Source organism: Euphorbia lathyris, chromosome 3 (genome assembly GCF_963576675.1).
Source record: "Euphorbia lathyris chromosome 3, ddEupLath1.1, whole genome shotgun sequence".
Classification (NCBI taxonomy): Eukaryota; Viridiplantae; Streptophyta; class Magnoliopsida; order Malpighiales; family Euphorbiaceae; genus Euphorbia; species Euphorbia lathyris.
Genome location: NC_088912.1, coordinates 12358025 through 12430113, shown reverse-complemented (window position 1 = coordinate 12430113; position 72089 = coordinate 12358025). Strand labels below are relative to the sequence as shown.

Genomic DNA, 72089 nt, shown 5'->3' with positions numbered 1-72089 from the left:
AAAAAATCATATTTGGTTTTTCCTTGTACAATTCACCATCTGTATATGGCTTTTCTCCTATATAGTACTTTTAATATCAAAAATTCATATTTTTGAATATTGTTTTGTCAAACAGTTATTTCATTCCCTTTTTTACAAGGATGTGTCTATTCATATAAAAACTGTTTATTTGACATTGTTAGAATTTCTGTTACCAACACAAGAGACTTGAAAATATTGACTCTATTTGTAATTATCCTGTAATTGTCCCTAACTATTAAGGCCATTATGGGCTGATGAATTACCAAATTGGATAAACAAAACTTTCATGTCCTGAGCTAACTGTAAAATAGTGCAAGTGTCGGTTTCGGATCAGAACATTAATTTATGCGAAATTCTTAAGATATACATGAGAATTCCTTAAAAATTGGAGGATTGTATGTGAAGGTAGGTGAGAGTGGATTTTGAGTAATTTTCCTTACACTCCAAATTGGAGGAGAATCATGGTACATGTATTTTTCTTCCAAAATTACCCTTTCTCTTTTATTTTATTCGTACAAATGAAATAATATAAGAGTAATTTTATATATAACTATATTATTAAATCATCACTTACCTTTCTTTAATTACACCTCATTCAAATGAGGCTTTAATGATCTCTGAATGCCATTAATGTATGGATGCACAATATTAATTGCAAGTAAATAGCAACTATGTAAGATATCTTACCCAATATAGAATGTCATAACTTTTATGACGTTTAAAATAAATATGCTATCTTGGATATTAATGCGCATTGAAATACAAAAGGACATTATTCTTAAACAATTCTCATTATGGTTATTTATTAAGAATTCAACGTGAAGGAATTATTAAGTTGATTCCAAGATGAACTAAAAATTCCATAAAGAGAATTGCATCATACATGATATTTGCCAACAAGGCAAATGCAAACATTCTTTTGCTATGAAGTATGTTCCATGGATCAAGCCATTGATCCCCAAGGTAAGTGAATATAGCTTTTATGACTTACCACAATCTTTTAATAATGGACATAGTATGCCCCACTTCTAGAGTTCTTTCAGTGCTAACCCACAGGTACAGGGGAGTTGCCAATATTACAACCAGTGCAAACACTGATATGAAAAACAAAGCTCAATCCAAAGAAGTGTATATGCAGAGTCACTTCAGAAAAATTCCTTGACTATGTCATTGGCCAAAAAGGAGTTAGAGCAAATCCAGATAAAATAAAAACCTTGCGAGGAAAAAGGTGAAAAGAGCGCCTAAATAAAAACCTTGCGAGGAAAAAGGTGAAAAGAGCGCCTAAATAAAAGCCATGCGAGGAAAAAGGTGAAAAGAGCGCCTAAATGAAAACCCCACAATGGGTGAGAAAGATTCAGAGGTTGAACGGGCGGATCATCATACTAGAAAGATTGTCAACAAGCATATCAAGGTATAAAACAATTCCTAACAGAACCACCCTTGATGAGCAGACCAATCTGAAGGGGAGACCTGCATTTGTATCAATCTGTCATGGATAAAGATATGTGCACCATGGTTATTTAAGAAGAAGAAGGTCAGCAGTTCTCCATCTATTATGTTAGCAAAATGTTGAAGGATGCGGAGACAAGATATCAGAAGTTAGATAAAATGGCTCCCACGGTTGTGACAACATCCATCCGCGTTAAACCATATCTCCAAGCATAACCTCAACATGATCGAGATCAAGATCAAGAACCGGCTTCACCATCATGATTCAACATTGAACACATGAATGATGAGATTGAAAGGCGAGTGAATGTCGCTCTATATAGACAAGAGAACAATGCAGAAAGGTACGCCATCAAGTTAACATGAATTCGCCATTCACAGCACGGATCTTGAGGTACGAGGTGGACAGAATGTTTAAAGCTTCCAACTTTCCACAATATAAAGGAGAAGAGTCAATATAAACGGGACATTACATATCCTGAACCCAAAGGAGGGGAGCTTGTAACCGTTGGAAGAAACGCCAAAGCGTACTACAGGTTGGCCACCACACTAAAGCTTGCTGGGAGCTGGCAAACTAGATAGCTTTGTCCAGAATAACAAATAACAAGATGACAAGCACAAGACAGATCCCAAAAACAAATTCAAAAGTGTCATTAATGTCATAGCAGATGGACTAGTGTATCAGCCACCCGTGGAAAAGGCAAAAATATCCGCTCTGGATAAAACATCCCTCCATTTCTCCTTTTGCAGAAACAGGTCCAGTAATCTCTCCACATGCAGATACATTGGTAGTAACAATGGAGATTCAAGGATGGGAGATCAAATAAAGCGAGTAAAGACACGGGCAGTTCTCGCAATGTCATCACCAAAGGTGCATTCGCCAAACTAAAGGTTGATCCGATCCAAATAGAAACAACCATTGTTGACATCAGTGGAGTGACGGGTCACACTATCCAGACCAAGGGCCAGAGGTTGCAGCCCTAATTTCCATCCGTCGTCTAACAATGTACATTCCCACCAGCAAAGGAGGAGTAATGATTAGCGGGAACCAAAAGGTGGCTAAAGAGACTTATACTCGATCTCACTATCAATCCGCCCACAATCCAAAGAGGACGAAGGTGAGAAATATTAACTTGTCACTACAGCTTTGGGCGACACAGAAACGCTCCTTATTGCTGATGGAAAGTGGGTGCGGATCGCCAAAAGATTAAAACTTGAGATCAAAGAGGATGTTAAAAAAGTTCTCATTGAATCTGAAAACATATTTACATAGGAGAATGAGATCCCCACAGGAGTAAGCCCAGATGTGATTACTCATAAGTTAAACATCATTGAGGATGCGGTTCTAGTTGCTCGGAAAAGGCGGAACCATGGGCCTAAAAATCAGTATTTTTACATATTCTTATATGTGCATTAACTGTTATAGTATCTTACATTTTATAATTTATTCTTTCTCGCCATACTTCTTATATTCATTTGCCTAGCTTTTAGTGCTGATATACGCCCAGTGCCTGGCGAATGAAAAGTTCCACAGGCGGATCAATTACCTCAAAGATAGGACAATTGATCCCATTTCGGGCGGATCCCCTTTCCACAAAGATAAGAAGCACAGACCCTCAGGAGCTTTCAAATGAGCTCAACTCTCTCCTCAAAGACAGGAAAAGGATTGACCACCATCAAAAGTGGGTTAAAATCGTCTCAAACATGAGATCATTACACCCTCAACTTTCTCCTCAAAGATAGGAGAACATTCTCATGGGCGGATCCATCTTTAGATGATCACCATTCGAGAAAGAGTTAAAACATTCCTTGGACGCAAGGACTTTACACTCTCTCACTCCCTTCCCAAAGAAGGGTTCACAAGTCCTACGGGCGGATCGCTTCACCTCAAAGATAGGTAGCAAGTTGATCCCCTAGGCAGCTTTACTTCCTCTAGAAGGAATAGAACAGCTTCTAAACCTTCACAAAGGTTCACACATTGCGGTACGGCTGGCCACCTACCCTAAACAATCGGAGAAATCCTAAACCAGATTCTAGAAAATTACTTGCTAAAAGATATAATGCATTAGTAAAAATAGTTCTGGAAAGCAAAGGGTACATCCAACTAATGAAGCCTCGTCTTCATCTCCAAGTAATGAAGCCTCGTCTTCATCTCCAAATAATGGAGCCTCGTCTTCATCTCCAAATAATGAAGCCTCGTCTTCATCTCCAAATAATGAAGCCTCGTCTTCATCTTCAAGTAATTAAGCCTCGTCTTCATCTCCAAACAATGAAGCCTCGTCTTCATCCAATCAATGAACCCTCGTCTTCATCCAATCAATGAAGCCTCGTCTTCATCCAAACAATGAAGCCTCATCTTTATCCAAACAACAAAGTCTCGCCTCCACAAAATGCACAAAAGTCCCTAAATGGCTGATCATTCTTACTGATCCCTAAGGGCAGGTCATTCTCCTCAATATGGCAGAACTGAAGAAAATAAGTCCCTAAAGGCGAATCATAATCCTATGGGGTAGGAACAAATGGTCCCATAAAGGGCAGGTTATTCCTTTCTAAAGGAAATATAACTCTCAAGAAGCCCCTAGAGGCTAACAATGGATACGGTTGGCCACCTATCCACGAAGAAGCAAAATCCCTTAAAAGCGTATCATATCCATATATGATCCCACATAGGGCGGATCTTGTTCATAAGATCCCGCATAAGGAAGCCCCAAAAGGCACATCATTTCCATATATGATCCCCCATCTAGGGCGGGTCCACTTTCCTCCAAGATAGAAAAATAAAACACCATTTAGACAGCCCTAAAGAGCTTTTTATAACTTTAGGGGGGGCTTCTGATAACAACCCAAATTATTCTTGAATAAGGAATAAGGGAAAATTAATAGAAATAATGGCAAACCATTATTCCTTCTAAAAGAGATATTTATACATGATTAATGTGGAATTAATGATAATTAATGCAGGGGAGAATATGCAAATAATGAGGAAAAGGAAGGAGTCTCTAGCATTATGCCACGCCACGTGGACCATGGCGAGATACGCCATAACGAGATACGCCCGATGAGAGCGAGTAGCGGAGACCCGCCATAGCTCTCAAGGAGAGCGTACATACGCCTTGACGGATCAAAGAATACGAAAAGGGATATTCATCTTACTGACAGAATATTATCCCAAGGACCAAAAGGGATATTCACCTTGAGAACGCCGCAAGAAGAACCGGATGACGGATCTCCACGGTTCAGCTCAGTAAGATCCGCTGGCGAACCTATGAGGCGAATCTCCTCTTTCACCTGATTCATCACAGTAACGGCTAACCGCCGACTCGGCCATAAAGACCATTAATGAGCTATCAATTAGCTAACCGCCAGGTTAAAAGTAACCAGTAACCGCCAGCTTAAAGGTAACCAGTAACCGCCATTAATGGAGCATTAATGGAGACCTTCTAGTTACTGCAAGTTACAACTTCATGACTATATATATAGCCTATACATCAGGCTATCAAGGTACACTTTTACTTACCCTTTGTCAATTCAGTTTGCTCTCTTGTTCTTCCTTACTGACTTTGGCATCGGAGCTTCCCCCCGTCGAACCCAACGACGCCCCCACAGGGACGGAAGACAATCGGAAATTCTCCACTAGTTATCAATATTAATCGTAAATATGGTAAACACATACACCAAACAACCTATTACTAAACAGAAAAACAAGGAAAAGGGGAAACGACCTAGTACATATCTATTCAATTAAATCCTTTGAAGCACTGTGGATTTGGTCGACCAGACTAAGGAAAACTTTGTTTTTCCTAATTACAAACTTAGAAAAAATTTATTTGCTTCCAAATCTATCATGTCTTCAATTTGCATTGCAAACACTGCATCATTAATGTTATCAACCCTCTCTAGTTCAATGTGGTTGTAGTCTTCATAGATCAATTGTACTCTGCCTTAAGAAAGTCCATTGCTTTCTTACAAGCATCCCAAAGGGCTTTAGTTGGATGCTGATGGATCGCTTACGACAGTATGATAGCAGGCAAGCTCAGTGTCTACTATCTTGTACATGAAAGAGACAACCGTTATGAAATTTGGTTTCTGTACCGGAAACAAAATTTGGTAACTGAAGTGTTTCTAGTGTTTGAGTTAAAAATCTATCTAGCAGAACCCTAACAGCAGGCATGGCTAGAGATCTATTTTGGGGGTTGAAACATAACATTGTATGAGGATTCAGTAGTAAATATATTGCAAAGAGTAAAAACATAAATTAAAAAACATATGGATAAGGAATGATTACCTAGATTGCTCTGGGATGAGGATGTTCTTCGCTTGAAACAGAGATTATATTGTATTAGAACAGAGAGAAATTTTGTTAGTGTTGAGGACGTTTAGTAATCTGCTCTAAATTTATACTGGAGGACTATAGTTAAAAGAAAGCTTAGGAATATCAAAGGTCCATTAACACGTTTTGAAATGACTCATCCAATCGATTGGCATATAAGGAAAATGCAAGGGCATATAAGGAAAATGCAAGAGTATATAAGGAAAAAGTGAAAAAATGGCATGATGCCAAAATTAAGGTTAAAAGCTTTAATGTTGGGGATAAAGTTTTGGTTTTTAATTCCCGATTAAGATTATTTCCATGTAAGTTTAAGTCTAGATGTACTGGACCGTATGTGGTTAATAAGTTTGATTTTGGAGCTTTAGAATTAGAAAATTCCAAATGTGATCGATTTAAAGTTAACGTTAATGGATGCAAAATTTATTATGAAGGTGCTCAAATTGAAGCAATTGAATTTGTGGACGAATTTTATGAAGATTAATTTAGTTTAACTTTTATATTTTTAATTTGTCGTTTTTCTTAATTTCTTTTTGTTCATTATTTTTATTTTATTTTAGGCCTAAACCATATGCAGCCCCCTGAACTTACGGGACAACCTATTTGCCCCATCAACTATTTAAAAGTGGTATTAGCAATCCCGTATTTTCATTATAACGGAAACAAAATGAAACTTGGTTTAGTACTGCATAACCATATATGCAATTTTTACAAGAGAACTTGTGTATTGTCTATACTAACCTGATTTGCAGCTTATTTTAGTAGTGCACAACTCTTTTTATTATGACCTTAGTGCTTGCAATGAAAAATGTCATAATTGTTTCCGTTATAATGAAAATAGGGGTTGTTAATACCACTTTTAAATAGTTAAAGGGCAAATAGGTCGTCCCGTAAGTTCAGGGGGCAAAATGACTAAAAGTGACAAGTTCAGGGGACTGCGTATGATTTAGGCCTTTATTTTACTTTAAGTTTTTTTTAGCTATTTTGTAATTTATTTTTATTTCTTGTTTTGTGTACAAATAAGTTTTGTTATTAAAAAAACAAAAAAAAAACAAATCTAGTCATGTTTTTGAAGTTTTGTTAAGTGTTTATGAAAAGTTCAGTTATCTCTATAGAGATTCAGAAATCTCAATTGAGATTTTTAGTGTTAGATATAGGAAAATTTTATTCTCGCACCGCGACTAGGGTTATGTGATAGGGACGTTTTGTCCATATCTTTTAGCGTGACAGTTTAATTTCGAGCTAAATAATTAAGTTTAATTACAAAAATAGTGTGGTTTTGAATAAATAATAAAATAAAAATAAATTTTGTGTGTTTAGTAAAATTCCTTTACTTTTGATTAAATTCAGAAAAATAAAATATCAAGCTAATTCGGTTCTCGTAAGTCGTATTTTGCAGGTACGGGTTAAAGAATAAACAATTGATTAATCAGCAGGTACACGGGGTGTGGAATGCTACACGTGGGGCGTAAAGCAATTCCCTCTAAGTTACGATAGTCAACCCACGCGTTCCCACACAGTCAACAACTACCACGCAGAGCGTATAGTATAACACGCGGGGCGTGCAAGGTGTGAAATAGAGATATTCGTCCCACGAGCTCACGCACGCGGGGCATCCCCAGGTATACGCGGAGTGTGAAGGAGAAACCAGGCAATATTACGTTCCAGAAACTTAACCACACGGGGCGTACTCCGGTCTACGCGGAGCGTGGTTGAGTCAACATCTCTGAAATCAGTCCATGCGTAAGAGAAATTATCAACGGAATGGGCAAAATGGCAGACACGCGGGGCGTCCTCCCTTCTGCAGATCTATCATTTAAGAAAGGAAGAATAAAAAAAAATCTATTAAAATTGTGACATCATATGCAAATAAGAAATGGAAAGAAGAAGAAGTCAATTCATACTGTATTCAGTACTCTTTCCTCGTCATCTGCAGATCTAAATATTTATAAACATGGGATTGCACTCAAACAAACTACAACAAGAAAGACTACTCTGATCGCTAAGATTAAGAAAAAATCTATTCCAATTGGGACCTCATCTACAAATGAAACACGAAAAAAGTAAGAAGTAGAATCCTAATGTATCCATACACAAAAGCATTCTATGAACCAAACATATCAGAATGCAATCAAACCAACTACAACTCACACATCTATTCAAATGGATCATAAAATCTGCCAATTCATTTTGTGTGAATCATGAAGAAGAAAATAACTGTTGATTTTGTTCACTCAGTACGAGAAAATTTACATTTATAAACATTAGAGTGCAGTCAAACAAACTACAACTTACAAATTAATTGAAAATAAACATCAGATTTGTAATTGTTTGTATTGGATCCATATTTGATTGTTAAAAACGGTGTTGCTCAGATCTGTTGTAAGTTTGGCGAAATAAAAGACTACTCTGGTGGCTAAGATTGCACAAAGTGGCCGTCGATCAACCATAACAATCGGAGGGAACACCTCTTCCTTTATGTTTGTCACCGCCGGCCACATCTGCAATCTTAGCCAGAGTAGCCATATACATCATTCTCCCTTTCTCTCTCGAAAATCTCCATAATATGCATTGAGCACAACACTCATCTGTTGCCAGTTTGGCGAAATAAAAGACTACTCTGGTGGCTAAGATTGCAGAAAGTTGTCGGCGATCAATCATAACAACGGGAGGAAACACCCCTTCCTTTATGTTTGTCACCGCCGGCCACATCTGCAATCTTAGCCAGGGTAGCCATAGAGATCATTCTCCCTTTCTCTCTCAACAATCTGCATTATGTTTTTCTTTTTAGTTTAGGGTTCTATGTGGAAGAGATGGAAGAAAGAGAAGAGAGGCGGCTAATTTGTGTTAGGGTTAGGTTTTGGTATACAATGAATATATAGTAACAGTTAATGATAGGGTTAATGTGGACCACAAGATCAAAATAAATCAATGGTCTAAATTCATCCTTGAAATTAAATAGGATGAGATTTGGTATTGGTTGTGTATTTGACTATTTTTATTTAATATTTATCAACAAATTATTTTCAAGTATTTATTTTTAAAATTCAATTTATTATTTCTCCTTTGTATAATTGGGTCTTTCAAAAGTCTGGATGAGTTTCAACATAGTTGTTTGTGATGACCATTATCAATAAGATATCATTAGAATCAGTTATTTCCTAACAACTGTTGTCAATGATCTTTGTTGCTGATGGTTTACTACTGTCCGTTAATTTTAATTTAAACTAGTTAAATATATGAATGATTTGAATATTCTATTTAATATTCATTTGGTATTTATTAATAATTTATTTTTATTTTTTATTAATATTTATTTTTGAAATTTAATATTAAAAAATTAAATCAATGTATAAGTTGTAAAATTTTAGTGATTTTAATTTTATAGTAAATATTTGATGAAGCAAATAAAGATCCCTCCTTCCTGCACCATCGATCCCGGTCCCTATGCTAGACGGTCATCAGACCCGGACGAGTGCCCTGTGCCACTAGAGAAGGACGTTTGTATGGAGGCCTCGGGGATGCAGACTAGCCCTAGCTAAAGCGAAAACCTATAAATACCCCCACCGTAACCACACATACGTAACTTCTTCTCTCACTAAGCACTTGGATTTCCTCTCTCTATACATCCGTTACTAACTTAATCGTCAGAGTTTATTCAGGGGACTGTTCCCAGTGCAAGCGGATATTCTTCGATTAATGTGCCTGACTCATCAACAATTTTAAACTATTTAGTACGGACATCCCAACTAGGTTGGCACCCCCACAACCAAACGCCGCAAAACCCGATAGAATAAATAAATGCAAAAATGATTACAAACTAGAGGGAGAGAGTTATCTAAAGCGTAAATGAGCTAAGTTACAAAGATCATAGAAAGTAAACAAAGAATATAAGGTTGGAGCCAAGCTCCACTAATGAATACAATTGGAGTTAGTTCCAAAATTAGCTAAAGCATCAGCAACACGATTACCCTCTCTGAATATGTGTGTGGCAACTACCTCCATCGAAGCGTATTGTTGTAGGCAGTGCAACCATCGTTGTCTGGTCACCACCCATGGGACCTTAGAGGTGCGCTAGTTTAATAGATTAACAATATAAAGGGAGTCCGCCTCTACCCAAAGTTTAAACCATCCATGCTCCCAAGCAATGTCAATAGCAAAAATCACAACCCGTAATTCCGCCAAGTGCGCATAAGAGTCAGGAATTGGGAACGCGAAATAGCCAATCACAAAGCCTCTATAGTTCCAAAAAATACCCCCTGCACCAGCCGCACCTGGAGAGCTGATAGTGGATCCGTCGGTGTTGACATTTATCAGTCGCGGGGCGGTGTTATCCATCTCACAAGTTTAATGTTTGGCACCGAGGGTGGTCGCGCTGGGATCCCTATCGACCATATCATTTGTCTATCAGAGTGTGAGGGGCCGCTGGGAATTTCCCGGCTCGATTCTCTGATGTATAAATGTAACTTCAGCATAGAATTTTGGATTAAAGGGGGATCGTTATTGAACACAACAACATTCCTTGAGGTCCAAATTAACCAAAGACAATAGCAAACCGCAATTTTCCAAACACCCAAGATAAATTCGCCAAAAAAGAAATTGAGTTAATTGAGAGAAAAAAAACTCCAAAATATATGTTCTGTTAATGCTGATGCAAAAAATTAGTTCCATTTCATCCCAAAGGACCATGGCGAAGGAGCAAGCAATGAATAGATGATCCTGGGATTCTGTAGCACACTTACAAATTGAGCATCGGGATGCAAGGTAGAAGCCACAGGACTATAGTTTATCAAAAGTTGCAACACAACCATGTATGATTTTCCAACTCATGGCAGCCCTGGATGGAGGAAGGAAAACGCACGAAATGAATCGGTACCATGGAACCTGAGCCGTCATTCGACAGAGAGATTTGTAGAAATGTTTCACAGTGAATCGCCCCGAAGGATCCGACACCGAGAGACACAAATCCTCCATGTCTATCCTCCTTTTAATCAATAATATATCCTACTAAACATCATCGGGTAGTTCCTGAAGATTTTTCCAACAATCCCCATTTAGGAATTCCTCCATTTTGTTGCACAACACCCGATGTTGGGATACCGGAAGACCCAATCTCAGAGCCACCGTTGGCTTTATCCAGTGGTCATTCCAAAAATTCAGACGCGATGAAGCTTTAATCCACCAATGAACCTGCATACATATTGTGCCATAAGTGCCTTTACATGAGGACCAGACCATCGAGCTTCCGATAACCGCTCTTTGAATACCCACTGCTGAGAAGAATCGTGTTTTTAATAAGGAGATGACTAAGTTCGAGTCCTTAATCAGACCCCATCAGAACTTCCAAAACAACGAAGTGTTAAAGAGCCTAAAATGCTTTACCCCAAGGCCTCCGCCCACTCGGCTTCGACAACAAGTCTCTCATGGGATAGTGAGGAGTTTCCTTGAATCACGGCTGCCAGTCCATAAAAAATTATGAACCCCTCTATTCAGACGTTTTACAAGTGCACCAGGCCATTTGTAAATCATGAATGAGTGTATGAGGGCCTTGTTAAAGCATCCTTAATTGGAGTTATTCGGCACGCGAAGGAGAGTGTTTTTCCCTTCCATTGACTAAAAGTGTTCAAAAAACGATCCGCCAAACCGATCAAATGTCGAGACTTTAGAGCACTCTTAAAGAGCGGGACTCCAAGGTATGTGATAGGCAAGGTCGGCCGTCTGATTCCAAGACTACCTGATAGTAAACCGCCGATTTCTCCCAGCTGACCTTCTGACCCGAGAAATTTCCATATGTACGGAATACTGCTCTGATGGCTCGCACATTAAGCTTTGTGGCCTTAGCAAATAACAGCATATCATCCGCATAAAGTAAATGGGTCGGGAAGCAAGTACCATGAGAGTAATGCATGGGAGAAAGCAACCCTTCTGATTCAAGTTTTTAAATCCATATAGAAAAGAAATCCTCAGCAATACCAAACAAGATAAGAGATAGTGGGTCATCTAACAGTCTAAAATAGTGCAATTTTATCCTTAATGTTGGCAGCTCTTGTCATCTACATTTCATATGTGAGTCATTTTATCACTCATTAGGAACACATCATAAACATATGATTAGGCGAAATTTTTTTAAGAAAAATATAATGCTTTTTGTAAGAGTTGTGTAAACAAAATCAAAATCATTCACCTAAATATTAATCTCTGATTCTATTATTAAATCAAGGGAAATATGAAATATTTTTGCATTACTAATTGATATGCAATTACTCCAGAATAAGGAACAAAATATCTGTGTTTTATAATAATGTCTGAAATTGACTCAATTTGACAACGTTAGAGGTAAAATTGCATTATTTTAGACAGTAGAGGTAAAATTGCTCCTGGCTGTAAAAGTTAGGGGTATTTTTGCACTTTATCCCAAAAAAATGGAAAAAAGTATAACAATAAGCAATGTGGTTTGAGTAATTTTCAAAAATAACTACGTGCTTTAAAGTTGACAAATTGGTACATTAAGGTTGATTCCGTTAGCAAAGATAGTCTAAACTAACAAACGGTTTTAAGTCAAAGGGATATTTTTATTTTTATATTCATTTGTTTTATAATTTAATTTTTAATAATATTCCTACCCAATCACTATACTACACTACACCTCATTTCTCACTCGTCAACCTCTGTTTTACCCGTTACTTTTTCCTACACCTCATCATCAACAAAAATATTCATTTTAGAGTTTTAAATCGAGTAGACGATTATAGAAGTGTTGATGTAGTAACTCTATATGGTTGGAGATGGCGTAACAGAATCAACCGCAAGGTATCTGTTTGTGAATTTTTAAACCATATAGTTTATGTTTGAAATTGGCTCAAACCACAAGGTTTATTTTTGTATTTTTTCTGAAAAATGGTAACTAATTATAAAATTACAACTAAATCAGATTATCAAAATTAATTCTAAATATGTCATCTATTATACATATAGGAAAGTCCTCAATGGTTTCAACCCATCCAATGGAACCAAAATAAAATAACCCCACAATAAATATAGATCATATTTCTCTCTCCTTAATCAATTCTTAGACTTTCTCTCTTCATTTATCTTTACAATGCACCATTTTTACAGAAAATTCCAGCCACAAGGTTGATGTTTCTGGCACACGGTTCCAGTTTTCGGCCACCGCTATGAATTTTTCGGCCATCACGAAATTTTTTCCGATTAGCAAAGGAAATACAGAAATAAAGAAATAAGAAGGAAGAATGATAGAGGCAATTTATTTGATAATAAATATCGTTCAGGGATAATTTTTAGTGGAGACCAGTCGACGGTGAAGTAAATGCTCATACATGGATAAACAGGAAGAATGATATAGCAAACAACACTTTGAATTCTTATAATCAATCAATAGAATCTGCAAAAGAGAGCTTGTTGCATCATTTACCACAAAATCATTCATCCATAGAATTATATTAAAGGGTCGGGACGAGTTCATCAAACCGCCGGACATCCCAGCTAGGTTGACACCCCCGGGTTTTTGGTACGCTGTAATGCAATATAATGTAATAAATGTTGTAATGCAAAACATCTATTGGATCTTTTCGTATTGTTGTCAGGGATAGCAATGGATTAGTTTCCATGTCAGGTGGTGGCCCAATTGGTTCTACTTTGTTGGATTTACATGCTGAGTTATTAGCAATCTATATTCGTTACGAATAGTTCGGGATTGTGGTTATTATACTATTTTAGTAGCTACTGATTCAGCCTCAACTATTCAACTGTTAAAAGGTGATAAGGTTTTGTCAAATTGGTTGGGTGTTATTCTTGGTGATATTTTTGAGGTAGTTGACTCTTTTGAATCTGTTCAGTTCGTGCATGAAAGACAACAAACAAATACTGCTGCTCATAATTTAGCTGCGTGGGCACGTTCCCTTTCACAAATGGAAATTCTCATTGAAGATTTCCCTGATTGTATTTCTTTTTGTATTCAGAATGAATTTATTCGGTGTGCTTCGTAATATATTGTCTCTCTTTATCAAAAAAAAAGAATAATGTTGAGATGCATGATGACAATTAGAGGGTCGATATGTCTTTCATTGCCACCTGAAAATAGCATAGGCCGAAAGGAATGACAATATCCAAACTGCCTTATTGACAGGTGTAAAAACAATAAAGCAAGAAAGGTTCGTACAAAAGCCTTGTTATTTCAGGGAAATATTGAGGATATCAACCTTGGAATCACTGTATTCTTTAAAAGGCAAAGCACTGATAAAATCATCATAGTGGCATCATGTAAGGTCTTCAAATTTATCAGGTAATCCCAACTTGGATTGCAAGCAAAGGTTGAAGATATGCATTGCAGCTGCTAGAGGCCTTCACTACCTTGGGTTACAATCATTCATCCAGACGTGAAATCATCCAATATTGTGCCTGATCAAAATCTAATGGCCCAAATTGATGTTTTCGGACATTCAAAGACCGGACCAGAAATTGATCAAACCATGTGAGTACAGCCGTAAAAGGAAGTTTCTCTTGATGATTTGAGTTAGAAGTTTATCAAAGGGCACCCTTTGATTCATACTCTTGCATCGTCTCTACTGGATTTTGGGGAACAACAACTTTATGAAGTATGTAGAAGGCATTTCATGCTGGTTAAGTTGAGATTGGAAATGAATAAAATGTGTTTCAACTGTCTGCGCTTGGTTCATTGCTGTTGATAATTTGCACAAAAATACTCTATCAAATCAGTCATTTGCACAACACAAGAATCTACCTGGGCTGGGATTATAATGGCACAGTTAAAAAAAAAATAAAACAAATGATATAATTGTAAAGATCATTGCTTACACGTACCCATAAATAAAACGAACTGTTATTAAACAAAAACTTGAGGGTTAACATAAACAAGAAGGGATTGTACGCGCAGCGTTCCTAGAGTCACGCTCCGCGTATTGTAGCTTCTGGTCGTGATGATTTTCCTTGGTGGGCTTTACGCGTGGCGTCCCCGCTGTTGTGCTCCGCGTGCTTGATCTCCCGGGCACTCTTCACTCCGGACTCTGTTCTTACGCCCCGCGTACTAGGAGATATGCCCCACGTGACTTGGGTACTGGACAATTGTTCGGTAAAAGAGTCCTCTAAGCCTCACGCCTTGGTGAGCACGCCTCGCGTGCTTAGTTGTGTGGCCTGACTCTCGTTGTTCTCAGCTCTTGGTTCCGGGCTTGGACTTAGGGAAGGGATGCCCTCATCTTTGGGTTGTGAAGAGTACTGATAGGGGTATTTTACCCCTATCTTTCAGCGTGATTTACGGTTCAATTTTAGAAGAAATAAATAAGTTTAATTACAAAAATAGAGTGTTTTAATAAAATAACGAAATAAAAATAAATTCCATACTTTCGGTTAATTTTCCGTATTTTTTATTAATATTAGTAAATAAAATATCAAGCTAACTCGGCTCCCGAGAATTGTATTTCAGGTACGAGCAAGAAGTGAAAATCCACCCATACATGCGAGGCACATCACTCCTCACGCGAGGCGTGAAACATTGGATCAGAAATAATTGACTTATCCGCAGGCACCACGTGGGATCTAGTCATCAATACGCGAGGCGTGTACCACCATACGCGGGGTGTGGAACATATGTCAGAAATGATTAACTCAATCCTGAAAGTCAGACTGCACGGTCTCCATGAGTCAACTATCCATACGCGGGACGTACCACCTTACACGCGGGGCGTGTAAGGAAGTTCTTCAATGCAAAAAGCTCAGAGACACATTTACGCGGGGCGTGCTTCAGCTACGCACGGCGTAAAAGACCCAATTCAAGCAATAAAAACTCAGAAACTCAAACACGGGAGGTGCATCTCACTCTACGCAGGGCATGTTTGAGACAACAAGATTTGGAATTGGTCCACATGCAGGAGATTCCTGACGGAATGGGCAAACACGCGGAGCGTTCCACACCCTACGCGAGGCGTATTATGGGATTTCTGCACAAAATAATGTTGCTCCATGCTTGTACTTTGTGAAATTACAAACCTACCCTAGCTTGATGTGTATAAATAGGAGTGACTAGTACTCATTTGAGATACTCTTTTTTGCATAGAAAAGAAACTCTTGAGATTAGATTCTTGTAGTTTTAGATTTTGTTTTAGGCTTTATATAGCCAAACTCTTCCACCTTGAGAGCTTGTTCGTTGATTCCGGCATTCCATCAAAGTTCCACTCCATCTTCGTGCACCAAGCTCGAAAGCTCCACCATCCAAGTCCTAAGAGACGGCTTTGAGTCCGGTTAGCTAGTTCCGAGGGTGGATTCTTCCCTTTACACTTGCTAATTAGCTTGCACTCATCCTATGTACCAGGCTTGGTTGTAATTCATATTTACATTCTCCATATTTATAATTTATGATTCATAATCTTCTTTTCTATATATGTGTTGATGTTTGTTACTTGTTTTGATATACATAATTGATTATTGTCTAGGAGAACGCGATTTCCGACGCCATTCGGACTATCTTTAGGGATTCATATAGGTGTTGCCTTACCGGAAGTGACAAACCGGAAACCGTAGGAATTGACAAGCCACGGAACTTACGTGCCCTAATTTCTGATCCCGAGCATTAGACACGGCTTTACTAGGAACCACGTAGTCTAAGTACTTCACGGGTCGGTCACACTACACGTAGTCATCATTGCACGAACAAACCATCCACCGTATAAACTTAGAAGTCGTTATTTGTCATATTTATATCTTATCGCATCCGCATCACTTCATAGAGTTTTGTTATATAAATTCGCCTCACCCGTAGTTAGGAGTAGTTTGTAGTTGGTCCCCATATCAACCTCAAAGTATTCAGCGCTTAAATAATGTATAAAACCGAGTAGTTTAATACTTGCAGTTATAAATCCCGTGGATTCGATACCGGATTATTACTTGATACGACGGGGTACACTTACCCCTAAGTAGTGACGTCTAGTAAAGATAGAGCATTTAGAAAGATCACATCCATAGTCGTAACACACTAATCATAATATACATTTCATATTTACACCACTAGACGAAACTCACATCAAGTTTTTGGCGCCGTTGCCGGGGATTTATAATATCTTGCAATATTAGACAAAAGCGATTTATTGTTAGTTTAAGCATTCTTTTTGTATAAACTGTTTATATATACTTTTACTAACATCATTCTTTCTTGTTGATATTGTATTTTATTTCATTCTTTTTATGCACACCCGATCTCGAAGTTGTCCTCTCGTTCCTATTGATCTCGAAATTGAACGTACTCTTTGTAGGATTCGGAGAGCAAAAATGGCAAACCCCAACGCCGAGGTCAACCAGCCCGAAGGAAACCAAAGGCCGCATGTGAACAACATCTGCGGGGGAAACGACACACGTTCGATGATGGAGATCCTTGCTCCGCATCGTCCCCAAAACCGTAACGGAAGTGTTGCCCCCACGATACCGGCCAACACGTACGAGATAAACACCGACATGATCCAGCTGATACAACAATGTGGCCAATTCGGCGGGGAACTCCATAAGAACCCCAACGAACATCTCGATAAATTCCTTATGTGTGCCAACACCTCTCGGCAAAATGGTGTTCCCGTTGAGGCTGTGAGACTAAAGTTGTTTCCTTTTTCTTTAACAGGACATGCGTTGGAGTGGCTACACTCGTTGGAGGCGGGATCCATCACGTCATGGGAGGAGCTCGAGAAGGAGTTCCTTTCCTACTATTTCCCGCCATCCAAAACGGTCAAGTTACGGACTGATATCACATCTTTTAGGCAACTGGAATGCGAGGCCCTTCATGCAGCTTGGGCTAGGTTCCGCAAGTTGCTCCGGAACAGCCCCCACCATGACATTCCAAAGCACGACTTGGTAAGCACCTTTTACCACAGTTTAACTCCCACTAATCATGCGACTGTTGATTCCGCTGCAGGTGGGGATCTATTTCGGAAGTCAGCAAGTGAGGCCTACGAGCTCATTCACGAGCTCGCGAGAAAAAGCGTGTAGTGGCAAGAGGATTGGCTTGCCAGACCGTCGTGAAATCAAATGTTCGCTGTGGAGAAAGAGGCTCCGAAAAGTTCCATAGCGGAGATGAATAAGAAACTTGACGCGTTAATAGCCCAATTGAGCCTCAACAAAAGTGCACAGGTCCTGATGTGCAATCACTGTGGTGGAGACCACGACGGACTCAATTGCCAAGCCGGTAGCCCTTTCGCCGGTGACATCGAGAGTGTAAGTTATGTAGGAGGCAATCCAAGGTATAATCCTAATCCGAAATCCTATCACCACCACAATAATAATAACAGCGGTTGGCGGCCTCGGTACCAACACCCAAACTTGTCATATGGTAATAATAATAATGTGTTGAGGCCCCCATCCGGCTTTGAGCAAGAATATCGGGAAAACGGGCTAGGGCAATCACAAACCATGCCCGGTAATCGAAACGCTCCACCTCTTGACAATGTACATGGCCAATCGGTCACGTCTTTGTTGAAGGATATATTAACCCGTCTTTCCGATAGTGAGGTGTTTTGCAGGGACCTTAGTCGCCAAGTAGCCCATCTGAATCGTCAGCAACAAGAAAGGCCGCTAGGAACCCTCCCGGCAAACACCGAACAAAATCTGCGGGGCAAAAATCGGGAATCCGGGCAGGCGATAACGCTCCTGAATAGTGGAAGTTCGGACCCGTCAAGTTCCAACACGGACAACTTACATTGAGCCGCCGCACGAGAAAGTCGAGCTATTTCGACTCTAAACGTAGCATTGGTTTGAATTTCTCGAACCCCTTATGTATATGTATCATAGACTTGTTTTATTTATTTACCCTTTTATGTCGTCTTAGTTTTCCCCTTTGAGTAATTGTTATTTTTTTAAATTTTAAATTTTTATTTTCACTTTTATTTCTATTTTTGTTTTTGCTTTTATTTTCATTTCATTTTTATTTTTATTTTTTTATTTTTATTTTTATTTTTATTTTTGTCATTTTTCATAAAGTGAAAGAAAAACAAATCCCATTGATAATCCAAAAAATTCTTAAACACGCGTGACGTACAACCCAGTACGCCCCGCGCATTTGCGTTTCTGACTCATCTCTCTCAATAAAAGACACGTTACGCGGGGCGCCCCTCCTACCGCGCCTCACGTCACCTGTGGCAATTAACCCCCCTTTTTAATAAATGCCACGTGGGAGGACAGGCGGGACGTGCTCTAGGGCACGCATCGCGTATCCTCGGGGAGTTGTGAATCACAACTCCCCATGGCAGCTTTTTTTTCTCCACTCTTCAATTACTCTTCCCACTTCCCCATATATATTTCCCACTTCCACAATCCACCTCTTCTTCTCTCCAATCACATCCCCTCCTTTCAAATTCAAATCCTTTCACCTTCCCTCCACATTAATTCTATCTAAACCACCTTCCTAAATAAACTTAAAAATCATAAAAATCATTAAATACTCACTAATAAACCATAAACCACCAAATTAAAAATCATAAAACTACTAAAACCGAAAAAATTCTTCAACTTCTGCCTTTTACGCGGGGCGTACCCCCATGTACGCCCCGCATCCTCCCCCTTTTTACCATCAAAAAGGGGCAGGAGGTGTAATACGCTAGGCGTGCGCCCTTTCACGCCCCGCGTACCTTACCCCTTTTGCGAATAATAATGGTCAGGAGGTGGGATACACGTGGCGTGGCCCCTTCACGCCTCGCGTACCCCCTGGGAATCCGAGTTTTACTTGGATTCCCATCCCTCTCCTATAAATACTCCCCCTTCTCCTTCTTTCTCTCCCCCACAACTTACTCCTACTTCCCCAACTCCTCTTCTACTCCTTCTCAATCACCCACTACAAACCGCCAACATGCGTCCCCCACGGTCCACTCAGACCCGTTCCGCCCATAACCAAAATGAACAACCACCATCACCCGAACGGGAGGGAACTCCACCACTCACCCGCCAATACCGGGCTCCTTTTCATCTCCTAACCGAGGAGGAGGTCCAAAAGTACGAAGATCTTTGCGCGGCCACGGTCAAGATGAAGGGCTCAATAAATAAAATAAAATATTTTAAACTTTTCAGAAAATTCAATTTGAAAAGAAATATACATGGCATGAGTAGAAAACACCGTAAATGTATTTCAAAAAGGGAAAGTACGAACCTAGCTCTTGAAAGGGTATTTCTTATTTGCTCACTATTTATGAGTAAATTTATAATTATTTAGTTAGCTTCAAGCTTTATTTTTGTCAACTTGTTGCTTTCACTAATAACATGTGTTTGCAATTGAAATTGCTTTCACTAATAACTTGTTGCTGGTGATGAATGTACTGTGATATTCTTATCAGGGTAAAATTGTATCATTTTAACCATTAAGGGTAAAAATACTTTTGAATGTCAAAGTTAGAAGTATTCTTATACTATACACCAGAATTTAAACATTAAAGTTGCACTTATTAATTTATGATATTATAGACTTCATTCCTTGATGTTGAATTAAAGAGAATAAATGGTTGGGTTTTGGGCTATAACGACTTTATTGGTGACTCCAAGGCTTTTCATATCCTATAAATTCAGCAAAAACTTGAACCTAAATTAGAATTTCAAGTTTGGATTTATGGATTGAAATCAAATAATTGGAGAAGGGCTTCTCAGGATTTCCTTACCTCGATTACAACATAGATGTACATGGTTTTGTTCCCAGAAGTAGTCACTTTACACATGGTAGTGTGCACTGGTAATGCACATTAAACCAAAATGGTTGGAAACTAGAGATTGTGGCTTTTATTACGAGCAAAGAGACATTCTGCATAATGCTTCAACCTGTTTACTTAATCAACTCAATGGATGAAGTTTCAATGAAATTGCATTTTTTAGAAGGCTATCTTTGCATTAACTATTTCGTCAGAGAATGATAGTTTGACGCAGAATTTTATATGAAGAAGGATGAACTTGATAAGTATACTTGGACAAAGTTATACTCTATTACAAATCCGAGTTTGTCCAGTAATTGGTTTGAAAATGTGAAACTTTTGAGATATTCAAAAAGAGGAGATAAGAGTCATCTTAATAGAGATCATATTATTTGGTATGACATTAAAAGGAAAGGTCTTGGAGCAGAGTTGAAAGTCTTGGATTACAATTTACATGGGTTGTTATTGGAATAGTCAATTGTTTGTCTTGAAAGTCTTGTGTCATTAGGTGGTAGAACATAGTCTTTTGACGGGTGTACTTATGGATACTTATTTAACTTGAAGCAAAGCACAAATTCTGAGAAACTGACCAGTAAGAATGCTTTTTAATTTAGAAGCAACCGCCATTTTTCATGTAAACAAAAGAAATTCTCTCCTAACTATTATTGGCTACTACTACTTATGTAGATAAACATCTATATTTTCTGAACAACACAAGCACATACTTTCCACAAAACTTACTTACACCACTCCTCATCCTTCTTCACTATACACTAAAAACATAACATCGTCCTTCTTCTACACTGCATACTTTCTTTACCCTGTGTTTATGCAATGAAAAGGCAAACAATTTATGCTTTTCTAAAGGTCATTGTCGAAAGAGACTTGCTTTTCTGTGTCGCTTCTCGATTTGGAACGTGGAGGAGTTGCCAGACTTTGAAGCAATACTAGTACATCAGCTATATCATCTACATGTTTTTTCTATGCTCTCAAAGATATCTTGGTCAAATCTGTCATCCCCCATGCACATAATAAAATCTGCCGAAGAAGCAAAATAAACATTAGAGTCAATGAATTGTAAATTAGCTTTAGGCTCATCAATAACTACAAAGATCAATTTTATAATTTATCCAGCTTTAAACAACCAAATTAATGTCATATTAGCAGGAAACCATACAATTGACCAAAATTTTACTTTTAATAAGCAAAAACATTAGAGTGATACTAGAATAGAGAAATTTCAGTATGAGTAAGCTTCAAAACTCATTTATAGCAACATGATTAACAACAAAACTACTATATGCAAGCTACAAAAAACACATGTGATAAATAAATCCTAATATCAATTTATCACATAAACATAAGATTAATGAATTAAAACAGTTGTAGATATATTAAAAAGATGAACCTGCATTCATGCAGGTATATATAATATAACATAAACATGAAATTTTAAATAACAGTAATCTATGTATTAGTAGAAAACTAATGTGAAACTACCAGACTAGCACAAGAAGAAAGAAAGTGAACATTAGGGAAGCCATGTCTTTTGAAATTTTGGAAGTACGATCCATTTGGATGGAAAATCAGTGATTGAATTCTCCCTCCTAACTAGAGTTACCTTAAATTGGTAGAAAAAAAAACGGATCAGTGATTGAATTCCATTTGAAAGTTATGTAAGCAAAGGAATGGAATTAAGCAATTACCCCCGTTAAGTTTGAACATATTCTAATTGCATTTACTTGCCCAATGATATTCATTATTATTTGTTAAATTTATTGCCTAGTCTACTTTTATTATTTTTCCCCTCCTCTATTTTCTCTTTATAATTTAGTCAACATTTGTGGTTTATGTAAAGATGAATATTAATGTTGTCACATGTTATACCAATCTTTAAAACTTATTATGATTGTAGAGATCCTCTATTGCTTGTGGTGTACAAGGCAAATATAAATTTAGTGCCACCCATTTGTTGTTTGTATACTAATGTCCATGCATTCTATTTTTGGCCAACAGTCCATGAATTCTATTTTTGCCTGACCATGCTTCTATTTTTGCTTATTTTTCATATAATAATGCACATAAATTCTGAAGATCATGGAACACATATGCCTGTAACATATCAAATACCTAAGAATTGCATCATAAATTACTGAATCATTCTTTTCAAGTATTGATGTATAGAAGCCATTAGCCATTGTCAAATTTGATATTCAACTTAAGAACACAAACCTCATATGTTAATAAGTAGAATGAATTTCTTTCTATTAAGATTGTAAATTGTTCTGAAAACAAACACCATTTGAATATGACATTTGATCATGCAACTTGAAAACATGAACCAATACAAAAACATCATATTTTTCACTTTAAATAATGCAGATTTAGTAGGTTAACCGTAATAAGAGATTTGTTATTCTAAACCTCAACTTACTTGGGAGTTAATTCGTGGGCGACCTTCTGCAATCATTGCTAGAATGTCCATTCTTATCTAGACATGGATTTTCTTCCAATTTCTTGACCATTGGTTTTCCTGTAGAAAATTAAAATTATCATATGAATTATTAAATTAAAATTAACATTCTTTTCCGTTAAATCATCACATGAATCAAAATTAGCACATCTAGGGTTTGGAGAGATGGCTAGGTCTATTCAAATTTCTCCCTAATCATTTTTCATGCACCAAATCATGTTGGAATGATCATCATCAACCGAACATGTTCGGATTTCTTTTAGTTTATTAAAGGTTGCAATCTAGATCTTATTCATATACAGTAAAACCTCTATAAATTAATACTCGATAAATTAATAAACTCTTTAAAATAATAATTTCTTCCGGTCCCGACTTGGGCCAGTTCAAAAAATGATCAATTTTAATAAATTAATAAGATAATAATTTTGTAGAACAACCCTTTATAAATACCTTGTATTATTACCTCTATAAATTAATAATTTCTCAAATACATATGCAAAATATATATAGATATGTACTTAGGATAAATTAACAAAATATGAATCTATAGTATTTTGTTTTTTCTTGAAATTTAAATCTAGTTGAATTTCATCCCTAACTATTCTGAGTGCATTCAAAAGTCCCTGTGTATCCTTGTCAAATTGTCACAAAAAATTGTAAAGAGTGGATGATGTTATAATTGCTTCCTTTCTTGTGACTGGTTTTAAAGGTACCAAATCATCATAGCTTCATCCTCAATTGAATTTTGCATAACACTCGACACAATTTCTTCTAAACTTTGGACTTGTGAGCATTCATTGTTTTCACCTAGATAATCCAATATTTGATTGACATCCATTAGATTGCGGTAACCAAGTTGACCAAACATTCCCTCAAGTTCATGAATATATTCTTTAGTGGTTGCTTCCTCTAAATTCGTTGTCACAGATTCATCCCATGTACGAATTTTAGAATGTTTGAAACAATTTGCTATTGTCTCTTGTTTGATATCTATTTTCCAAGATGAGACTGCAAGATTTATTACATAATGCACATTTAATTTGATTTGTTCATTGATTTTAGACAAAAACTTTATTTAAATTAGTAATTTAAAATTTATTTTTAAAAAAATTAAAATCACTCTATAAATTAATAATTATTAATTTATCCATTAATTAATAACTTTATAAATTAATAAAATTCTATGGTCCCAACATTATTAATTTATAGAGGTAGACCTGATAAGAATATAGTCTAGATATGTAATTAAACATTCCAAACTAGATCTGTTCAGATTTCGCAATTGGTTTTGATAAAAAAAACAAACACATCTGATAATCTAATAATATGGGTAAATACAAAAACTCTTGAGATAGGAATTAATATTAACTCAGATTTCGCAATTGTCTATGTTTCCAGCTTAATTCCTAGTAGCCTTTTTGTTGAACTGAGGTCTGAACAATACCATAATCAAAATTAGATCTGTTTGAATCTAAAATCGATCATATTTTGAACAATATATTTATGTATTATGTCCATGAAATGTCTGAAAAATAGAACTAATTATGAATGAGAGACAAAGATGAAAAGAAGATGCTGACCTGGTCCGCTTCCAGCAAACAATTTCAATGAGATGAGAAGCTCTATGGGGCTGGTTTTCAAAGACAGTGAATATGATGGCTGGAGAGTATGAATTTAAAGAGATGCAATTAGGGTTTTATGGAATTAGTTGACAGAGAAAACCACAAAAGCCAAAGCCCCACATTATGTTGGGCTTTACATAAAAAGAACCCAAATATTTAAAGAAAAAGTGAGCTAAAATTAATACTATTAAATCAAAAAATATAATAAGATTAAGGTAGGTGAAGTTCTTTAAAGAAAAAGTGAGCTAAAATTAATATTATTAAATCACAATTATTAACGTTGAAAGTTATTATTTTGGAATTTGTTAGATTTCTTATATATATAGAAAATAACTAATTAGTTTAGTTTTATCATTATTGGTGAATAGCAAATTAAGACATGTCCTTTAAAACCGTCCATTATTAAACTTAATATTGTATAGATCGAGCAATTTCAACCGAACTTCTCTATATGGAAAATTAAGGACTGTTTTCTGTCAAACCCTTACCATCTACATACAACATTGGATTATTTCATCGAATTTCCCATTAAATGACTTTCATGTGTTGATGATGTGGCGCTCAATGAAATTGAGAAGAAAAAACGATGAACTTTAAAAAGAAGCCGAAGCTTTTAGTTAGTTAAAAGAGGTGTACGGGGCGATACAACCAAGCAGCAGGGCTGGGCCGTAAACGAGCCGAGCCAAGCTTTGACCTACTCGAGCTCCGTTCGGCAGTTTCTTATCAAGCTTTAGCTGAGCTTTGAGCTTGGTTCGATCTCAATATGTTATTGGAGCTCGGCTCGTTTAGCAGCTTGATTGTTCACGAGCTCGCGAGGTGGTCGTTTATTTTTCTACAATATGTTTAAAACGAGTTAAGTGAAAATATAAAAACAAAACTTGAAACAAATCCATAGTGGATTTAATATACTTCATGATGGCTTAATAAAACACACGATACAACTCATGTTGTTGTTTATTCATCCTCACTTGCATATTTATAAAGGACAAAAAAATTCTTGCATTTGAAAGTAGGAGATGTGGGATGGATTTTTTTACTAAAGGACAATTTCTTTTTTGCCCTCGGAAGCATGCGCACACTATCTTCACATCCCACATCGGAAATTGTAAAAACTGAAACAATGAGAATAAGAAAGAACCCGAAAGTTTGAAAATTGGTTCACAACTAAGGCCTTGTTCAGTTTTACAAAACATTTTGTAGGCTAGCTCTTCAATTTTCACCAAGAAAAACAAGATCTACCAAAGATGACCATAAGAAATGAATATTTGACATTTATAATTGAAAAGGTTTCTAATTAGATGTAGTTATTTAGAACAAAAGGTTTCTTTGGTAACATTTAAATATATTGCTACTGATGGGCTGGTTTTGAGACAAAAAAGGCAGTCTAATTTGTCAAACCAAAAGGAAGTATCTCAACAAACAATATCTCAACAAACAATATCTAACTAACCCTAGGATTTGGCAAGGGTTCCCAAAAAGTATGGGATATGGTACAAACCGAATATGATCAGCCAGAGAATGAGGAGGAATTAAATTTAAAGAAATCAGAGAAGAATGACCAACAAACACTCTCTCTCATCCATGTGTGTCTGGATGAGATTATATTCATGAAAAGTTCTCTGCAACAACATTGAGGGATGGATGGAAGAATCTTGAAAATTCCTTTAAAGGGAAAAATAAAGTAACAATGTGTGTTTGCAAACCTTGAGAAGTGAGTATGAGAAACTGAAGATGAAGAAGTCAAAGACAATTGATGAGTTCTTTAATAGAACCTTAGTAACTGTGAATCAGTTGAAGAGATGTGGAGAAATGATGGAGGATGTTCTTGAAAGAAGATAACATTTAATTGATTTACAGAAGCAAACTATACTCCGATTAATTATAAGTATAGTTGATCCAAATTGTTCAATTTTATCCTTGACTTAATTCTTTTATTCAAAGTTGCAAACTATATTAAAAAAAAAAAAATTGTTTCTCCCTTGCTTAGGGAGATTTAAAAAAAAAATTGATATGACAGAGAATGAACGAATTGAAACACACTCAATCACTTTATATTCCTTTCTATTATTGTGAACAAAGGCCTAACTCACCCCAAAAGGTACCTCAAAGGGAGAGGATTGCCTCACATATTTAAGGAGCCATATAGCTTCCTCATTTAGCAATGTGGGATGTTTAACACGCCCCCCTCATTGAACCATGGCTCTGATACCATGTGAACAAAGGCCTAACTCACCCCAAAAGGTACCTCAAAGGGTGAGGATTGCCTCACATATTTAAGGAGCCATATAGTTTCCTCATTTAGCAATGTGGGATGTTTAACAATTATCTCATTTAACTCTCTACCTCATTGACTGCCAATCTCCCAAACAAAAGCTTACAACAATAAAAGAGAGCAAGATAAAAATGAGCAAAACTATAATTTGATTCAATTTCATACAACTCAGTCAATTTTTAAAGTGATTTAACAAGTACCAATTGCTAATACAGCAATTAAACAACCCTAAACCAGACATGAAGTTGTAACCTTTAATTCGATTAATACCAAATTTATTTGTGTACAAAAGCTTCCTCTTTACATCTAATGCATATCAAAATAAAGCCAATGAAACTAAATCAGATACAAAAGTACCTAATTCAAAAAAGCACCAGCAGAAACACAAATCAAACATTAAAATCCACATAATCAAAACAAATACATCACACTTAGAGAAGTCAAAGAAATGAAATTGAACGCAATAAAATTACTGTAGTTACATTGAACAAAAACTGAGACATCCTAAAAACCCTAAATTACTGTAGTTACACTGAACTAAAGGAGACATCATGAAAACCCTAAATCAAACATAACAGCGAACTAACATCAAATTAGGTTATCAAAGGAAAAGCTAAGAATTTGTGAACTTGGTAACAGCCTTGGTACCTTCAGATACGGCATGCCTAGCCAATTCTCGAGGCAAAACAAGTCTAGCGGCCGTCTCGATCTCCCGAGAGGTAATTGTCGGCTTCTTGTTGTACATAGCCAGACGAGAAGATTCCTGAGCCAGGTTCTCGAAGATATCATTGATGAAGCTGTTCATAATCCCCATAGCCTTGCTCGAGATTCTGATATCAGGATGAACCTGCTTCAGAACCTTGAAGATGTACATCTTGTAACTCTCAACGCTCTTCTTGGATGGCTTCTTCTTCTTGTCAGCAGCTCCACTTTCCTTGGACAATTTCTTCCCTGCTCTCTGCTTTTTCTCTGCCGGTGCTTTCTCAGCGTTCTTCTCCTCTGCCGGTTTCTTCTCTGCCGGCTTCTTTTCTGCTGCCTTAGGTGCCATTGGAAATAGTGAAGAGACTAAAGAGGGATGATAGGATCGAGGGAAAAGAAAATATGTCAGCGAGTTGGGTAAGTTTGAGAATAAAGAATGTACATATATAAGATAGAGAGATGAGATATGATTCGCTGGATAAGTGAGGCAAAAATTGATGACTTGGATAACTTAATGACCGTGGATTGGGAAAGGACAATATTGAACGGTTTTGATTTTCTAAGGCCAATGAGCTTTTTAATTTTTGAGTTATTCAATTTTTTTATTTCTTTTTGAAATACTGAGTTATTCAATAAAAACCATTAACCGTTAAGATATAAAACAAAAACCATTACAAATTTAACCAATTCAAAATTTAATAAATCATCCATCTAATAGACGTTATGAATAAAATTGCTTCATTTTAAACTTTAGGAATAAAATTGCCTGTGACCGTCAACATTAGGGTATTTTTGCATCTTATTATCCCTTTATATTTTCTTCTTTTTACAGTTAATTACCAATTGAAAGTATAAAATTGGTCTAAAAACTTCAACTGCCCTCCCGATCTTGTCCAATTGCATTCAACAACCCCCTATTTCTTAATTAAATTTGTTGGATACATAAAATGGGAGACACACTCAACGAATTAAAGCAGTCGCTGAAACAACCTCTTCATGCATTGAGGCCAACCGAAGTTGCGCACAACTTTAACTTATCAACAGTCACAGTCTTTGTTAACATGTCAGCAGGATTCTTACTTCCAAGAATCCTATCGAGCATAAAAACTCCATCTTCTAATGCTGATCTAATAAAATGGTATCGCACCTGAATGTGCTTTGTTCTTCCATGAAAAATTGGATTCTTTGCTAAGTGAATAGCACTTTGACTGTCGCAATGTAAAATATTTGTCTCATGTTTCTGTCCCAACTCTTCAAGAAATGATTGTAACCAAATCATCTCCTATTGCTAGCTTCCGTAATAGCAACATACTCTGCTTTTGTAGTTGATAGTGCAACTATCTTCTGTAGTTTTGAGAACCAACTCACAGTTGTGGCACCAAGTGTGAAAACACCACCAGAAGTACTACAACTCCCACTGCATGGGCTAAATCTGGCCTTGTGCCTACCATAACATACATACATGAGACTTCTAATAGTGGAGAATTAACATGTCATCTACATACAATAACAAAATTATGTAATGACTTCCAATTTTTTTAATATAACAGCTTGACATCTCAAGAAACCATTGTCAATCATAAAACCCTCAAACTTCTTATACCACTGTCTCGGAGCTTGTTTAAGCCCATAAAGGTTTTTCTGCAGTTCGCACACCATCGTCTCATGGCCATGCACTACGAAACCCTATGGTTGCTTCATGTAAATCTCTTCCCCTAGTTCACCATGAAAAAATGTTGTCTTCACATCCATTTGTTCCAGGTACAGATCTTCTTTTGCTACAAGAGAAAACACAAGTCTGATTATGTTCAGCTTCACCACTGGAGCAAAGATTTCTTTGAAGTCAACATCTTCCTTTTGCTGATATCCTTTTACAAGCTTTGTACCTTGTAGAACCATCATGTTCTTCTTTCAACCGAAATAACCATCTGTTTTGTAAGACTTTCTTTCCTGGTGGTAGTTCTGTCAACTTCCACGTATGATTAGACAACAGAAAATTCATTTCTTTCATGGCTAACTCCCACTTGCTAGAATCATCCACCCGCACTGCCTCATCAAAGGTTTCTGGCTCACCTTTGTCAGTCAATGAGATGTAATTAAGTGCAGGAGAATACCTCTGAGATGGTCTAATGGTTCTAGAAGATCTTCTTAAGGTAACCTCAGGATTATGTGGCTCCTCTTCTATGATCATTTCTTCATTTTCTTACCTTGGCATACTAACTTGAATTTCATGGAGAATTATTTCTGACTTTTTAACTTTAGAATCAGTTTGTACAGCTTCTGCCAAGCTGTCCTTGTACAAGACTTGTTCATTGAAGATCACATCCTTACTCCTTATGATCTTTTGATTTTCGTTATCCTAAAAACAATTACCAAACTCAATTTCATTATAGCCAATGAAATAACACTTCTTGGATTTAGGGTCAAGCTTAGACCTATCTGCAGAATCCACATGAATGTAAGATAAACAACCAAACACTTTCAGAAAAGAAAGGTTTACCTTTTTTCCACTCCATACTTCCTCCGGTATCTTGAAATCAAACAGGCTTGAGGGACCATTGTTTATCAAGTAAGCTGCAATGTTAACTGCATCTGCCCAAAAGTATTTTGGTAAACCTGCATGCAACCTTGAGGTGTGCCTGGAATAATTTTCTCCATCTTGATGCCCATTTGTGCACAATACTTCTTGAATTCACTATTTTCATATTCTCCACCATTATCAGATCTCAGGCACTTCACCTTCAAATTCGTCTCATTTTCTACTAGAGCTTTCCATTTCCCGAAGGTATCAAACACATCAGACTTATTTTTGAGAAAGTTAACCCATACCTTTTTGCTTGAGTCATCTATGAATGTAACACAATATTTAGAGCCTCCAAGGGATGGCACAAGAGATGGCCCCAAACGTTTGTATGAACCAGCTCCAACTTTGTTTCTCTAGGCTTTCTTCCACCATTCAAGAAACTCACTTTTTTCTATTTGCCAAAAATGCAGCTTTCACATATGCAATGTTCTACACCTTTTAAGTCAGGGAGTTTATCTTTTGATATCATCAACTTCATCCCTTTCTCACTCATGTGACCAAGTCTACAGTGCCATAGACTTCAGTTTACACCTGCATCAATAGATGCCAAAGTATCATTACAATTAGTGGTCATGTACAAAGTACCAGTTTTATTACCTCGAGCAATAACGATTGCTCCTTTGCTGACTTTCCAAGATCCATTATTAAAAAGTGCACACTGTGACATGCTTCATCAAGCTGTCCAACTGAAATAAGATTCTTTGTTAACCTAGGCACATGTCTTACTTGGTTGATTTTCCACACCGTTCCATTTTTTAACTTCAAATGAACATCACCTATTCCGGCTATCTCCAACGGCTCACCTTCTGCGAGATACACCTTCCCGTAGTTTCCAACTAAATAGTTCTCTATGATTTCACGGTTTGATATCGAATGAAAAGAAGCACCTGAGTCTAATAGCCAAGACTCAATGGAACAATCAAGAGATAAAAGTAAGGCATCTTGTACCTCATCAGCTACAACATTTGCCGCTTTCTTATTGTCTTCCTTCTTTGGAAGTCTGCATTTAGCCTTTATATGTCCGGGCTTTCCACAAATTACAGCACTCCAATTTCCATCCATTTCTTGATTTGGATCTACCATTCCTTGACTTCGATTTACCTCGTCCTCGGTTAGAATTTCTTTCATTGCTTCTACCTCTATTTTCAACATTTAATGCAGAACTTGTCGATGTACCTACACCGGAATCAATCCTTCGCACTTCATCAGCAAGAATTCGATCCCTGACATCACTAAATGAAAAATTTCCCTTGCCAACAGAATTACTAATTGCATCCCTCTTAGACTCCCAACTATTAGGTAATAAAGCCAAAAGAATTAAAGCATGTACCTCATCATCAAAGATAATATCAACAGACGTTAGTTGAGTAACAATTGTATTGAACTCGTTTATATGTTCTGCAACTGAGGCGCTATCACCCATTCTTAAATTGAATAACTTTTTCATCAGATGTACCTTATTATTTACAGAAGGCTTCTTGTACATATCTTATAAAAGTCTCATCATTTCGGCTGTTGACTTGGTTTCTGCTATGTTATGAGTGACATTCCGTGTTAGCGTCAATCTGATTACGCCAAACACTTGTAGATCGAGAAGTTCCCAAATCCTCTTGGCTCATGTCTGCTGGTTTCACTTCTGAAAGCCGCAAGTACAGCTTTTTGCTATACAGATAGTCTATAATCTGTAAGCTCCAAAATGAAAAGTCAGTTCCATCAAACTTGCTTATTCAAGAACTTATTCAATCTAACCATACCATTGTCCAAACCAGATTGCTCTGATACCAAATTCCTCTTCTAGGACACAACGGCACAACGCAGAAATAAAACACGAAATACATGAAATAAACAAATAAGAAAGAACACAATAATTTTACAAGGTTCACGGGTTAATTACATACATGGTGTACAACCTTTACCTATTTTCACACTTTGGTGTATAACCTTTGATTTTGCACACTAAAGTGTACAACCTTTTGGTAACCTCCCACTAAAATGTATAGCAGGTAATTATGACCGGTCAACTCGAAGTCAACGCGCCACATCAACAATTTGACCACTCCAAAAGTAAAAAATTAACACCTATTATGAAATTACTAAAATAACCTCATCCCCTTTTTTGAACTCATCTCTCCCACTCTCTTCCTTTCTCTCACTAAATCCTTTCTCCCTCTAACTCATCTCTCTCTCCACAACTTTCAAATAATGGAACAGGTAGAAACCAAAATCATGGTGGGTTTTTTCAATTTCCAGTAACTCTTTTCTAATCAGTTCTCACTGGCTTCAAGTTCTTCTCACTGAAAAGTTCTTCAATGATTGTATAATTCACGAAGAAGCTAAGAAGAACCAGATAGAAAATTATGTTTGGACTGTTGTATCAGTATTTGCCCTCAGTCTCTTTCTCCTCACACCTCTCACCACCTCTTGCAGGTGTTCTTCCTTCATTTCTCAAAATTCAAATTCAAAATTAGTTCGTAATTTCTGATAATTTGGTGTTAATTTTACTGTTTCAGATAAGAAGATATGTTTATCATGAATTATGAGAAGGAATTCCAGGAGCAGAAGCAGAAGGATCGGGATTAAACTTCTCGGATCTAGACCTAAATAGCTCAGAAAGAAGAGAGAACCTCCCTTGTTTGTTTCTGAAGTTTCTTGAGTTATTAAAGCAGCTACACCGGTAGAAGACGAGCCAAGTTGAGGAGTACTGTAGAATCGGAGGTGATGATGTTGAGATGCGTCATCTGATACTCTTTCATATTTCTCTCTTCAGTTGATTTCTTTTTATTGTTTAGGAGGAAATACATTCCTCATACAAATCTTAGTCTTTCTCTTTAGTTTTTGCATTCAGCAATATTCATTTATATTTGCTGTCTGCTATCTTTTTCTTAGAAAATGTTTTATTGCAGTAGTCATAGGAGAGAATTGTGATAATAATGGTAGCAATCTGTTGGGGGCTAATTAAATTCATTTTGCAATCAAATAAAAATGTGATAAAAATAGAAAATAATATCAAAAGATTATTATAAAAAGAAAATAGAAATAAAAAGAAAGGAAAAAGAAATAATAAAAATCAGGGGTAAATTTGCACCATTTTTTCAGTAACCCGTCCAGCAACTTCAACGATGAAAACGGACTCCAAAACAGCAAGATATCAGACAGCTATTATTTTTTTCAGAAAGCTCTTTCCCGAATGTCAAACACGGAGCAAAACGGAGCTAAAACGAAGCTGGTAGAATTTTTCAAAGAGAAGTAGTGCAGAAAAACGGGTTTGAACTTGTCTTCACATCCCAGGACATATTCAACGGCATTACCTCCATATTTCCAACTCCCCACTCACCCATTTTCTTTCTCTAACTCATGGGAAGGTAGTGGGATCATGTTTGAGAAAAATAAGGGCCACTAACACAGACAACTCAAATTTTTCTCTCAAATTCTCTGCCAAAATCAGCCTCTTTATCAATCCTTAGATTCGTAGAAATCGTTCTTTAGCATCTAATTAGTCTAAACAAGGTATCAATTCCAGAATTAGTTCTTTAATCTTCAGTTCCTCAGAAAAGCTTTCAATTTTCAGAAACTTCAAATCCAAAATTCTCTTAGTTTAATCAACCAATTCACAAATCGTTTTTTGCAATCTCTTAGTTAAGTCAGTAAAATCATTACCCAATCCTCGGTTCAAGCTTTCTTAGTCTAAACCAAATTTTGCCATTGTTAAGTTCTTCAAAGCTTCAAGCATTTTCCGTGAAACCAAGATCACCGAAACCCATTTTCGAGTCATTCTTAGTTTACACATCTATTCCAAATCATATTTGGGAACTTTTTATTGATCTCAATGAATTAAAAAGACCCATAAATAAGCTTTTGAGTTTTTCATCATTTAAAAATTCATCAAACAACCTTTCTGGTGAGCTGTTTTCCAAATTTTATTTAGAGTTCGTTAGTCGATCGTTTTAGCCCAAATTAATTTTAATCTCTTTATTGACATCAATTCTTCAACTCTCAATTTTTATTTCGTAAAAAACGACATCCTATAGCCTTCTAAATCACCCCTAAAGTACCCTCTACGAAACAGAATCAAGCTTTTGGTTTTTTCAACCATCAAACAATTATTCTGTCGCCCAATTTTCAATAATTTATTCCGACTCATTTAGTCGATCTTTTTCTGAAATTCCAGTTCTAAATCCTTCCTTCGCACACTAACTTTAGATATTAGCCTTCGTCTCGCTATAATCTGACCTCTACAGCTCCCGAAATTGAGTCCTAAAGTCCCACAAAAGCATCAATTTAGTCCCATTTTGTTGTTGACTTGGTGGTAAATTTCTGCTCAAGTCCCTGAACTCTCCGAATTACTTCAAATTCGCCCAGCACTACCCGGGCAACGCAACAGCTCCCGAAATTGAGCCAGAAAGTCCTAAGAAATCACTGTTTTTGGTCCACAAAGTACTGCTGATTTATTAGCTTGGTGGTAAATTTCTGCCTAAGTCCCTGAACTCTCCGAACTGCTCCGAATTCGCCCAGTATTACACGGACAACGCAACAGCTCCCGAGCCGATTTTCCAGAGTTCCAAATCCTCAATTTCACGCATCCCAACGACATCAAAGAGATCGGTTAATTTTATTTCATCGCGTACATATTTGTTTTTGTGATTTATTTGCATTTCTAGCTTTAAAGTTATTATTTTTTTTAAGTTGTAATTTTCATGCTTTATTATTATTTGTAATACAAAAAAAAACATTGAAAAATATTTACAAAATCAATAAAAATATAAAAGAAAATTAAAAAATTTATATCTTTGTGTTGTTTTATTGTCTTTATTTTAGTACTTATCTTAAAAAATTGTTTTTCCGACCGACCTGTCAAGTAACGTCGGGGTCCAAGACCGTTGTTTTTATTTTCAGTCCTTGTAACGGTTATCAATCGCTTTTCGTTTAGAATTCAAGTAATTTAGGCGCATTTTATTTATTTACTTTATTCAATTACCATTTTACCCTTTGAGAATTAGCTTCTCTGGCAGGCCCGCATTATTTTTACCATTTTTAATCCCCGCAAACGCGTATCAAGGTTGAAAATTGGGATATTTCGAAAATATTGCCAACAATTTTTGGCACGCCCAGTGGGACCTAAAAACGTTTTTTTTATTAGTACCAAAACTACGGTTTCTTATGTTTTACCAAAATTTTAATAACTTTTTGTGAATACCGATTTTATTTACTAAGTGTTTTTTTTGTGGTATTTTTTGCTTTGATATTCTATTTTGGCAATTTATTTCCAAACTTTTCTAATACCATTTGTTGTTTAAGATGCCACCAAGGAAAAATACAGGTCGAGAACTACCCATTCCGGAGTCTGATGAAAATCAGAATAGGGGTCAAGATGAAAACGTTGACGCAAATGCACCCGAGGGTTATGTTGTCGAGACCGTGAGCCACTTGGAAGATATTCATGGGACGTCAATGCCACAACCGGACTTCAACGCATTTTTTGCGAGACAAGAGGCCCACATGCGCAACATGGAAAGGCTTGTAGCCGAGATGTCGCAAAATGTTAAAGCTCAAACTGAGATGATGCAAGCTTGGAGACAACCCAATTTGGAAAACAGGATTAAGAATCTCACCGATGAGATGAATAGAATCCCAGATAGGTGTGCTGAAATTTATGCTAAAAATTTGAATTCTCACAATGTTTCAGATAACATAAGGGAAGGCACTCCCCAAGGCGACCGATATAGGCCACCGTCTAGTCGGGAGGAAAACATGAGATTCAATGAGCGAGGAGATCGAAGAACCTCGGAACAATTTTCAATATCCCTAAATGCGCCTCATTTCAGGTCAAACATCGGACCTAATACCCACTCGGAGCACTATAGTGACATCAACGTCCGTGGTTCGGAGGGCACGTGGAGAAATCAAGACAGTGATCATACCCGGGAATCTACTCGTGAGAATTCTCGTGATAATAACAACGTATCTCGTGTTTCAGGTGTGAGGAGCGAAATGTGTAATGAAGCGGAGGATAGGCAACGTATTCGGAACATCGTGCAAGAAATTTATGGACCTACGGTCCGTGAAATATACCGTCCGGAGTTTCAGAAAGCCTACCCAAGGACCCATTTCCTCACCATTTTAGAATTCCAGATTTTTCTTTATTTTCATGTGAAAATGGACAATCTACCATCGAGCACGTTGCCCGATTTTCATTCCAATGCAGCGGGATTAGTGCGGAGCAAGACTTCGATATGCTTCGTTTGCGTTTATTCCCCGGATCACTAACTGGACCAGCTTTCACATGGTATACGACATTACAACCTGAATCCGTCAGAAGCTGGGGTCGCATGGAACAATTATTTCATGCTCAGTTCTATCGAACTGAGCCCGAGGTATGTGTCACCGAACTATCTCGTATGGTTCAGCGTTCAGGTGAGTCCGTTGAAAGTTTTATTAATCGTTTCAAGAAAATGAGGCATAGATGTCGAGTTAATATTCCTGAAATAGAATTTGTTAAAATTACTCAACGTGGTTTAGAGTTTGAAAATAGGAAGAAATTCCAGGGTATTGATTTTTGTGATTATTACGAACTTGTTGCTAAAGAGTCAGAATATGAAGAATTAATGTGTGAGGATAATCGTAGGAAGAAAAACTCTATAGGTAGTTACCATCAGGATATAGAAACCAATGAAGCACATGAGGTAGCTATAGCCGAACTAACTAGAACAGGATCCCGCGTTTGTCCAATGCTAGCAAAAATTCCAAAAGCTCCCGAAGTGGTTAGACGAAATACAAATGTGCAATACACATTTGATGTTTCTAAAACCGAGAAACTTTTTGACTATTTGTTAAGAAAGTTTTATCACCTTACCACATGGACACATCATTCCATCGAGAGATGACACCAGTGGAAAAACTTATTGTAAATATCATGATAGTTGGAGCCACGACATACAATCTTGCTTTGTTTTTAAGAATGCGGTGCAGGATAGAATAAACAAAGGCGTGCTTAAATTTCCTGAAAAGAAAGAGAGCATGTTGATTGATAAGGATCCATTTCCAGCCGCTACAATGATAAATGCAACGTCCATCGAGATGCCACCTCCTAAGCGTAATGTCCATAGCAACACCTCGAGTCAGAGAAAAGGGCGCCCCGACCATCCAAAGAAAAAACAAATTTGGGTACCAAAAGGCACCTTTCAACCCATCGAGGAGAAGGAAGAAAAGCCTTGGAGAAAACAAAAGCCGAAGGATAAAAATGGCACAAACCAAGGCCAGTCGCGTTTCGTCACTCCACCAGCGCAAGTTCCCCTCGAAAAATGGTTCGTCAACCGACATAAAAAATTTCCACAACCTCTCTCAAAAAATGCAATAATAAGAATAAGAAAGAGAGAGACAGAAAAAAGAAGGAAAAGTGAAATGGAGTTGTCTAGTGTCGATTCTAGCAACGTTTCGAAAGAAAAAATAAAAGAAAAGAAAAATGTGAAAATTCGCGTTGGAGATTTCATTATCCAAGCTGGGTGTGTTGCTACTTCTTTAATTTTACCAATAAATTTTTAAAAAAAAGATCCAAACTAGGAGGTACAAGAGATTCAAGAAGACCGGCGAAGTGGCGTTACAACAAAAGCTTCATCGGAAGATCGGATGAAGCGGGTTTATTTTGACAAACCCACTCTAAAGATGACACGACACATTAAGCCATTATACGTCAAAGCACACGTTGATGGCAAGCCTTTATCGAGAGTTCTAGTTGATAATGGATCAGCCGTTAATATTATGCCATTAAAGATGGCACTAGCTCTCGGGAAATCCGTAGGCGACATAATGACCTTAGAAATTTCTGTCTCGGCTTTTACTGGCGAAATTGCTAAAACCTATGGGGTTTTACCTATGCAACTTACCGTCGGTAATCAGACCACAACTTCGGCATTCTTTATAGTCAATTCAACGATGAGTTACCAAGCATTGCTTGGACGAGATTGGATCCACTCCAACTCGTGCATTCCGTCATCCTTGCACCAACTTTTATTACGTTGGAAAGGAAACGGCATCGAGGTGATTAAGGCAAACGAAAAACCATTTGAGACACATTCGGATATGGTGGAGTCTCAATTATACGAAGATAGCATTGGCCCAATCAAAATCAAGACCAAAGGCAAGAAAAAGTCAAACACCATTGTGCCTTACCGTAGGCCGATTGGCAATGAGCCTCTCATCGAAAAGGTTCAATGATTAGTATTCTAAAAAAAAAAAATAGAAGCGTAAAAAAAAATGAAATGACAAAAGACATAAACGAAAAGAAAAATAAAAATAAAGAAAAACAATAAAAGTCCATTTACATGTAAAAAAAAAAAGAATAAAAAAAGTTGTGAGAGATAAAAAAAAAGCAATCGCTACAAAGAAGCTCGGTGTAGCATTTTCCACCTGATCCGCCGTCCACTCGCTCAGTTTTGTCCCCATCAAATACGAGACAACAACATGTGCAACACCGATAGCATCCAAGCTCGAAGACGTCAGGGGGCAGGTTCCGTCATGTACGATATATCCATATCATCAAATGGATTCTCAACTCCAAGCTCAAGAGGTTCAAGACGGATATTACCCAATCATGATTCTTGTGAAAAAGAAGTGACAATTCAATTTATTTCCGCCAGTCAGTAGCTCAAAGAAGTTTATTAACAATGGAAGTGAAGTCGCGAATTCATAGACGGAGTTAAACAAATTTCAGCTTCAACAAATCGGTACTGACGGGTAAAGAAAAATAAAAATAAATAAAGGACTTATTTTATGTGCAAAATTCATTTTCAAATCGTTTACACATAAAATAGGGGGGCAATTGTTGGGGGCTAATTAAATTTTTGTATTTTAGCATAGGTTATAATTTTTAGTCTATAGTTATTTTATTTTAATTAAATTCATTTTGCAATCAAATAAAAATGTGATAAAAATAGAAAATAATATCAAAAGATTATTATAAAAAGAAAATAGAAATAAAAAGAAAAGAAAAAGAAATAATAAAAATCAGGGGTAAATTTGCACCATTTTTTCAGTAACCCGTCCAGCAACTTCAACGATGAAAACGGACCCCGAAACAGCAAGATATCAGACAACTATTATTTGTTTCAGAAAGCTCGGGATGTTAGCTTTCCGGAATGTCAAAAACGGAGCAAAACGGAGCTGAAACGAAGCCAGTAGAATTTTTCAAAGAGAAGTAGTGCAGAAAAACGGGTTTGAACTTGTCTTCACATACCAGGACATATTCAACGGCATTACCTCCATATTTCCAACTCCCCACTCACCCATTTTCTTTCTCTAACTCATGGGAAGGTAGTGGGATCATGTTTGAGAAAAATAAGGGCCACTAACATGGGATTTGTTGCTCAAAATCCTATAAATAGAGCTCAAATCTTTCATTCCAACCCCCACTCAAAAATCAATCAACCCCACTCAAAAATCAATCAAACACAGACAACTCAAATTTTTCTCTCAAATTCTCTGCCAAAGTCGGCCTCTTTATCAATCCTTAGATTCGTAGAAATCGTTCTTTAGCATCTAATTAGTCTAAACAAGGTCTCAATTCCCAGAATTAGTTCTTTAATCTTCAGTTCCTCAGAAAAGCTTTCAATTTTCATTTAGTTTAATCAAATCGTTTTTTTGCAATCTCTTAGTTAAGTCAGTAAAATCATTACACAATCCTCGGTTCAAGCTTTCTTAGTCTAAACCAAATTTTGCCATTATTAAGTTCTTCAAAGCTTCAAGCATTTTCCGTGAAACCAAGATCACCGAAACCCCATTTTCGAGTCATTCTTAAAAAGACCCAGAAACAAGCTTTTGAGTTTTTCATCATTGAAAAATTCATCAAACAACCTTTCTGGTGAACTGTTTTCCAAATTTTATTTAGAGTTCGTTAGTCGATCGTTTTAGCCCAAATTAATTTTAATGTCTTTATTTACATCAATTCTTCAACTCTCAATTTTTATTTCATAAAAAACGACATCCTATAGCCTTCTAAATCGCCCCTAAAGTACCCTCCACGAAACAGAATCAAGCTTTTGGTTTTTTCAACCATCAAACAATTATTCTGTCGCCCAATTTTCAATAATTTATTCCGACTCATTTAGTCTATCTTTTTGTGAAATTCCAGTTCTAAATCCTTCCTTCGCACACTAACTTTAGATATTAGCCTTCGTCTCGCTATAATCCGACCTCTACAGCTCCCGAAATTGAGTCCTAAAGTCCCACAAAAGCATCAATTTAGTCCCATTTTGTTGTTGACTTGGTGGTAAATTTCTGCTCAAGTCCCTGAACTCTCTGAATTACTTCAAATTCGCCCAGCACTACCCGGACAACGCAACAGCTCCCGAAATTGAGCCAGAAAGTCCTAAGAAATCACTGTTTTTGGTCCACAAAGTACTGCTGATTTATTAGCTTGGTGGTAAATTTCTGCCTAAGTCCCTGAACTCTCCGAACTGCTCCGAATTCGCCCAGTATTACCCGGACAACGCAACAGCTCCCGAGCCGATTTTCCAGAGTTCTAATCCTCAATTTCACGCATCCCAACGACATCAAAGAGATCGGTTAATTTTATTTCATCGCGTACATATTTGTTTTTGTGATTTATTTGCGTTTCTAGCTTTAAAGTTATTATTTCTTTTTAAGTTGTAATTTTCATGCTTTATTATTATTTGTAATACAAAAAAAAAACCTTGAAAAATATTTACAAAATCAATAAAAATATAAAAGAAAATTAAAAAATTTATATCTTTGTGTTGTTTTATTGTCTTTATTTTAGTACTTATCTTAAAAAATTGTTTTTCCGACCGACCTGTCAAGTAACGTCGAGACCCAAAACCATTGTTTTTATTTTCAGTCCTTGTAACGGTCGTCAATCGCTTTTTGTTTAGAATTCAAGTAATTTAGGCGCATTTTATTTATTTACTTTATTCAATTACCATTTTACCCTTTGAGAAGTAGCTTCTCTGGCACGCCCGTATTATTTTTACCATTTTTAATCCCCGCAAACGCGTATCAAGGTTGAAAATTGGGATATTTCAAAAATATCGCCAACAATTTTTGGCACGCCCAGTGGGACTTAAAAACGTTTTTTTTATTAGTACTAAAATTACGGTTTCTTAAGTTTTACCAAAATTTTAATAACTTTTTGTGAATACCGATTTTATTTACTAAGTGTTTTTTTATGGTATTTTTTGCTTTGATATTCTGTTTTGGCAATTTATTTCCAAACTTTTCTAATACCATTTGTTGTTTAAGATGCCACCAAGGAAAAATACAGGTCGAGAACTACCCATACCGGAGTCTGATGAAAATCAGAATAGGGGTCAAGATGAAAACGTTGACGCAAATGCACCCGAGGGTTATGTTGCCGAGACCGTGAGCCACTTGGAAGATATTCATCGGACGATTTTACCCCTAAAGTTGATAATTTGGGTGAATTTCAGACACTATTATAAAACATAAATATTTTTGTGATATCATTACTTTAATGTGCAGTACAGTCTTAGTCACTAATTAAGAAATATGAAATTTTCACAAATGAAATTCAGACTTAGTTGTTTTCTCTTCTTTTCTCTATTGTAATATTTGCTTCGTGAAATATTATTTGGTAGTGTTCGAGGACGTAGGAAGTACTGGCCTAACCTCTCAATTAGGAAGGTCGGAGCTCCTTTTTGTTAATTAGATTTCAGAACTTTTGCTTTGAAAATTTATAAAAGGGATAGGGTTTAAAAACACTCCTAACGTTTATAGTAAGAGCAATTTTACTCATAACATCTAAAATGATGCAATTTGCCCCTTAAGGTTGGTAGCGAAGAGTAATTTTACTCCTAACTTTGACAAGTTGGGTCAATTGAAAAAATTATTTATCAAATTATTTTCTCGGTCATAAATCTTGTCATCTACACTTAAACGTGTTCGTTATTTTATCACTCATTAGCAACAGATCACAAATATATGATTAAACAATGATTTTTTTAAATAAAAATTTTAAAAATAAATTGTATTTTGTACGAGTTGGACAAAAAAAATTCAAATATTTTACCAAATTCCAAAATATTTATCTTCAATTGTATTATTAAATTACAAAAACATTAAATCTTTTTTTTTAGAATCAACTTACATTGGTGCAGAATAATGAACAAATATGTCTAATAATAATGTTTGAACTTGATCCAATTTGCTAAATTCAGGAGTAAAATTGCTATTGACTCTTAATGTTATGGATAAAATTGCCCTATTTTAGACGTTAAGGGTAAAATTGCCCCTCCCTTGTACGAGTATTTTATAAATCCTTTGAACTTGGTCCAAAAAACCAATTGTCATCCGAAATATTAAGAATGTCTCATCATTGGATTTACATTCCAAGTAAAAAGTAAAACTAAAATTGACATACAAAAATGTATTACTTAGATAACACATGATTTTTTATATACCCACTTTGAATGTAATTTGGTGAGTGCAGATGTAAACTGTAAAATCAAGGTAAAATTTGGGCACAGAAATTTATGAAATCACCACCATGTATTAGATTCTCTTATAAGTTTATATAAGTGTCATACCTCCTTATTGACATCATCAACATCATCAACATTCATAGAAGATATCGAAACCATTTTGCTATTTTGAGAGAGAGAGAGTGATCATTGTTGGTCTTGAATAGTGGTGTTCATTAAGCTGCAAATTTATAAAGGTAAATTTGGTATTCATTTTTATTTTTATAAAATCAAAACACATGTAGATCTCTATATATCCTGACTGAATAAGAAAAAACCTCTATAGATTTAAAAATCTATGGCTTCCCCATTATTGCAATATGCTGCAACAGAAGTTGGGTATAGCTCTTCTTCAATTTGATTGAGATTTTATCGATATTTAGTTTAATGAAATTTCATAGTTCATTAAAATTGTATCAACAGTTTTCACTAGCCCAGTTTTACTGCAAGTATAGCTCTTTCAGTCCCTAAAATCGGTTCCTAAATTTCTCCATGTTGAAAAGGTTTGGCTAATTTGAATTTTTAACAGGTGCAACTTGAAAAGATGAAGAACATGTTGATTGTATTGGCAACATGGTTATTCTGCAACATTGCAAGCGGATCGTGTCTGAAAACACCAATTAACTACCCAAGTGTTACATTTACTACCCATCTTGCCAGTGATGGAAGCTACAGGGACTTAATGTCCTCTTTACGAAGAGAGTTAGACAGTGGCTCTAAAAGCCATGATATCCCAATACTGCGAAAGTCATCAGAAATCACAAAAGCTAATCAGTATCTTCTGGTAAATCTGATAAATTACGAATCCAAGTTCAATGTTACATTAGCAATAACTGTTGTTAATGTATATGTGATTGGGTTTAAATCCGGCAGCAATTCCTTCTTCTTAAGTGATGCTCCTTCTGATGCAACAAGTCTCCTCTTTCATGGAACAAAGCCACAAAAACTAACAGTCAGTACCAATTATAACATTTTGGGAGATAGATCGACAGTTGGACTAGGAATCGGACCATTAAGAAAAGCAATTGATACACTTTATAGCTTCAATGGTGCGGTTACCCCTGCTTTTAAAAACAGTCTTCTTATTGTTATACAAATGGTTGCAGAAGCTGGAAGATTCAAATACATACAGAGACAGATAGAGAATGGCTTAGTAGAGGGGTATAAGCCGAAAAGCGACACTATTAGTCTCGAAAACTCATGGGCTGCTCTTTCTACACAAATCCAACTATCTGGTACCAGTGGAAATTTTAAAACACCAGTCACATTGGAATATGCTAACGGTACTAAATACAATGTATTGACTGTTGCACAAGTTAAACCAGATATTTCAATCTTGCTCTGCAAATGATCTGGAAGAACAGTTGGACAAGAAAGATTTGGGGAAATCTTTGTTGAAAAAGCTGTGGAAAAGTTGCTGCCAGTGCTCTAAAAATGCTTCAGTTCTAGCTAAAAAGGCTGTGATTGTAATTATAAATAAGGTATCAGCATTTTCTGTATGTTTGCTAAGAGTTTGTGTGATTTTAACAATAAAGAAGGTCTCAGCATTTACTGTATATTTGCTCAGTGTTTGTGTGCTTCCTTTAGTTTTATGTTCATTAATTAATAATAAATAGCTAATCAAATCTATATTGTTCATCTTGTCTTTTATTACACTACTCAATTACCTACACTCAATTCAGCCGTAGAAGTTCTCCAACAAAAAGAGTAAGCTAAGTCTACAATTTTCATTTATATTCGTTTTATTTAGAATTTGTAGTGGATTCGGCACTCGCCACGAAACACAGAACAAAATTATTCATTGTTGATCCTCAGTCACAATTTTTCTTGTATTTAAAATATTTTTGGCCTTAATTCGAGAATAATTTAAACTCTTCGACTCTCTTTATTTAAAATTGGTCCTATTTAATTTTTGCACGTGCATGCGAAAATAGGATGTTCCTTTCACATTGCTGTTGAGACTAAAAAGTAATGGAAAGTGAATTTTATTTTTTGAGGAAAATACTTCAACTTACTAATTAAAAGGATCGAGATCCTTAGAAATGGCAGCTGTTAGCCAGCTTGGAATAATAAAAGAATCAAACTCATTAGCATTGGAAAGGGTATGTCGTGCAACAGCATCTGCAACCCTATTCGCTGAACGAGGAGAGAAAGACACCAAACAGTGGGGTCAATTAGAAAGTAGGAAATGACAATCATGAGTGTCGCAACCGGGATTTTTCCGGGCGCGTGCGCCGGGGCGTTAAAATTTAACTAGTTAATAATTTTACGTTTTTTAGACTAGTTTTTAGAGTCGCCACCAATCAAAATTAAGGCGTGATTGGACGCCGAAATTAGATATATTTTAATGGATAAGGGGGTCTGCGAAATAGAGATTTTAAGTTCGTTTGTCGGTTACGTGTAGGGAAGAAAACTTTGAGTAATCACCCTACCCCGCCCAAAATTGGTACTAAAAGATGTGATTTTTTTGGCATTAAACTTATTTGATTTATTCGATTCATTTCTCTTTATTTTATATATATATTTTTATAATAAAGGCGTATGGGTTTGGACCATTTAATTTGAGTTAGTTACATTTTGACTACTTTCATACCCCAATAGCATAGGCGTATAAATCGGAGCCATTTCATTAATTTTAATTTTAATTTTGACCGGTTCCATACCTCTATAATATAAAGGTATGGATTGAGCCGTTTTATTTTAATTAACTTGATTTTGACCGCTTTCATACCCCTATAGCATAGACGTATGAATTGAGTCGTTTAATTTTATTTTGGTTCATTTCATACCTCAATTTGATTTTGACCGCTTTCATACCCCTATAGCATAGACGTATGAATTGAGCCGTTTTTGTTATTAATTTGGATCGATTTTAAATTTCTTAACAATTTCAAAACCTTTATTTGATTTGTTTTTTTTAGCTTTCATCATTTTTATAATTTTATCCAACCATTAATTGAGCTATATAAAAAAAAATTCATTTTCTGCTGCAACTACTAGTTTTTCCCAAACAAATTATTTAAAAAAAAGGATCAAGTAATAAACTTAACGAATTCGTGGACTAAATTTAATTCAATCCAAAGCCCACTTGCCTAACATTTTGAGTCTCATTTTCTCATATAGGATTCACCTTAATCTTTTAAACCTAACCCCCAAATTATAACTCTCCTTCCTATTTTCCAGCCACTTTTCTTCTTCATCCAGGGCCGAAAAACCTAGAGCTCTTACCCATGGCGTCTGCTCTTTGGACGGCGACGGCGCGGATTAACAGTGGGTTCCTCTTGAACGGTGATGGTGATTCTAACGACGCCTACCCCTCCTAGTGGTCGCCGTTCTACTCTCTCTCTCTCTCTCGTTTAAATCGGTGCCTGGTACTCTTATGATCTGAACATGCAGGCTCCTCGGAAATCAACCGTGGTTCCCAGAGGTATAAGTTCCTATCTGTCCGATTTCTATATCCCTGTTCTTTATTTCCTCTTATGCTTTCTGATTTCTCTTTTTTCTTTTCCTAGAATTCGCTTAGATTTGGTTGTGTTTTAAGAATCTGTTTCGTTGTTAGTGATTTTCATGGTTGATTTCTATTTGTTTATTTGATTTCATTTCTTTTAATCTCGCTTTCTTTTTGTGAATGCTAGGACCTGGACAGATTCATCAACTGAAAAGAAAAACCCAAAGGGCCTGATTGCGGTCACCATTTGAATGGCTCGCGCATCGTTCTCTAGATGACTCGCTGATTTCAAGTGCTACCGTCTGTTTGGTACGGTTCCTTTTCCATCTAATTTAAAGCATACAATTTGGGATATTAAGTCCTTTGTTCGTCTGTGAAAGCAAATTGACAGCAGGATGATATTTAAATAGAATTTTATGTTTACCATTGGGATAGTTTTAGGCTTAGAAATTTGACTGTGGCAGATTGCTTGCACACTTCTGTATGCTTTTGTGGGATGATATTATTGCAATGGAAATTAGTAATTAATATGCTAAATTTCTGTGGCTCATATATGATTCATTAGGGGTATTTTTTGACGTTTTCCTTAAGTCTGAAGATGGTGAGGGGATTTGAGTTGTAAGTGTAAAATAGATAGTTAACATTTGGTTCAGGATTACATCAGTAGCTAAAAGTTTTCATTTCATATTAGATAAGACATGAATCTGTAAAATGTATTGTTGGTGTTTTGAATGCACAGTTGGAGGACTTAAAATGATGCGAAAGAATATAGCATATCCTTCCATTCATTTACCGTCCTCCTAAAAGAGAAAACTTAGTTTGTCCCTATAGCATAGGGACTCCCCAAAATCCTCTATACTGTGTTTCTTAATGACAATACAGATGATTTAAAGACCTTCTGAGCGAAGTTGGTTTGTTCATATAGCATAGGAACTCCCCAAAAATCCTCAGAGGACAATACAAATGAAATGAGAGAAAAGTCGGTTTATCCCTATAGCATAGGCACTCCCCAAAGCTCCTCTACCATGTGTTTTCTTAGTGATAGGTGATGGACTAATGTTACAGAGACTTAGATTTGTATATAAAAGAAGAAATTTTACCTGAAGACAAGAGAACAAACGCAGTCCGTCCCTTGTTTCTTTTGTCTGTGACCCCTTTTTTACTCAAGGACCGCTTGTGTTCCCCGCCTTCTTCTTTCTATTGTTTTTTCTGTTTGATGAATCCGGTTGGATTCTCTGCCTGGTTATTGCTGATATTGTTTTTTATTTGATAATTCTGGCTGAATTCTCTCCTTCGTTATTACTGGCCTTGCTTATTGATGTTGAAAACGCCTTCGTTTGACAGGGTTTTGAAGTTTTAAGAAGTAAAGATGATGAAGATGAAGAAGAAAAATAGGAAGGTCTGGATTGGAGAAGTGTCCAAAAATCCTCCTGTTGCAGTTTAATAAGAAGTGAAGAGGTCCAGATCCAGAGGAAAGAACCTGAAGTTCCCCCTCGAAGTCCCCTTTTGCTGTCTGTTCTTTGCCTAATAGAGAGCCAACAGATTCGTTCGAGTGGCGTGGCTCTCTATTAATTTGTACAACAAAGCTTATTCAGTGGCCAAGTGGTGGCCAAGCAACGTGGTGTGGCATCTGTTTGCCCACCAAGATTTATTCATTTTATTGTATTTTAGGTTGTATTTGTGATGTGTTTATTGGTTGTATGGATCCTGGATCTTAAGGGCCTATTAGAATGGGTTTGGGGCCGGTTGGGATTTCATTTGTAATTGCTGAAATTTATTAATAAAAATCATATTTTTCTATTTCCTTTTTATTCTTTTTGTTTTCCTCTATTTTATTTTGAAACTCAATTATGTTTTTATTACTTGATCAAGGGTTCACAACCAAAAATTAATTATTATAACTAGTCTACACATGTCTACATTTTTAATATAACCCTGTAAAATAAAATACAATATTATTTCAAACATACCTAGTTAAACACATAAGTAACATTTTTTTAAAAATTAATAATTGATTTTATCTTTATGATATAAACATTTAGCTAATTTTACGAACTATACGAATATAATTTTCCTTTTTGTAAAATGTAATTAAGAACAATTTATAAAAAATATAGGTACTAAATATAGCGAAATATCGGTATATCTAGTACATACATGCAATGTGAATATTTATGAAATAAATTGGCTAAAAGGATAAAATTATAAAAAATAAAAATTTACCCCGGACAAAATGGGTATCTACAATGAGTAATAGTGCCGAAATCTGACAAATCAGCAGTATAAGAGTTGAACTTATCCACCAAGCGCTTCGCATCACATTCAAATATAAGGTTTTGACAGTTCAGAGAGAGGACCCAGCGTATGGACTGGCGTAGAGCGATGGCTTCAACGATATCTGTAGTAAACAAGCTATCATTCCAGGCGCTGTAGCAGGCCATGAAGCTGCCATCAGAGCTGCGAAGAACGGCTCCCATACTCGATTTATCTTCAGCCATAAACGTAGACGCATCACAATTGCATTTTGTGTAGCTGCTACCAGGTTTTTCCCATCCAATTTCACTCCTAACTGAGCTGCTCCCGGCGACATCCCGCACCTGCTGTTGTGATTTCCAGTCCGCCAAGATCTGCATACAATTTCAAATCTTCTTAATGGAAGATGAGTGTTTTCATTAATGAAAGATGTATAATTTCAAGCATTCGGAGGTTAGAACGCTGAAGGTTAGATGGTGATCAAAACTTCAAATTACACATAGAAAAAAGTCACATTTTTTTTTATCTGGGTTTGATATTGCACTATTTATTGAAAGTTAGACATTAAGATTGGACTACTATGTATGTGGAATCTCAATAAACTCTCCCTAGTAACCATAGACCTAAATTTGTACCTTATATAATTATATCTTTGCTTATGGCTTAATACATCTTTGCCCATTTTTATTTGTCCGAAAAACTCACTTGCCTCTTTTACTTTGAAAGCTTCCATTTACCTTCCGAACTTGTTTAAAGTGATATGTTAACTCTCTTACACTACAAGAAAAACTGTAATTACCAGCCAAAAATCTGGTTGCGAAATCGGTCTCTAACACGTTTTTGCAACCAGATTTGTATCTTTAGCAACCAAAATGAATCGGTTGGTAATTGCTAGGTTGCTAAATTTTTGAAACCAAATCTAGCTTTAAGGTAGCAAAGTTTGCAACCACTTTATTGGTTGTTAAGTTGGTGGCAAAGTTACAAACTGTTTTTTTACAACCATTATTTGGTTTCAATATCCAACTTCAGATTTGTATGTAAATGTTGTTAGAACCTAGCTTTTGGTTGCAAAGAATCCGGTTGCAAATTTCACCGACGACTTTTCAACCAAAGTTTTTGGACGGAAAGTTGACAGCTCACTTCATCAACCAACATTATACCTTCGGATTAGTGACAGCATTGTTTTGAATTCTGGACAGCTTTTTTATATATATACTTTTTCCATGATAAAACAAACAATATAATTACTAAAACAAACAATATAATTAATAAACAAAAGAACATTTCGAATAAACAATTAAAATTATACACATATTCTTAAGGTCTCATAATAATAAACTAGTCAAGTCATACATTCATGGCATATACTACAATCACCAAAATGAGCATATATAACTCTGTACAACTCTAATATCAAATTAGGGTGGGGATCATGGGTTCGATATCCACCCTCTTTCAAAAAAACAATCTATCCTCTCCAAGTTGTAAAGTCGATCCCTCTTTCAAAAAAAAAATCTATCCTCTCCAAGTTGTAAAGTCGATCAAAAGTGATTTGGATTTGCCTTAAAGATGGACCAATTTGTGTCTCTATATCTATCGATCGTCCTCGAAGCTCGTTAACCTCATGCATTAACACGCAAATGCAAACCTTGAAGCGATTGATCCTTCCATTGATGACGTTCATCTATGCGCTTTGGATGCTCTATAAAAATGAGTCCACTCTTGAAATCATTAAGCATATCCTGTATAGACTGAAGATGAGTTTGTGTATTAGCATAAGAGGTAACTGAATAGTTAACTTTGGGACCTAAAGATGAAGAGTTACTCTTGTATTTCTAGGAAGAAACATACAGTCCCGGTAATAATGAGATGCAACTGAAACGACATACTGTCCCGACTTACGGTCTACTAAGTTTAAAGTAGCAATTTAGTTTCACAAAGATACTGTCAGGCAGGGTGTATAACATTAACAAACAAATCAAATTCATGAAAGGAAGTATCGTATAGCAGTGACCAATAAGACCGTGATTTAGAAGACTTATAAAGCAGTGCATATAAAATCAACTGTGTTTTAAACTTTCATGAAACATATGTAATATTTCAACACATAGCAGTCATCATAAACAGATTCTTCATTTTAGTCACAATGAAATGATTTTGGCACCACAGCAGCCTACCTGGACCTAAGTTGCATATGTGACGAATCATAATATTGAAGTTGCGTGTGCCAGAAAGTTGAAGAAACTTAGCATACCACAGCTTATAAAATAATCCTCCACGTGCTACAAGTGAAGGTTTGATGTCAGAGTTCTTATACAAATCATTGATGATCTTTTTAAGACTGATTACATCTCTCCCGTACAGTTCAGCACTGACACTTGCACTAACTCCACTTCCACTTAACTCGTTACCTTCCATAACAAAGGGAATACATAAGATAAGGTGTGCAAGCGATGCCTTTTAAGAAAAAAAAAAAAGACTTTGTACAAGGCTTACACCAAATTCCCATCAATCTATCTTATCTCCCTTTTTGATGGTGTAGTTCCTAAAAGCAGGGGCATTACTAGAATCACATGCTCCTGCCCAAAAACCCTTCCTGATCTGATGCATCCTATGGAGGGCATTCAAGCTAAATGTCATATCTGCCATACACATTCAAAATATGTGTTGATGAAACTTAAATATGCAATTCAATTAAGGAAAACACAAGTAGTAAGGGGATGCCAATTTCAACTTCTCATGGGATATGGGGAGTCGTTGATAAATTGTGTAAATATCTATCAACTCCCCTAAAGTATATTCATAATTGTGTAAATACCTATCAACTCCACTTAAGTAATACCCAGTTGAAACTTGAAAGCCATCCGCAATAGTAAAATACATGACCTGAATTCAAATAGACAAGTTTTAAGTGCCAGTTGCCTTAAAAAGAAGCATCCAAAAATATCATGGATAAGAGAATTAAAGCTGAACACATAGTCAAGAAAACAACAAAACCTATACATCAATCTCTACACTTCTATAACTCCATAGTGCCCCTTTTATTTATTTTCATTAAGTTTGCAAGATGGTTTATTGACTCGTGGTTGTTATAGGGGGTTCAAAATCCTATCTCCATAGTGCATTAACTCATTTCTCACTAATTCTGGCGTTTCTAATGTAGGCATATATGATACGCATGACACATCCATCCATTTACTACCTGAAATAAAACTTCTTTCTAGTAAGATACAGCTCAAATGAGTATCAAAATTAACCCTAAATCAAGGCTTAAGTACAATGTAGTTCCAATTTGACTGAAATAATACTAACCAACAGTGAAGCAATGGAAGAAATTAAAAAAAATCACATTAGGATGTTGCTGCATAACAGACTATTTTGAAAAATCTCACCATTAACCAAAAGCCTCCAGATATTCGCCAACAAATAAAAACCCCACCATTGACCAATTGCAATTCAGAAGTCCACTCTTGGTGAAAACCCCCAATTTTCTGCAACCAAAAACACAATAATCTACCTTTATAAGAGAAACCAGAATGGAAACAGAGGCTAACTCAGAACCATAATGTATAATTTTTCTATAAAATTAAGATGAAAAGTGAATGAAGATTTTGAGCTAAACAGAGGAAGATAAACAAGCTCAAGCAGAGGTAAAGTTCGAATTAAGAACTTCAATATTTCTACTGCATTTTTGAACGCTAATTTAAGACAGATGTATAAATAAAAAATATAAAGATAACCCACCTTATAGCAGTTACGAGTTCAGTTGACGTGACTGGTGGAAAACTGAGACGATTCACGATCCGTGAGAGATGGAGAACTGGGGAAGAGGGTTACGGCGATCGGCGAGAGATGGGAAAACTGAGGTGAAGAGTTTTACTGCAGTCGGCAAGAGATGGATAACTGAGATAAAGAGGATTTGGCGGTCGACCAGAGATGGAGGATTGAAGAAGACAGTGGAAGCAAAAATGGAAAACTGAGGAAGACGGAAGAAAACAGTTCGATGGAGGCGGAAATGAGATAAGAAAAACTGTATAAAACCCTAAAACATTACTTTACTCTTTTATATACCAAATTATAAAATAATATTACTTTTTTTTAATAAGTCGTACTGGGTACACAGAGTAAATAATTAGAAATATTAGCAAGTGTTATAATATTATTTAAGTTAAATATATCAAATTATTTTTTGTTTTTTTTTTAAATATCAAATTATAATTACAGTATTAAATATAAACAATATTATTAATTAAAATTATATAGTTTTGATTTAAAAACCTACAAAAAAAAATAAACGTTTTTCTTTCATGAGTTTTTTTTTAGCCAAACTTGATCGAACTTGTATCGAGCCGATCACTAAATGATGCATAATAGCGGCTCGATTCGTTTACAACCCTAACTGTTGGCTTGGAGAAATGGGAATCAGGTTTATGAACAAGTTTTGTTCTCTAAAATTGGGTTTAATAAAATTGAAATTTAGGGCATAGATAAATTGCAACCAGAAAATATATGTTGAGACGTGTCTGGTTGCAATGTTTACAACCAACAAAACTTTGAAACCAGAATTTTGGTCTCAAATGTATTTAAGAAATCTACTTCTCACATTTGCAACCAATGACAATGCTTTGCAACCATACGGGTGGCAATATTGCAACCAATTTTAATCTGGTTTCAAACATTGGTTGCTAATTACTATTTTTCTTGTAGTGTTAAACGTACCTATTAGCCTCTTGAATTTTCTTAAAGTAATCTATTTGTCCTTCTCACTTTTCTTAAAGCGTACACAAGTATAGAAAACTTGTAGGGATGGCAACCCGTACTGTACCCATGAGTACTCGACACTACCTGACCCTAATCGGACTATCCATACACTATATAAAAAGGTATGAGACGGGTATGAGATCAATAAGCCTTGAATTATCACATCTTTTGTTAATAAGAAACAACTCATTATACGTTAATAAAACTTGAAATCAATCTGTGTAGTAAATGTTGGACATAAGATTCCATAAAAGTCTAACAATAAACTTGAAACTCTTTTATTAAGCCGTAGCAAAGAAAGTAAGCTACCTTTTATTAAGATTTTCGTTAATATTTCATAGTCATTTCAAATTCTCAAGCAAAGAAAATTCAATATCAAACGGCTAATTTATACCCTTCTAGAAACTAAATGCCTAAAATCAAATTTTCTTGCCGAAGCCGCCCTCAAGGAATATTGTCCGCCCGACCCAATTATGTATGTCTTTTTCAAATTTAACATTTTATTTTTACCAATCTTATTCTAAAATTATATTCAAAAATATATTAATAATTTTTTATTAAATGATAGTTGACAAAAAGCTATACCTTATTCTATTCTACAACTCTGTTTTGGCTGCACTATGAAATGCAGCTTGAGGCAGCGTCACAAGTAAATTTGCAATTAATGACATTAATGGAACCATCTTTGGACTCCTTTCCATTAGTACAATGTCTTCGTTCAACTTGAAATGATTCCTTACAAATGGCAGCTATTAGCCAGCTTGGAATAATAAAAGAATCAAACTCATTAGCATTAGAAAGGGCATGTCGTGCAATGGCATGTGCAACCCCATTTGCTGAATGAGGAGAGTAAGACACCGAACAGTGGGGTCAAATAGAGAGTATGAAATGACAATCATGAGTAATAGTGCCGAAATCTGACAAATCAGCAGTATAAGAGTTGAACTTATCCACCACGTCGCATCACATTCAAATATAAGGTTTTGACAAACCACGGGGTTGTGGTAGAGTGGTAAAGGCTCTTCCTCCCTTAACCAAAGGTCTAGGGTTCGATCCTCGCCTTTGGGAATGGAAAGAATTTCCGTGGCCAGCAGTCTCACCCATAGAGGTGCTACCAGGTTTTTCCCACACCTGCTGTTGTGATTTCCAGTCCGCCAATATCTGCATACAATTTCAAATCTTCTTAATGGAAGATGAATGTTTTCATTAATGAAAGATGCATAATTTCAAGCATTTGGTGCTTAGAACGCTGAAGGTTAGATGGTGATCAAAACTTGAAATTACACAGAAAAAACTCATATTTTTTTTTATCAAGGTTTGATATTGCACCATTTATTGAAAGTTAGATATTAAGATTGGACTACTATGTATGTGGAATCTCAATAAACTCTCTCTAGTAACCATAGACCTAAATTTGTACCTTATATAATTATATCTTTGCTTATGGCTTAATACATCTTTGCCCATTTTTATTTGTCCAAAAAACTCAATTGCCTCTTTCATTTTGAAAGCTTCCATTTACCTTCCGAACTTGTTTAAAGTGATATGTTAACTCTCTTAAACGTACCTATTAGCCTCTTGAATTTTCTTAAAGTAATCTATTTGCCCTTCTCACTTTTCTTAAAGCGTACACAATTTTACTTTTTCAAAATTTGTCATTACTTTGCCACGCAGATTTCAATGAATTAATAGATCACTTCAAAAAAATGCAAAAGCTAAATAAGATATTTTAAAAGTATATGGGAAAATAAAGTTTTTTTTACAAGTATAGGAAACTAGTAGGGATGGCAACTGGTACTGTACCCATGAGTACCCGACACTACCTAATCCTAATCGGACTATCCATACACTATATAAAAAGGTATGAGACAACCTCTACATGTTAGGGTAATGGGACGAGTATGAGAATGCCTCTAGGTACCCGGTACGGGGTATCCATCATAACTCTTTTGGTATATTTAAAAATATTATTGTTTTTTTATATATAAGATGTGAGATTTGAAGCTCAACATTTTGTTCTTCAACAATTGTGTGATACCACCAAACTCTTTTTTTCTTATTAATTAAGGTTTAACATGTTCAATTTTTAGATGAGTGATTTATTAAATTTATATTTTGTTAAATTTGTAATTTTTTTGTTTTATTTTTTTTATTCTTAACCGGCAAGGGTACCTACGAATTAAATGGAACCAATATGTAAAGCATATACTCGTTAGGGTAATGAGACGGATATGAGCACGTAAAAAATAAACAGGTAAGAGTTTAAGATTGATACTATATATCCACAAATACTTTGCTAATTGTCATCCTTAGGAACAAAGAATCTATTAAGACTTTCTTTAGTGATTTAAACCATTTTTATTGATTTTTATTCATATTTTAAGTGCAAGCAATAAATAAATTCAATCCTCAAAATGTAAATTTAATGAAAACAAAAGGTAAAACAGACATTTCAGGGAATCCAATAAAGGCACCCCGATTTTCCTCTGGAAAAGCCAAATGGAATGGTCTAGATAAACAACCCTTGTGTGACCCTTACAAAAGTGACATGTTAAAGCACATGGGTTTAACTTAATAACATACAACAATACACAGAAAATTACTATGTTACCCTTATGCATATAGCCTCCTGTAAGACAAAGTAGACATGTGGGATTGATGGTCGCATTATTTCTTAGCGAATAATGATAATTCATGACATCAATTTTTTTTAATTGAGGATGACATCATTATCATTCTCGAAGCTTCCCAATTTGGTTTTTTACTTCAAATAATATATAAGGTAAATAATTTATTAGTTCCTAATATATATTTTTGTTTTTTTATTTTCAAAAACATATTATAAGGTGTTTATGATTTTGTTCATATTAACCATTTGCTCTTTTTGTCTAGTTTTTTTAGATTTTTAATGGAATATATCTTAGTTTTCAGCATGCCCATAGTAGATACAAAATGATCATGTTATTATATTAGTTTATGTCTGTCTCTTTATGCCAAATATAACTGTTAAAAATCTAAAAAAATAGATAGAAGAACTAAAATCTTAATATTAACAAGAGATAAGAATATTATAATGTATTTTTCAAAATAGATGATTACACATTTGATTACATTACAACATTGATTACATTACATTGCATTACAACGTACCAAATGCACCCTTAAAGTATATTTCTAGAAAAGTCACTATAGTTCACCAACATATATAAAAATGGAAGAAGCATAGAGTTCATATACTAATAATTTTAAGCAAATATTACTACTTATAAGATAAAATAGTTTGAGCAAAAATTAAACCAGTAAATTTTTATTTGCGGTTTGATTGATTTGTAAAAACAATAATCTGATTAAAAAGTTTATAAATATATGTTTGTACTTTCTGCATTTCACAAAATTGAACATTTTGTAAAAAATTATTGTAATTACTATATTTATCGAGAAAATGTGCAATTTTGAGTAATTAAAAAAACTGACATTGCAAATTACACCATATATAAAGTCTAACTTTATAAATTAACTGAACCACAATTATTGTTTAGTTGAAATTCGACTCATAGATTATTTAAGTGCAAACTTCGCAAACCTCAAATCCCTATTTATAAGTTTTTAAACCCCAAGTCGGAAAAGCACCATTTTTTTACTGCACTCTTAAAATCTGAATGTCATAGATTAAAATTAACAAAAATTGCCAAAATAGTCAATGGAAGTTACTGAATTTTAGTCTAAAAACATGATTATATTAAAATATTGCATAAGACAAAAAACCTAAATTGTACATGTAAATAATGACAGGCATACATACCTCATCTTAAATGGTAAAATATATAAAGAAAAAGAGAGTAAATAGAAAAATAAAAAATGTAAATTTACCAAAAAAATAAATAAAGTAGGAATTTGGGGCAAGACAACTAGGATCGGTATTTTCTTGCTCCTCTAGAAAATAAGAAGCTAACCGTGCTACTAGACACTCCCCTCTCCGCTGCCGTCTCCATGGCAACCCAATGAAATCACACTCTCTTATGCTATCATCTTCTCCATACCCATATCGGACGGCCTCCCTCTCTACCCAAACCAAATTAAATTCCCTTCAATCCTTTGTTTGTTGCCCTCCAAACACTATTGCCTAGGAAAAGTTTGAAGCTTTATGCATTATTACAAGTTGTTGGGAATTTTTCTAGATTACGACAATTTAACAGAAGCAATAAATTTCAATTTTATTGAATTTATGAGGTTTACAAGAGGGTGTTCTCTAAAAACTTTCTAGAGTTACAATGAGATAAAACAAAAATAGTAGCAGTCGGTGTTTCCCAAAAATACCCAAAATAATTATCTTTACTATTTTTATCTCTCCCCAAAATAATTAGACTACCCTTTAAAATAAACTCTCACAAACTCTCAAGGCACAATTATGCCTCTCTCACTCTACATTATTCCTCTCTCTATTAACTCCGTTTCTCTCTTTTTTCACACAATTTTTGATACTATGAGAAGTATATTACATGGCTATTTATAGCCATGTAATGACCCATTATTATTCAACCAAGTAGTTGAATAATTAAATGTGGTGCCTCGTTTTTCAACAATAAAGGCACCCAATTTAGACTTTTATTTTTCTTTTATTATTTTTTTCATTTATCTTTTTGTTTTTTTGTTTATTTTAAATTAATGCTTCATTTTTTCAACAAACTTCCCATTAACTATTAATTTAAAACTTTCATTTTTTTTTAATATATGATGTACTTTCTCATCATCACCTTGTAAACGGAGCACTTCTCTCCGCAAACAACTTCTCGGAGCACTTCTCACCGAATCGAATTGTTAATGCACTTCTTATCAACCTTCAACAGCACTTCTCTCCAAATTAAACAAATTCTTCTTTCTCAACATGATGTGCCAAATTGATACTTTCTTCTTTCTTGTTCCTGCAATTCCTAAACTTCTTACACTTGAAACATTTAGGCTTTCCTTTGTGCCAGCAGTTTTTCTCATCATGACCATGTTTTTTGCAATGACCACATTGAAGAATTTCATTTTTTTAACAGGCAAGGAAAATTCCCTCAACTGCTTGCTCATTTTCTCCATTTCCTCTCTCTATTAACTCCCTTTCTCTTTTTTTTCCACAATTTTTAATACTATGAGAAGTATATTACATGGCTATTTATAGCCATGTAATGAACCCATTATTAACCAAGTAGTTGAATAATTAAATGTGGTGCCTCATTTTTCAACAATGCACCCAATGTGGCTCCTCTCAACCTCAAATTGAAACTAAGGAGACCAAACTTTGGGGTGGAAGGTTCGAAGAGAGCACGACTCATAGTGTCGAGAAATTTACTGAGTCTATTTCTTTTGATAAGTTGCTGTATAAGCAGAAATGATCAAGTTTCCATAGATTTTAGACTTTGGTGTTGTGATGCTATTGATAGCACTACAAGAAAAACAAACAATAATGAGCAAAAAATAATGAGTGGTGAAAAAACCTATCATTAAAAGTATATTTTTTGTAATTTTAATGAGTGGAAATAAAAGCAGGTCATTATTAATTAGGGTTAATACACATATTTGCCCATGTGTTTTCGTGAAAAAACAGATTTACCCTTAAATCAAATAAACCCACAAAACTATCCCTGAATTTTCCATAAACCTGCAATTATACCCTAATCTGACGGAGCTGCTAAACGGGGATGACATCAAACCTTCTTGTCTCCAAAAAATTGGATGACGACAATCAAAATTCATTTGGTTTCTTATTTTTTTCTATTGCTATTGCTTTTGGATTAATTAGGAGGTTTAGACACCATTTTATTAGGTTGATTGAACTTTTATGAAAATGAATTTTGACCAATCTGTTCTTCTAACTTGCTTTTAATCGAAATTGAATGTGCATATTTTTTTCTGTTTGTGATTGGTTGTTCTTATCTGAAGTTTTTCTGGAGATAAGAAGGTTTGATGTCATCGCCGTTTAGCAGCTCTGTCAGATTAGGGTATAATTGCAGGTTCATGGAAAATTCAGGGATAGTTTTGTGGGTTTATTTGATTTAAGGGCAAATCTGTTTTTCCGAGAAAACGCAAGGGCAAAGATGTGTATTAACCCTTATTAATTATAAAAAACTTAACTTTACTAAATTTTTTAACATTACGCTCATTATAAGTGCTAAATATTTTGGGCGGGATAAATTCCCACCAAAACAAAAGCCACTTTACCCTAATAAAGAAATAAAAAATACTTTGTAGTGTTAAAAGAAAAGAGAAAATAAAATATTGCAGACCATCTCTCTCCTATACGAAACTCTCTCTCTCTCTCTCGTCTCTCTCTTTGATTAGCTCCGGAAGGAAATCATTCCCTTACTCGAATTAGCTCTAGAAACCATGGTCGTCCACCTCTATTGTCACACTCTAGTCAATTGGACGAACCCCACGATCGACTGGAACAAGAATTGGTAAGCTCCCTTGTGCATGAGATTGTTGCCCTTTATACTCTTCTCCTCAAAATCGGAGTTTCTCTAGTTCTCAAATCAAACAAAAGTTGAGCTATTTTATTGTTTATTTGTATAAATGTCATTATTAGATACATACTTATGCCTTATTTGCAGGACTACTGAAAACCCTAATTTGTGCTATTGTGTTTTTCCTATGCTTTCTTTCTTTTTTGTTCGACTTGGTTAGGTTTGTGTTAACAGTATGCTTTTTAATAATTTTGCAGAAATGATCTTTCAATTGCGACTTAGAATTAATTACTTGAACCATGTTATGGAGTCAAAGAGGTGGGTTTCTCTGAAATCTATTTTACATTATAAAACTTTCAGGAATTTGAATTGTACATATAGCCATTAGGACTCGATTTCAATCCTCTATGTGTATTGGAATGAGTCTAATGATGAATTGAACTTTTGGAATGATGAGAATTGAGAAGAATTAACAATTTTCCCTGGAATGAAAATCAACTCCCTTGACCTGATTGGATATACTTCAATTGATGTAGTGAAATGTATTTTAATTTGGTTCTGAGGAGCAAGATAGTAATTTTAAGCACTTTTGACTCTTGTAACTTGGATTTTATTTCACTCATTATGATAAGCCTTTCTTATCAAATATTCAACCTTAATAATAATTTTATTTTAATATTATTATTATTATTCATATATGCGGTCATATTTTCCTAGTTTTGCTTATTTTCAGTCATCTAATGCTAAAAATGCATCATTCAGATTTTAATTTCTCTGCAGGTTGTTCATGTTGCTGCTCGTATTGGACAAACAGATATCTAAATTTTAATTTCTCTGCAGGCAGTTCATGTTGCTGCTCGGATGGACAAACAGCTTTCTTAAATCACTCTGTTTTAAAGTACCATGCTGGAACTCCATGGTTTAAGTGGCTTATAATAATTACATTATTGTTGATCTTTGGAAGTGTTTTTGGAAAATTGTAAAACAATTCTATACAATTACCCGTTGGTACCATTTTCTCATATTCTATTTCATTTTCTTTGTAATTTGGTCCTACGTATAGGTGGCCAAACAACATAAATTAAGTGTTAAGATGATAGTTTTCAAATTTGGGATATCAATGAAATGTTTTGTTGTATTACACTAAACTTTGACTAGTAATAATAATAATTAAAGAAATTAAAAGTTAATTAAATATAAATTATTAATATTTATCAAGCTTGCCATGATTTGTTTTTGCCACGGTTATGCTCGTGGTTAACTAATGTTCCTAGCAAAAAATGTTATATTTTTACCACGATTATGCTTGTGGCTAGGTGGGTTGATTGCCACGGGTCGCTATATCTTGCCATGGGTATTTTATTTTTGCCACGATTTTGCTTGTGGCAAAAGGATATGACTAGCCACGGATTTTTCTATGGCATAAAAATCAATTTATGCCACAACTATTATTTTTCCGTGGCAACTACCTAGCCACGCTCACTTGTGCCACAAGAGTATCTAGTTTGAATTTCCGTGGCTAAATAGTATAGCCACAGAAATATTACAATAGTGCCACGATTTTAATCGTGGCGCAAGTGGTGATTTTTTGTAGTGTCATTTTCCATCTTGAGATATCAATGTATTTACCATCGATCCATGCTTCGTTGTTCCCAGGCGAGAAAAGTGATAAATATTGAACACAATAGACAAATTGCAACACAATGCAAAAAGTATTTGTTATTTAGAATGTAAACTGAGGAAGCTTTAAATAGCTTTACAATGAACAGAAATCCAAAAAGAGAAACTAACGTATCCCACATATACAGGAAACGTGATTACAGGAAAGACCAAAACAGATAGAATCAAACTCTAACTTATTCCTATTTTCTAGGAGCTTATTATTAACAGCAAAGACTACTTCAAAGAAATCTAACAAGAAGACACGTGACTTAACAAAACTCTCCCCTAAACTAAACTTGCTTACAACAAGTTAGTTTATACCCAAGCTGCTTCGAACACCAAGTGCTTCTCTAAGCTTCTCAAATTGATCAAGCTTTAAAGGTTTTGTCATGATATCTGCAACTTGCTCATTCGTGCCACAATATTCCATTTTAATTGACCCATCATTTACAAGATTTCTTAAGAAATGAAATCTTACATCAATATGTTTGCTTCTCCCATGAAGTATCGGATTCTTTGCAAGTTTAATAGTAGAAGAATTGTCACAGAGAACCTTCACATAGTCAATTTTTGTACCTTCAATTTGTTTCAGAATTCTCTGCATCCAGACACATTGACACGCACATGAGGCAGCAGCGATATATTCTGCCTCTGTAGTTGACAAACTCACTACAGGTTGCTTCTTTGATGCCCAAGCTACAGCTCCTCCACTTAATACGAACACATACCTTGATGTACTCTTTCGATCATCTATATCACCAGCATAATCACTGTCTGTAGATGCCATTAACTCAGTTGTGCAGCCTCGTTTGTAAACAATGCCAAAATCAGCAGTACTTTGAATGTATCTCAAGATTCTCTTAGCTGCTAACATATGTATTTCCATTGGTTTTGACATAAATCTGCTTATAAGACATACACTGTACATCAAATCTGGACTTGTGACAGTCATATATAGCAAGCTTCCAACGATCTGCTTGAATAAGGTTCCATTTACTTGAGTGCCTTCCTCCTCCTTTGATAGTTTGTTTCCTGGAACAATTGGATTTCTGACTCCATTGCACCTTTTCATCCCGAATTTTTCAAGCATTTCACTGGCATATTTCTTCTCGCTGATGAAAATGCCATTTACTCCTTGATGAACTTCCACTCCCAAGAAATACTTGATTTCTCCTAGATCAGTCATCTCGAACTCATTCTTCATAGAGTTTTTGAAATTTTGTATCATAATCAAATCATTGCCTGTAAAAACAAGATCATCAACATAGAGACTTATAATTAGAATCTTGTTGTTCTCCTGTTTTAAAAGGTAGGATCACAGCAGCTTCTTTCGAACCCTTCTTTGACGAAGTATCCTTCAATTCTACTAAACCACGCCCTTGGAGCTTGCTTTAAGCCATAAAGAGCTTTGTTTAGTTTGTATACTTTGTTCTCCTCTCCCTTAACTTCATAGCCTTGTGGCTGAGCAACGTAGACGTCTTCTTTGAGTTCTCCGTGCAGAAATGCGCTTTTAACGTCTAGTTGAAACAACTTCCAACCATTTTTCGCTGCTACTGCAATTACCATGCGAATAATATCCTATCGTGCTACTGGTGCAAAGACCTCATTGTCGTCAATTCCCTTTTCTTGAGCATACCCTTTGGCCACGAGGCGTGCTTTACTTTTGTCAATCTCTCCATTTTCGTTCAGCTTGGTTCGATACACCCACTTGACACCTATCACCTTCACTTCCAAATGAGCCTTTACAAGTTCCCAAGTTTGATTTTTCTTTATTGCTTCGATTTCAAGATCCATTGCATCCCTCCATTTCTTCAATTTTGCTGCTTGTTCATAGAAAATGGGATCAGCAGATATACATAGAGCAAAGTTTTGTACCTCATCTTCAGAGAATCCTTCTCCACTTGTGTAATCTTCTAAGTAGGCAGGAGCTCTTCGTTCTCTGATTGAGAAAGATGAATTAGAGGTATTATTGGGGCTGGAATTTAGTGAGTTAGAGCTGGAACTTGCTGAATTTGGAACATCACTGTTGGAGCTTGAATTTTCTACGTCATTGGAGGTGATGTCTTCATCCACATCTGCTGTATTTTCTTCATCTAAATCTGCTTATTCTTCACTTTCATCTCCTTGATTGTGGGCTTCTTCATATTCTTCTCCCCAATCAAGTACATCAGTAGTCTCCTCTTTTGTTTTTTCCCAATCCCACTTTCATCTTCTTCAAAGATGACATCTCTACTGATGGTTACTTTCTTTGTGAAAGGATTAATCAGCTTATATCCTTTGGACTCCACACTGTAGCCGATCAGGACTAATTTCTGACTTTTTGCGTCTAACTTCAATCTCTTAGCATCAAGTACATGTACATTTTCAATGCAGCCAAAGACCCTTAAATATTCAATGTTAGGTTTCAAATCGCCAACATTCCTCTGGAGTTTTATTTTTCACAGAGGCAACGGGACTCCGATTGAGAATGTGACATGTCCACTTCGTAGCATCTGGCCAAAGCATTTTGGGCATTTGTTTTTCTTCAAGCAAGCATCTCACCATATTGAGGATTGTACGGTTTTTACGTTCCGCAACTCCATTTTGCTGAGGCGTATACGCTGTAGTAAGCTGTCTTCTTATGCCTTGTGTTTTGCAAAATTCTGAAAATTCTTTGGAGTTGAATTCTCCTCCTCTATCTGTTCTTAAGTTGCACATTGATAGACCACACTCTTTCTCCACCATTATTTTGAAATTTTTGAAAGTCACAAAAGCTTCACTCTTTTTCGTTCAGAAAATAAACCCACATCTTTCGACTAAAGTCATCTATGAATGTTAATATGTACCTCTTTTGACTGTAGGAGGCAGGCGAAATAGGACCACAAATGTCTGAGTGTATGAGCTGTAATTTCTTTATGGCTCTCCAATTACTCTTCTTTGAAATGGCTACTCTGTGTTGTTTTCCCATCATGCAACTTGTACATTTTTTTGTTGGGGTTTTGATGTTTGGTAGCCCTCGAACCATCTCTTTGTTGTGCAGCAATGCTAGATTTTTATAGCTCAGATGCCCAAATCTTTGATGCCAAATTTCACTCGATTTTTCAATTTGTGCATTAAAGCAAGAAGGTGATTTCATGAGAATGTTTGCAATAACTACAAACATTTTGTTTGCTGTCATTTCACTTTTCATTATAACACCACGGGTCGGATGACATAACTTGCACACTCCATGTTTGATAAGAATGGTGATTCCTCATTCTTGTAATTGACCTATACTCAGCAGGTTATTACGCAATTCAGGTACATAAAAAACATCACTCACAATTTGGATTTGGCCTCCAACTTCGAGCTTGATACTCCCTTTCCCCATCACCATCAGCTTGGAATCATTCCAAATTTAACAGAATGCTTAAAAACTTCATCAAGTCGTGTGAACCACTCTTTGTTTCCTGACATGTGGTTCGAACATCCAGAATCAAGAAACCAGATCCCTTTCCTTTTGTCTTGTTTGAGATCAACTTGCGCCATTAACAACATCTCATCTTCATCATCGATCTTGGCATAGTGAGCCCGTTTCTCTGAATTTTGACATTCATACTGAAAATGTCCCAAATTGTGACATTTATAGCATTGAATAGCAGATTTGTCAAAGAACGATCCGCCTCTGCCTCTTCCTCGACCTCTAAACGTGCCTCTGCCTCGTCCACTTCGGTCTTCATGTGTAACTTTCAATACTTGATCTTCTTCTACAGATCCTTTCATCCTTTGTTCGTGAATTAAAAGGCTGCTTTAGAGTTCATCCACAGTTAAAACATCAACATTATTTGATTCTTGAATTGAACATACCACATAGTTGAATTTTGGAACTAAGGATCGAAGAATCTTTCCTGTGATATCAGCTTCTTTGAGACTTTCACCACATGATTTCATCCTCTTGGCAATTGAGAGTGTTCTTCCAAAATAGGCATTGACACTTTCCCCTTCTTTCATCTTCAGAATTTCGAATTCAGTTTTTAGGGTTTGAAGTTGTGCTATTTTAACCCTTGTTGACCCTTTAAATTTCTGCTTCATCGAGTCCCAAATCTGCTTGGATGTATCATCGTTCAGAATGGTTTCCATAATTTCTCTGTCAATGGCTTGAGAGAGATAATTCTTCACCTTCTTATCTTTCAATTGTTGTTCTGCAATAACTTTAGTCTCTGCTTCTGATGGCTCTCTTCCTGTTGGAATCTCTGTTATTCTGTCTTCTACTAGGCTCCAGAATTCCTTTGCTCGAAGGAAATTCTGTATCAATTTTGCCCAATGTTCATGGAAGCCATCAAATTTTGGGATAGCTGGTTGCACAAAACAATTATTATTGTTGCTTTCTGCCATCTCTTCACACTATTCTCTCGTGTTTCTCTCACACTCTTCTCTCTCAATCAGGCCTGTTCAGGCTCTGATACCAAATGATAAATATTGAACACAATAGACAAATTGCAACACAATGCAAAGAGTATTTGTTATTTAGAATGTAAACTGAGGAAGCTTTAAATAGCTTTACAATGAACAGAAATCCAAAAAGAGAAACTAACGTATCCCACATATACAGGAAACGTAATTATAGGAAAGACCAAAACAGATAGAATCAAACTCTAACTTATTCCTATCTTCTAGGAACTTATTGTTAACAGCAAAGACTACTTCAAAGAAACCTAACAAGAAGACATGTGACTTAACAAAAAGCCGCCCCTCAAAACCCCTAAATCCGGTCGATACAAATTTGAGATATCGATGTCTTGAATTTGTAGGTGTAAGCCGTTTGCTATCAAATAAGAGGAAAGTGACACGTTACCTTCATGTGTCAAACTTATAAAACGTAGTGGCAGCATACTATGTGCTTATCAAAATGACTCATTCTTTTAATTTAACTATTACTAAAACAATGTTTTAAATTCCATAAAAAAACATTATTTAAAAGATTTTTTGTACAAATTTAATCTATTCGATTTTTTTTACTTGGACAAAAACAATAACTAAAATAATGATATATTCTTTATATGATTAATTAATATATATAAATTAAAAAATTTAACCAAAGACTATAATAACAAATATGAATTTATTTTAAAATAAACTAGTTTGAAGGTATAAATATGCATTAAATTCTGCATATATAAAATTTTCCTTCAATTGCTTTTACCAAGATTTTGATTTCAGCGAGTTAAATGAAGTCAGAAAGTACTCGGAAAAGTGGAACCTGTTGAACTCATGCAGCTCACCACTATGGATCGATAATTGAAATAAAACATGCAGGAATTTGAAAAGGTTTTTTGCAATTAAGTTCCCAAACATCGATCTCCTCTCTCCATAATTCTGCAATAATCACCAAGTTCAAAAGCAGCTTTTGAAATAGATCTAAGGATAGGAGTACGTGGTGCCCATGGATTCCTATTTGTAGATTCTTAGGTCAATCTTTTCAAATTTCGAGCAAAATCCACATCAGAAACTCAATTGAAATTCATGAATTTAAAAATTAGCAAAGAAAGCCCGGTTTGGTGCCAAGTTTCCCTCCTAGTCTCGGTCAGCCAATTTCTACAGAATGGGTCAATCCACTTTGAACATCAAGCATCCCATTAATTTATATGTATTCCGTCTAGGAGGGCATCCCAAAGTATCTGTAGGGATTCCATCCTACAAAGATATAGAACCAATAAAGAAATATTAAATGAAGAGAAATAAGGTAGAGAGAGTAGTTATAGATAGAAGGGCAAAGGGAAAGGAAAAAGAGGAAATGAGGAAAAAGAGGGTATAAAAGTAATCTTATGTTAGAAGAGTCAAATTTTGCATTGACAGATCATTTTTAGCTGTTGTACACCAAAGGTCAAAAAGGCAAAATCTGAAATGAGATAAACATTATAAACCTTTGATGAAATTTACCCATATTTTAAGGATTATATAATTATTTTTATCATAAAATTGTAACATTATTTTCCATGTTAGCAAAAAAAATTGATAACACTGTTGAAGGAAAATTATTATATATATATATATATATATATAGGAGAGGGTTCTTGTGAGAACCCTTTCCTAGGTGAGAACTCACCTTAGGTGAGAACCACCCAAAACTACGTAGTTTTGGGTAAGGAAATTTAAAAAAAAACACTACTATCTAGGGGATCGAACCTGAGACCTTGCATCTATACTCCACACTACTTACCACTGAGCCAATTGTCTTTCTTGTGTACTATGTGTCGCGCTGATTAATATATTATGACCCTTTTAGCTTCCATTGTTTAATATTTGATGCATGCACTTATTATATCAATTAAATGTGCATAATAATAAATTATTAATAAAAAAATAAATATACATAATAATGAATTATTAATAGAAAAAAATGCAAAAACATGCTCTAATTTCTTATTTATTTAATTCTTCTATATTTTTATAATTTATATTTTAAAATGTTAAGGACGATGTTCTAAATATTGTTACATATATTCTAAACTTTATAATTTGTGTGCTAAAAATTAAGTATAATGTTTAAAAAAATAGTAAATATATGGACCATTTTTACATTTGTTCTATAATATAATTTATAACACTCATATTCTAAATAACATAATGTATGTTCTAAAAAACATAACGCATGTTCTAAAGTTTATATTTTGTGTACCAAAAATTAAGTATAATGTTCTAAAAAAATCAGTAGATATCTCGATCGTTTTTTCATTTGTTCTATAATATAATTTATAACTCATGTTCGAAAAAACATAACACGTGTTCTAAAAAACATAACGTATGTTCTAAAAAATATGTCGTACGTTCTAAACTTCATAGTTCGTGTTTTAAAAGTTAAAATATATGTTCTAACGTTTGTTTTAAAAAATATATAGTTTGTGTTCCAAAAATTAAGTATAATGTTCTAAAAAAATCAGTAGATATTTCGATCGTTTTTTCACTTGTTCTATAATATAATTTATAACTCATGTTCGAAAAAACATAACACGTGTTCTAAAAAACGTAACGTATGTTCTAAAAAATATGTCGTACGTTCTAACTTCATAGTTCGTGTTTTAAAAGTTAAAATATATGTTATAACGTATGTTTTAAAAAATATATAGTTTGTGTTCTAAAAATTAAGTATAATGTTCTAAAAAATCAGTAGATATCTGGATCGTTTTTTCATTTGTTCTATAATATAATTTATAACTCATGTTCGAAAAAACATAACACATGTTCTAAAAAACATAACGTATGTTCTAAAAAATATGTCGTACGTTCTAAACTTCATAGTTCGTGTTTTAAAAGTTAAAATATATGTCCTAACGTATGTTTTAAAAAATATATTTTCTTATGTAACATAAATTACAAAAATATAAAGGAATTAAATAAATAAGAAATTAGAGCATGTTCTTGGATTTTTTTTATTAATAATTCATTATTATGCACATTTCTCTTTTTTTCTATTAATAATTCATTATTATGCACATTTCCTTTTTTCTATTAATAATTCATTATTATGCATATTTAATCGATATTATTAAGTGCATGTGTCAAATATTAAACAAAAAAAAACAATAGAAGCTAAAAGGGAGATGGTATATTAATCAGCACGCGAAATAATATACAAAAAGAGCAATTGGCTCAGTGGTAAACAATATGGAGTGTAGATGAATAGGTCGTAGGTTTTGAACCCCCTAATAAGCAGCAACATTTTTTCTTAATTTTCCTACTCAAAACTACGTAGTTTTGGGTGGTTCTCACCTAAGGTGAGTTCTCACTTAGGGGAGGGTTCTCACTTGATCCCTCCCCTATATATATATATATATATATATTGCGATAAACAGACGGCTTGAAATAATTTGGATTATCTACAAAACTTACAAATTAGAATAACTAAGCAAATAAAAGTTATCGGACTGGTGTATTTTGCAAGTTGGGTTTTAGAGGGTATTAAAAAAAGTACAATTAAACCTATGTGAAGATAAAAGGAATTATATAAACCCTACTGTACTTATCTTATTAGTCAATATTTCAACAAATATCAAATGTATTTATAAAAAAACAAACAAATATTAAATGTAAGGAGAATTGAGAATCAAATTGGTTAAACTTGGGATGAGGGTCAATTTAGTGCAAATTTAAGTTTAGGTATCAATTCAGTCCTTAAATTAACAAATTTTAACAAAGTGAGCCAGATTTTTTAAATTTTTTGGTATTCAAACTGATTTAATCCAATTCAATTGGTTGAAATTTAAAAATATGAGGGTTGAGTTGATGTCTATGTTTTAATTTTGACCAAATCAATTCTGGCTGCCAACTATAGGGACGTTTTGACCCTTAACTCAATGTAAGGATATTATTATTAAGACTATGGATGGGAACGGGTGATATACCCGCGAGTATACGGTATTATCCAATCCTAATCAAATCACAAAACGGTTATAAGACAGAGTATGACTAAAAAAGGTTACCAAGTCACTAGTATGAGAATAACCCCAATAGTGCCGACTCCTTTATATAAAAAAACTTATTAATAGTTGTAAATGTAAAAAATAAATTTCAAGACCATAACTTATTATCTCTCAACCAATAAATTTTTTTATTAAAATTAAAAAAATATATAACTTACTTGGTAATGGTTAGTTTCATACTATTTGATTCTTCAATTGAACATACCACGTAGTTGAATTTTGGAACTAAGGATCGAAGAATCTTTCCTGTGATATCAGCTTCTTTGAGACTTTCACCACATGATTTCATCCTCTTGGCAATTGAGAGTGTTCTTCCAAAATAGGCATTGACACTTTCCCCTTCTTTCATCTTCAGAATTTCGAATTCAGTTTTTAGGGTTTGAAGTTGTGCTATTTTAACCCTTGTTGACCCTTTAAATTTCTCGAGTCCCAAATCTGCTTGGATGTATCATCGTTCAGAATGGTTTCCATAATTTCTCTGTCAATGGCTTGAGAGAGATAATTCTTCACCTTCTTATCTTTCAATTGTTGTTCTTCAATAACTTTAGTCTCTGCTTCTGATGGCTCTCTTCCTGCTGGAATCTCTGTTATTCCGTCTTCTACTAGGCTCCAGAATTCCTTTGCTCGAAGGAAATTCTCCATCAATTTTGCCCAATGTTCATGGAAGCCATCAAATTTTGGGATAGCTGGTTGCACAAAACCATTATTATTGTTGCTTTCTGCCATCTCTTCACACTCTTCTCTCGTGTTTCTCTCACACTCTTCTCTCTCAATCAGGCCTGTTCAGGCTCTGATACCAAATGATAAATATTGAACACAATAGACAAATTGCAACACAATGCAAAGAGTATTTGTTATTTAGAATGTAAACTGATGAAGCTTTAAATAGCTTTACAATGAATAGAAATCCAAAAAGAGAAACTAACGTATCCCACATTTACAGGAAACGTGATTATAGGAAAGACCAAAACAGATAGAATCAAACTCTAACTTATTTCTATTTTCTAGGAACTTATTGTTAACAGCAAAGACTACTTCAAATGAACCTACCAAGAAGACATGTGACTTAACAAAAAGCCGCCCCTCAAAACCCCTAAATCCGGTAGATACAAATTTGAGATATCAATGTCTTTAATTTGTAGGTGTAAGTCGTTTGCTATCAAATAAGAGGAAAGTGACACGTTACCTTCATTTGTCAAACTTATAAAACATAGTGGCAGCATACTATGTGCTTATCAAAATGACTCATTCTTTTAATTTGACTATTACTAAAACAATATTTTAAATTCCATAAAAAAAACATTATTTAAAAGATTTTTTGTACAAATTTAACCTATTCGATTTTTTTACTTGGACAAAAACAATAACTAAAGTAATGGTATATTCTTTATATGATTAATTAATATATATAAATTCAAAAATTTAACCAAAGACTAGAATAACAAATATGAATTTATTTTAAAATAAACTAATTTGAAGGTATAAATATGCATTAAATTCTGCATATATAGAATTTTCCTTCAATTGCTTTTACCAAGATTTTGATTTCAGCGAGTTAAATGAAGTCAGAAAGTACTCGGAAAAGTGGAACCTGTTGAACTCATGCAGCTCACCACTATGGATCGATAATTGAAATAAAACATGCAGGAATTTGAAAAGGTTTTTTGCAATTAAGTTCCCAAACATCGATCTCCTCTCTCCATAATTCTACAATAATCACCAAGTTCAAAAGCAGCTTTTGAAATAGATCTAAGGATAGGAGTAATGGATTCCTATTTGTAGATTCTTGGGTCAATCTTTTCAAATTTCGAGCAAAATCCACATTAGAAACTCAATTGAAATTCATGAATTTAAAAATTAGCAAAGAAAGCCGGGTTTGGTGCTAAGTTTCCCTCCTAGTCTCGGTCAGCCAATTTCTACAGAATGGGTCAATCCACTTTGAACATCAAGCATCCCATTAATTTATGTGTATTCCGTCCAGGAGGGCATCCCAAAGTATCTGTAGGGATTCCATCCTACAAAGATATAGAACCAATAAGGAAATATTAAATGAAGAGAAATAAGGTAGAGAGAGTAGTTAGAGAGAGAAGGGCAAAGGGAAAGGAAAAAGAGGGAATGAGGAAAAAGAGGGTATAAAAGTAATCTTATGTTAGAAGAGTCAAATTTTGCATTGACAGATCATTTTTAGCTGTTGTACACCAAAAGTCAAAAAGGCAAAATCTGACATGAGATAAACATTGTAAACCTTTGATGAAATTTACCCATATTTTAAGGATTATATAATTATTTTTATGATAAAATTGTAACATTATTTTCCATGTTAGCAAAAAAATTGATAACACTGCTGAAGGCAAATTATATATATATATATATATATATATATATATATATATATATATATATATATATAAGCGATAAACATACGGCTTGAAATAATTTGGATTATCTACAAAACTTACAAA

The 72089-nt window shown here is 35.2% G+C and overlaps 2 protein-coding genes and 2 long non-coding RNA genes across 6 annotated transcripts; 2 read left to right on the top strand and 2 right to left on the bottom strand.

Annotated features, from left to right (window-relative positions):
• Positions 1-27149: 27149 nt before the first annotated feature.
• LOC136222427 (histone H2B-like) lies at positions 27150-47465 on the bottom strand. Of its 2 annotated transcripts, none has more exons than XM_066010172.1 (2): positions 47168-47465; positions 27150-27913 (listed from the first exon to the last, which is right to left on the bottom strand). In XM_066010172.1, exon 2 carries the CDS (start codon positions 27894-27896, stop codon positions 27462-27464), a length of 435 nt encoding a protein of 144 aa, XP_065866244.1. In that variant the 5' UTR covers positions 27897-27913; positions 47168-47465; the 3' UTR covers positions 27150-27461. The 2 variants fall into 2 exon arrangements, with proteins under 2 accessions (XP_065866244.1, XP_065866243.1); XM_066010171.1 differs by lacking the exon at positions 47168-47465 and adding an exon at positions 42686-42782.
• Positions 42692-44175, top strand: LOC136222426 (ribosome-inactivating protein cucurmosin-like). Its single transcript, XM_066010169.1, has 2 exons — positions 42692-42816; positions 43149-44175. Exon 2 carries the CDS (start codon positions 43164-43166, stop codon positions 43968-43970), a length of 807 nt encoding a protein of 268 aa, XP_065866241.1. The 5' UTR covers positions 42692-42816; positions 43149-43163; the 3' UTR covers positions 43971-44175.
• On the top strand, positions 45679-47878 carry LOC136222430 (uncharacterized). The gene is made up of 3 exons (XR_010685637.1): positions 45679-46046; positions 46255-46376; positions 47412-47878. It is a non-coding gene; the product is annotated as an uncharacterized lncRNA (long non-coding RNA).
• Positions 47879-49618: 1740 nt separating this feature from the next.
• On the bottom strand, positions 49619-52372 carry LOC136223472 (uncharacterized). 2 transcript variants are annotated; one of them, XR_010685977.1, is made up of 6 exons: positions 52065-52372; positions 51713-51811; positions 51139-51206; positions 50817-50962; positions 50498-50731; positions 49619-50071 (listed from the first exon to the last, which is right to left on the bottom strand). It is a non-coding gene; the product is annotated as an uncharacterized lncRNA (long non-coding RNA). The 2 variants fall into 2 exon arrangements; XR_010685976.1 differs by having other exon boundaries at positions 49621-50071; positions 50575-50731; positions 52065-52370.
• Positions 52373-72089: the final 19717 nt, after the last annotated feature.

Bases quoted from the DNA above. Each gene is read 5' to 3' on its own strand.
- LOC136222427 (XM_066010172.1), bottom strand. From the start codon at position 27,896: ATGGCACCTAAGGCAGCAGAAAAGAAGCCGGCAGAGAAGAAACCGGCA.
- LOC136222426 (XM_066010169.1), top strand. From the start codon at position 43,164: ATGAAGAACATGTTGATTGTATTGGCAACATGGTTATTCTGCAACATT.